Source organism: Ctenocephalides felis, unplaced genomic scaffold (assembly GCF_003426905.1).
Source record: "Ctenocephalides felis isolate EL2017-DRISC unplaced genomic scaffold, ASM342690v1 CF-g0.4_SCAFFOLD_01604, whole genome shotgun sequence".
In the NCBI taxonomy this organism is placed as follows: Eukaryota; Metazoa; Arthropoda; class Insecta; order Siphonaptera; family Pulicidae; genus Ctenocephalides; species Ctenocephalides felis.
Window position 1 is genome coordinate 37,794,824 of NW_020537758.1, and position 72,089 is coordinate 37,866,912.

The window sequence follows — 72,089 nt, forward strand, 5'->3', positions numbered from 1 at the left end:
AATATATGTTTTTATTCGGTAGAGGTTTTTTGGTAGTACCTGTATGCTTGGTAAGCAATTTTCTTGAAAAGATATCTGAAATGAGATAAAACAAACACAAGCGCCCCTGGAAATAGGGACGAACATACAAACGGGGCCCCGGTAACAAAAATAAAAATATCTTATACTTATATCTAACTAAGATCTAATTACTTAATATTAACTTATGAATACGAGAAAACCTGTACGTATCTATATTGAGGTGAACTGAAAGGGTTAAGGGTACTCTTGTTAGAGTGCAATGATTGCTGCTTGGTATGTTAAGCATCTCACTCCCAAATATGAAGGGTAATTTAACTCTGCATGCCTGAAATGAAAAGTGACTTGAGAACATGGAATAGATGATGAATCATAAATACTGTATGTGGCAACCTGCTTGTAATCATTCTAGTGCTCTGGTGCATCATATAGGTACACATCTTCTCCTGGTCGTTGTTGTAGTGTTCTACCTCCCGGTATCTTTAGTTGAGGCCCATTTACACTAAAATAAATGTTAATTTTGTTATTTTTTACATAATTTAGGGTTTTGTATCATCATACTTTTTTTTAACTTCAAACAGTACGTCTTCAACATTTCTCCGTTTAGGAGACTTATTGTGCAATCACAAAAAATTTAAATTATTTAATTAAAATATGTTCATTGCATTACGGTAGAAAAATCAGTCAAAATAAAAACAAGTAATTTATTTAACAAAGTTTTTAGATTTTTAGACGAGTTATTTACATCCATGCTACTAATAAAATAATTCCAAAAAATAAACATTATACAAATAATACTAATTATAAATTAAAGTGTATGGGGTTGCGTTGCTTCTGGGAAAAACATCTCAAGGACCCATACACCAAATGAAAAACAATATTATTAATGAAACGCGAATTACTAGAACCTGCCGTGGGGGGTAGGCGACAGGAACACATTTAAACGCGGAAATCGTTTTAAACGATATTAAAATTACGAATAAGTCGTCGCACGAACAAAAAAAAATTAAAATGTGGACGCAAATAACTCATAATTATAATTTAACAAAATTATAAAAAATAATTAAAAATTGTAAATGTGATTGAATAAAAAAAAATTCATGCACAATAAATCCCTAAAGCAATCTGCCACTGCGCAAAACACTGTATGAAATCTGAAACAAAACAAATATAGTCAATCGTAAATATTTGAAAGATAAGATTTATATTAAAATTTAATATTATTTAATTATATTCAAATTTAATAATCTAAAGATTGCATTAAATTATTTATGTTAACTCAAATGCTAATATTAAATATTTTCACAACAATAAACACTAAGGCGACACTTCAGCACAAATATATTGAATTAGAAAATGTAACGCAAATCGTTTAATATTAAAGAGACGAATTTTTACTTCAATTTGTTTACATTCTTATAATTATAATTCAACAGAAAATCAAGTAAAATCGAATCAAAACCCAAGTTCCAAGACACGTATTTGAAACTGAATGCACGAAATGATTACATAATACATAAATATTTTTTAAAAGACTTACCACTGACTAGTGTCCACCGAGAGGTCCAAATACAGAATGATTTTATTTGTTATTACGCACTTCTTTTATTGGGGTCAGAAAGGGACAAAACTATGAATTGTTACCAGATGATACTATAATTCAAAAATTCAAAAATTGTTATCTAATTGAATAGTTTCGGGTTCGGAACCATAGAGGGTGCAATACGAAATGTTTATTGTACCTCTCAATCAGTCTTAATTCAACCTTCGTGGCGATATGGTCGAAATTAATACTGCTAATAGTTGTATCTAGTTCTGTTTGATTCATATATTTGATTTGATTGTGAAGTATTATTTGTATTAAATACGTTTTTATTTGTATTTGCGTCTTATTAATTTGTGCGTTTTTATATATAATTGTAAAATAAAACTAGTGGTGTATGGCATCGTGCCTTAAGGCAAATTGCTTGAACTTTCCGTACCGTAATGGAATATTCGAGAAATTTAAACGGTTTTCAAATATATTATTACAGATACTGTAACTTTCATTATTTTTGCTATCTTGTTATATCTGAGCAAATCAAATGTAAATCATAAATCAATTTATCTCCAGAACATTAACAACAATCGTCATTTCATTTCGAATTCAATTTAAAAAAAAATAGTTGCCTAATTTACACAAAATTGAAAAAGTGCTCCCGTATAGTCACAGTCTAAACGCATTTGCAAATAATTCTGAGCGAAAAAATATTTTTTGAAAAAAAAAATAGAAACAAATTTTTTTCCAAAAGCAATTATTTTGGTGAAACAAGCAGAAAGTTCTTTGAATCATTTAAATCGAACGCTTAGTTCTCTTAAAAACTGCAATTTTTTTAACATTTAGCTCTGTATCTCCGAAACCGCTGGGTCTACCTTTGCGTCCAGCGTCCGATTTAAATGATTCAAAAAAAAAATTTCTGCTTGTTTTAACAAAATAATTGATTTTGGAAAAAAATCTGTTTCAATTTTTTTTAAAACAATTTTTTTTTGTATATCGAAATAATTCAGATTTTATTTTTGATTCTGACTAAAGTTTTAAAGCTCACGTATATACTTTATAAAATAGTTTCAACTTTGCAATTCAGTTCATATAATTCTTATAAATATTAGATAATGTTACAGTATTTATTTGTAATAATCTATTTGAAAACATTTAATATTCTTCGAACATTTTGTTACGGTACGAGAAGTTCTAGCAATTTGCCTTAAGGCGCAATGCCATACACCCCACTCGTTTTATTTTACTTTATTTCTCACAAAAAAAGCTTATTAATTTGATAATTTTTATTTTAAACATGATACATCACTAAAAATATTAATTTTTTAATATAATTAAAAAATACAGTATTTTTATTATTTGTAGGTATTATGTACAATGATAAATATAAATACAAATTACAAATACAAATACAACATAAATAAATATTGCATTTGAATGATGGATCTACGAAATTAAAAAAATGCAATTAAAAAAATTAAAAACCAAGAACGAAATATTCTTTTCAGACAATCTGATATGAAGCAGTATAGTAACATTAGTTGAAAATATTGATGGAAATATGTATATACGAAAAAAGAGCACTTTTCTGCATTGCTGCATCAAAATTAAAATTTGATTATCATAAAAATTTATTCTTGTTAAATACTACGGATTTGGTTTTAAAATTCGGGAAATTGTTAACTTTCGTGAGATTTTTGGATAACAAATTATTATTTTTATGATGAAGTAATAATGGTCTGATTACGGTAACTTATATTCGCTTTGGTCATACAATTAGTGTATAGGTTTACATAATACTTTTTTTTTTAAATTTTTATTTGGTCTCGCCAACTCTGAACATTTAGCGACCTACAACATTTTTATTTATTTACATTCTAATTTTTATATCATTTTCAATCTATATATGTATCCTATTCTATATTCTTCTTCTTATTTTCTTCAATTTTTGCTTTTTTTCAAATTTCTAATTCTATTTAACTTCTACCTTCATTCCATTATTTTCTTCATTCTTCTTTTAATTTTAGAAAGTTTCAATATTTCTCTTCTGTCATTCCTATTTTTCTTAATTTTTATTCAAATTCTACTTAACAATAAAATTTTTATTTGATTTCAAACTATACATATTTTTATTTCTATATTCTAAGTCAATGGCAGGATTTGATCCGAAGATCCCAGTCGTGTGAATCGAACACGCTACCAAGTGAGCTATGCTCGCCACTACATAATACTTTATTTTCAATATAAAGTAGTTCCTAATTATATATATATATATATATATATATATATATATAGTTATTATATTAAAAAGATAAATTATATTATTTTTTATTTATCATTTGTTTCAACACAAAAGCTCACAGGGCCCTTCTGATCGATGTTCAAATGGCAAAAAAAATGTATGCTCCTAATCGAATACTTGTTTTTCTAAAAAAACGACTTAGCTCAGACATAAATCTTCTCTTCTGTGAATTTTTATTTTAGTGCAAAAATGTATTTAAATTTTAAATTTCGCTTCAAAGAATGAATCTAAAATTTGCAGTAATCTCTGTTTGTAAACTATTTCGACTTACATGTATCCACTATCTTTTACGATTGAAATATTCATTAACGACTTAATAAAACCAATAATAACACTATAAATAAATATCAGAACATATCCATAAAGTTTTACATACGATGCATTTACTAACGAATAACATATCCGTATATATCGATCAAGTTTATCGATTCGAGAGCTTACGATCGCAACAGAAGGAACCAGTTATCTATTTATAGATCGACATCAGCGGGATATGTGCGGAAGATATTATTCCGAAAAATAATATTTTTATTTCCAATACTGAAAGGTTAATGTTGCAGCACTTGTGAATAAATCTCTAAACCGTGGACCGATAATTTTCTCACATTTTGAATAGAGCAATGATAAAAGAACGTGGGCTAGCCATCCCTTGTTCAGGGTAAGATACCAGATCTTGACACTGGTATCCGGCAGTATGATACAAGATTTTCACTTGAAATCATGGTCACCATGACAATTCTGCCTAATCACTTATTGCGATTTAAAATAGACAGCTATATGAACTAGCTGTAAGTAGAATTCTGTCTTAAGGCAATTAAGGCATTAAGTGCCTTAAGACAAATTGCTGGAACTTCCCGTACCAAAATTTTTTTTTTTTTAAAAACGATTAACATTTTTGAAAAAAGTTTACTTCGAAAAAATATTTTTGAGAAACTATAAATTGGACAAAAAATTACTTTTTTATGAAAAAAAAAATTAGATTTTTTTTTTTTTTAATTTTTTTTTTTTGAAAAACAATGTTTTTTTTATTTTGACATATTTTGGAAGGTCTAAACTTTTTTTCAAAGCAATCGTACTGCTTTAACTGCATAAAGACGAAATATCAAAGTGCGTAAGCGCCGCGTCGCCGTCTAACGCGTAAACATTGATACGGAACCCATAGGACTGTAAACCAAATTCATACTTATTGTTAAAATCTCTACAAAATATCTGATAATATTGTGCATATGTCTAATGATCATTTTTGACCGCCAAATGGCATTTTTTTTTACTTTTTTCGTTAGATCCCTGAAACCGCTAGACCTGCCTTTATGAAAATTTGATCGGTTCTTCACCTCGTCAATATAAGTAAAATGTTTTCTGAATTATTAAAATCGGACGCTCCGTTCTCTTAAAAACTGAGTTACCATTTTCGGCATTTTTTGCCCCGTATCCTCAGAACGGCTAGACATGCCTTCGCCAAAAACTAATCAGCACGTCTCCTTACCAATACGAATCGAATGTTTTTTTAATTATTCAAATCGGTTGATCCGTGTTCCCGAAATCGTCGACGAAAATTTGTATCCGCACATACATACACACACGTACATACATACACACACATACATCTATTTTTTCTAAGGTATGCCAAAATGTTCAGAAACCTTTGAAACGTAAAGATATATAAAAATTTTCATTTTCAATTTTTTTGCGATTACTATAACTTGCCCTATGGGAAGTTAATAAGAAAATTGAATTATAACACAGATAGTAATTTTGGAAATCATATTCATAAAAATTTCAATTATGTGTACATACAAATACAAGATCTTCGGAAACAAAATTCTCATGAAATAGTCGTTTGTCAACAATCATTTATAAAACATATAAAAAACAACATTTTATATAAGTGGTTTTTCGTATATTATAAATGTGTAACGTTTGCTTTACCTTGTTTCTTTTTTTGAATATATAAATTGATGGCAAGTCGAATTTTATAACCAAAAAAATAAAATAGCACACACTGTTTATTATGGTCTTGTGTCCCCAAAATACAATGGTTTTTGCATAATTTTGTGCTTTCTTGGCAGCATGTATGTCTGCATTTTATCTCTTTTGTTTTGCATATATTTTCATCTTTATCATATAAGTCGGTAAAACTGAATTTAAAATCGTCTTTCAGAAATGTTGCAATTTTTCCAAATTTTGATTAGAAGAGCTATGAGATTTTAATTAGACGTAGAGAGATGCGACAACCTTTTGGGTTGCCATGTATAAAAAATATCATAGGACTTATTAAATTCTGATTGCTGTTAGAAATGTATGCATAATAAAATTAAAAGGTTGTACTGATATTTTAAATTGTTACATATCCCGATTAATAGACTAATCCAAATTCTTCAGAAAAAATATTTAATCTCTCTGACTCGCAGTAATAACATACTGCAATTACAATAACATACTATAATTTGAATATGTTATTACAAAATATTTAGTAAAATTGTTTTAAAAAAAATTGAAACAGATTTTTTTTCCAAAATCAATTATTTTGTTAAAACAAGCAGAAAGTTTTTTTGAATCATTTAAATCGGACGCTGGACGCAAAGGTAGGCCCAGTTCGAACATACTATAATTTGAATATGTTATTACAAAATATTTAGTACTCAGTAATATATTATTAATTTTCAGTTATTTTATGTATCCATGGACGTAATCAGGAGTACAGATGGTGATTCGATGTGACCAATTTTTTTTTTATTTTTAAGTCAATTGTTTGAATTTATATTGAAATAAATAGGTTAATTTTTATTGAATCTCCATTTAATTTTTGTCAATTTTTAGATTTTCATAGTAAAATGCTCATTATTAACCCTTTTCACTCGGATGCCGCCCGAATTTTGTTTTTTTTTTACTAACATAAATTCTTAACACAAAAGAGTTGTATCTTCATTTTTTACTTTGTTTATAAGTAAGGTATCTTTTAGAGGCATCAATTATTTTTCTTATAAAAAATTTTTAATATTAAAAATATCTTTATTTTAGAATCCAAAAGGAAGAAACAATACATTTAAACATTGAACCAGCAATGTTTGATAAATTTAATACACGTTTCTATTGGAATTAAAAAAAAAATCCGTTTAAAGAATTTTGGTCACCCCCATGAGATGATGTAATAATTTCATGCAGTTTAATTTAAAAAAATAATAATTTGGGAACTGCGGTGTAAAGTGTGAAAATTTTTTACACTTGACCTAATGCTCATCAAATTACAAATTTAAAAACCTAAATATGTATTATGTTTGAAAATGTAAATTAGAAAAAAAAAATGATCTAAATAAGAATGATTTAAAAAAGCAGAAAATATTTTTACAAATTAGATGTAAATTATATTTCAATTTATTTCTCAATACAGCGTTTTGGTTTTTTCCAACTCGCATAATCCATAATTAATAGGCAAAATTGTGTAATCAAATAATACATTCAATATATTATTATTTACAGATTCTTATCAGATTTCTACTTAATAAATCTATGTCTAAATAGCAAATAACTATAGTGCGTAGGCTTTTAAAATTGCATTGTGTGTACATATTTCAATTTCGTAACAACTAATATGTTCTTTGAGAGTCAATATGATAATACTCCATATGGTACGCCGATCGGTCATATGTTACAAAACCGGTTCCATGTGTGTCTTTTTAGTTTAGTTTTCGGTATCGGTCTGGACCGGTCAGGTTTCGGTTTATTTTCTTATGTTATGTATTTCCAGTCTTGGGTGAGATAAGTCCCAGCCATCTCTGGAAGAAAGTGAAAGTTTATATATGACATAATCGTTATCGATGATTATGGGACATTGCGTTGTATTGCCTCGAGACGAGAAGAGTGTTAAGCAGTTTTTTTCGCAGATGACATGATTAATTACCATGTTGTGTCAAATACAGATACGAATCAGGAAAATGTGATAGAGAAAATACCGTAAAAAGTTAATTAATTTGTATGCTTTTTTATTTTCGAAGAAGCTTATGTTTCCTTCAGAAATCTCGAACATGACATAAGTTTTCTTGACTTTTAAAGTCATTTTAAATCATTTGTAATTATCGATTTAATCTATAATATATTTTTTATTTTTATATGATCCACCTGCCTATCTGTCTGTTTACTTGTCTACTTGTGAGGCCCGGGCCTAGGGCGGCACAATTTGGGAGGCGGCAAATTTTTCCGATTTTTTTTGTCACGGCAATTTATTTTAAGGATTGATCTTGATCTAGATAAATCTCTATGAAATAGAATGTTATTCGTTTTCTAATCAAACTTATTCAAGGGCGCCTCATTAATATTTTTAGTGATGTATCATGTTTAAAATAAAAATTATCAAATTAATAAGCTTTTTTGTTCGAAATAAAATAAAATAAAACTAGTGGGGTGTATGGCATTGTGCCTTAAGGCAAATTGCTAGAACTTCTCGTACCGTAACGAAATGTTCGAAAAATATTAAATGTTTTCAAATAGATTATTACAAATAAATACTGTAACATTGTATAATATTTATAAGAATTATATAAACTGAATTGCAAAGTTGAAACTATTTTATAAAGTATATAAGTGAGCTTTGAAACTTTAGTCAGAATCAAAAATAAAATCTGAATTATTTTCGATATATAAAAAAAATTGTTTTAAAAAAAATTGAAACAGATTTTTTTTTCAAAAATCAATTATTTTGTTAAAACAAGCAGAAGGTTTTTTTGAATCATTTAAATCGGACGCTGGACGCAAAGGTAGGCCCATCGGTTTCGGAGATACAGAGCTAAATGTTAAAAAAATTGCAGTTTTTAAGAGAACTAAGCGTTCGATTTAAATGATTCAAAGAACTTTCTGCTTGTTTCGCCAAAATAATTGCTTTTGGAAAAAAAAAATTTGTTTCTATTTTTTTTTTAAAAAAATATTTTTTTGCTTGGAATTATTTGCAAATGCGTTTAGACTGTGACTATACGGGAGCACTTTTTCAATTTTGTGTAAATTAGGCAACTATTTTTTTTTTTTAAATTGATTTATGATTTACAGCTCAGATATAACAAGATAGCAAAAATAATGAAAGTTACAGTATCTGTAATAATATATTTGAAAACCGTTTAAATTTCTCGAATATTCCATTACGGTACGGAAAGTTCCAGCAATTTGCCTTAAGGCACGATGCCATACACCACTAGTTTTATTTTACAATTATATATAAAAACGCACAAATTAATAAGACGAAAATACAAATAAAAACGTATTTAATACAAATAATACTTCACAATCAAATCAAATATATGAATCAAACAGAACTAGATGCAAATATTAGCAGTAATAATTTCGACCATATCGCCACGAAGGTTGAATTATGACTGATTGTGAGGTACAATAAACTTTTCGTATTGCACCCTCTATGGTTCCGAACCCGAAACTATTCAATTAGATAACAATTTTAGAATTTTTGAATTTTAGTATCATCTGGTAACAATTCATAGTTTTGTCCCTTTCTGACCCCAATAAAAAAGATGCGCAATAACAAATAAAATCATTCTGTATTTGGACCTCTCGGTGGACACTAGTCAGTGGTAAGTCTTTTAAAAAATATTTATGTATTATGTAATCATTTCGTGCATTCAGTTTCAAATACGTGTCTTGGAACTTGGGTTTTGATTCGATTTGACTTGATTTTCTGTTGAATTATAATTATAAGAATGTAAATAAATTGAAGTAAAAATTCATCTCTTTTATATTAAACGATTTGCGTTACATTTTCTAATCCAATATATTTGTGCTGTAGTGTCGCCTTAGTGTTTATTGTTGTGAAAATATTTAATTTTAGCATTTGAGTTAACATAAATAATTTGATGCAATCTTTGGATTATTAAATTTGAATATAATTAAATAATATTAAATTTTAATATAAATCTTATCTTTCAAATATTTACGATTGACTATATTTGTTTTGTTTCAGATTTCATACAGTGTTTTGCGCAGTGGCGGATTGCTTTAGGGATTTATTGTGCATGAATTTTTTTTTATTCAATCACATTTACAATTTTTAATTATTTTTTATAATTTTGTTAAATTATAATTATGAGTTATTTGCGTCCACATTTTAATTTTTTTTTTGTTCGTGCGAGGACTTATTCGTAATTTTAATATCGTTTAAAACGATTTCCGCGTTTAAATGTGTTCCTGTCGCCTACCCCCCACGGCAGGTTCTAGTAATTCGCGTTTCGTTAATAATTTTTTTTTCATTTGGTGTATGGGTCCTTGCGATGTTTTTCCCAGAAGCAACGCAACCCCATACACTTTAATTTATAATTAGTATTATTTGTACAATGTTTATTTTTTGGAATTATTTTATTAGTAGCATGGATGTAAATAACTAGTCTAAAAATCAAAAATTTTTGTTAAATAAATTACTTGTTTTTATTTTGACTGATTTTTCTACCGTAATGCAATGAACATATTTTAATTAAATAATTTAAATTTTTTGTGATTGCACAATAAGTCTCCTAAACGGAGAAATGTTGAAGACGTACTGTTTGAAGTTAAAAAAAGTATGATGATACAAAACCCTAAATTATGTAAAAAATAACAAAATTAACATCTATTTTAGTGTAAATGGGCCTCAACTAAAGATACCAGGAGGTAGAATACTCCAACAACGAACAGGAGAAGATGTGTACCTATATGATGCACCAGAGCACTAGAATGATTACAAGCAGGTTGCCACATATAGTATTTATGATTCATCATCTATTCCATGTTCTCAAGTCACTTTTCATTTCAGGCATGCAGAGTTAAATTACCCTTCATATTTGGGAGTGAGATGCTAAATATACCAAATAGCAATCATTGCACTCTAACAAGAGTACCCTTAACCCTTTCAGTTCACCTCAATATAGATACGTACAGGTTTTCTTAATTCATAAGTTAATATTAAGTAATTAGACCTTAGTTAGATATAAGTATAAAATATTTTTTTGTTACCGGGGCCCCGTTTGTATGTTCGTCCCTATTTTTAGGGGCGCTTGTGTTTTTTTTATCTCATTTCAGATATCTTTGCAAGAAAATTGCTTACCAAGCATACAGGTACTACCAAAAAAAACTCTACCGAATAGAAAGATATGTGCAAGTGACTACCAAGAACTACTTCCACAACCCATAGGAGGACATGGTCAGACCAATTGATGTACCAAGACACTAAAATTATTGGCATACTGCTAAGTAATATGTATAAATCTTTTTTCTTTATATTTTCTAAACCACTTTTTATTTCAGGGTTACAGAATTAATTTCTTTTCGCACCACAAAGCACCAGGACTTCTAAATACCTGCCAGGAGGATACGCATATTTAAAGGTTTTTATCCTATTATTGTTAATTTAACCTTATTATTAGTTATGAGCATATATGCTTTTATTAATATAACCGGAGCCCCGTTTATTTGTTTGTCCCTATTTTTAGGGGCATTTGTGTGTTTTTTTTTTCATTTTAGATGTCTTTCAAAGAAGACATTATATTGTATGTCTATATGTTTTACCAAGATATACACGAACCACCAAGAGACCACTACCGAATTAAAGGACATGTGCAAGTGGGTACCAACAATTACTTCTGCAACCCATACGAATAAATGTAATGAAATTCTATGTTTACCTCTTTTTAGATCTTGCACGAGATTTGGCAGAAAATATTAACTCAAAACCAACTAGCACCACTACTACTACCTGAACTACCGCCTGCAACTGAATTGGATGATATGACATAATCAAAAGGAAAATTAACTGTGAGATAAGACTTTTTATTATTATAGTAGTATTTAGTTAATATCAGGTTAAGGGACGTTTTGACATTAAAATCTTCGATCGTACCTTTTTTGGGGTTGTTCGCGTACTTTTATTCAGAGCTCAAAAGGGTGGCGTCATGAAAGAACTTCTCTTATATTTTTCGCGCTTTTCTTTACATTAATTAATTAATTATCATTTGTCATAAACTTCATGGGCTGGGAACCTATGAAGTTTTTTTCCAAGTGTTTACATGGTGGATCTGGGGGGTACATCATGTAAATGCTCTTTTTTATAAATTTACAATCACCGCTAAAATACTAAAGTACAGATTTTATATTGATTTTTTTCTTTACCACGAGAGGTTCTTTCATTTTTAAAAACCGAAATTTTTGGGTACATTAGGTCATTTCGCGGTGGTTCTTCTTTTCGCGATATATTCGGGTCAGTTAGGTATAATTAGTTTGTAAGTTAGTTTAAGTGGATTAGGGCTGCAGAAATCGATACTTAGTAGTATTTACACTATATCCATTTCCATCTGAAATGTTAGAAACGTAAATATGAATAGAAGTATCTATTTCTGTGGCGACACCACATTAAAAAAAACGCGCCTGGCAACTTTACCCCATGGGTGGTGAGGAAAAAAGTTGCATCCTAATTAAGTACATATAATTATCAAAAATAAAATATTTAAATAATTATATTAATTAATAAACATAAATGTGTCAATATATATATGTGCGCATCACTGATAATTATGTAATATCGAAATATCTTAAAATAAAATTTTTGCAAAATAATCTTTGCTTTTTAATATGTGATTAATGCTATTTTTAATTGTTTTTTCAGAACTTCATGAAGAATTATTAGATGCTTTCAAAAAGAATATTGTCAATAATTATTAATTTTGAATTAGTTGAAAAAATACTATAAATATTACAATGCGAAGAGTTATATGGTTTTTGATAAAATATATTTTATCTCTTCGCATTGTAGTATGTATATAGTATTTTTTCAACCTCTAATTCAAAATCAATAACTATTATTCTTTTTAAAAGCATCGAATAATTCTTTAGTATATGTGAGATTTAAAACTTTAGTCAGAATTAAAAATAAAATCTGAATTATTTTTAATATACACGAAAAAAATTTTTTTGAAAAAATTTTGTTAAAATAAGTAGAAAGTTCTTTGAATCTTTCAAATCGGACGCTTAGTTCTCTCAAAAACTGCCATTTTTTGCACATTTAGCTGGGTAACGGCTGGACCTGCCTTTGCCAAAATCTAATTACCACTTCTCCCCATCATTACAAATTGAATGTTTTTTAGATCATTTAAATTGGATGCTTCGTTCTCTCAAAAACTCGATTTCTATTTTCTGCACTCTTTGCTCCGTAACTCCGAAATTACTATTTAAAATTACTATAACTTACCCAACGCAAAGTTAAAAATTATATCTAAATAATTTAAAATAAATTGTTTAATTAAAAAAGTAAAATTTTGTCTATTAAAAAGGGCGCCTGAACGGATAGGGCCTAGGGCGGCAGAAAGCTTAATCCGCCACTGTCACTACTGCTTGATATCGTGCTGTCTGTACGAAGGATTAAACCAAAATTGAATTAAGTTTGATTATGAAAATATAAATGATCAAAAGAGTTGGCATGCAATTAATCATGTTATATAAAACTTAGATATACCAATTTATCATTTATATTTTTTCATTTTCATAATATTTAAATTTTTATTTTAAGAAAGTGCTGGATACAATTGATGGTTTGAGATATATGGGTGATATTAATATCTGAATATATCTAAATAATATAGGAAGGCTTAAAATAGAGTTAAATTGCATAAACAAATACAGTTATTAACAAAAAATTATATCTTGCTGATTGTTAGTCAAAAATTTGCCTTTGGAAATCAACCAATAAAATTAAACTTTGAAACCAATGACCATCATTCTTGTGCCAGAAGAAATGAATAATATTTTTGCAGTGACTTCATAATTTGAAACAGTCAAATCATAAGTTTAAAAAAAACTTGAAATATTATTTTTAAATCACTGTAAACAAATGCGCCGAGCTAGAATGAACGCACAGGCTATAAAAGATCGGGTCTTTAAACTTTTAAACATCCTTTTGCCTTAGCAGACGAATGCAACTGGAGGTGGAAATTAGTAGGTAAATGTCGATATAAAACTGATTTTTCGATTCAAGAAGAGTCAAGAAGTCAAAATTTAAATGAAATATATTTGCTGAAAATTTTGGAAAACTGTATAAACTTTAGTACACTCGGCATACAACAAAACGTACACTTGGATATCTCTTTATACTTCTACGTAAGAATTGCTGTATAAGGAAATCTATTCACTTCCTTATGAATAAATTAATAATGGAGAAGTAATTAAATTAAAGAATAGTTCAATAAATAAACCCTGTAGATTGATGGCTTGTATACTATTCTAAGATCATCACAAAAATTAGTTACAAAAACATAGTAGTCCAGTCATTATAGTAAGTTCACCTCGGAATTCGAGATACCCAGCTGTAATTCTGTAAATACTGTATATTTACACCTTAAAGTTGTCTCAAAACCTACATATGGTATTGACACCTTACCATATGTAGGTATTTAGTAATTTACAGACTTACAGCTGGGTAACTCCAATTCCGAGATTCTTACCTAATTTAAGCTTAAATGACTGGACTATCAGTAAGTATAAATTAAATAGTACACAATAAACATAAATAAAGTTGTTTTTAATCAACTTTCAAATACGTGGTATTTTTAATTATTTTGATATTTACTACTACAAACTGAAACAAACAAATCCTGTTGAAAGAATGTTCAAAATTCTTCTATTTACCAAAAATAATTGACTAAACAAACACAAAAAATAATTTTATTTTTATTTATATTCAATTGATGTAAAAATATAGATCAGCAATATGTTTCCAAGTGAAAATAGCTCTTCAAACAGATTTTTCCAACAAATTGAAAATATATCATTCATATTAGATGAATTTTAATAATAAAAATATAATAAATGTAAATAAATACCTAAGAACTTGATTGGCAAAATGCTCTGATATGATGAATGCCTCTCCATAGAAAGAGTTTAACTTCTTACTTTTTTATATATAATATTTAATTCCGTCTCTGGCGTTTTTGGTTTAATATATATATACAAAATTCTGTGATTGACGATTATACTCGTAATTTTTAAATAAAAGTGCCACTCTCAACTGGTTAATATCGAATTAGCTCTTCCTCCACTAACGGAGCGCAATGGTGCGATTCATTCGATTATGAGAAAATAACATAAGGCTTCTTTTCATGTGCACGCCTGCACGCTTTTGTAAACAAACATGACAATTTGCTTACAGGCCATATGCATATGGTCGAGATTAAACACAAATTCAAAATTCAGAGAAAAATATCATCTACGTAGTAAATTCAACCTTAAAATCATAAAACTGGAAAATTCCGAAATTATGTACGCCATGGCACGTGCACGTGCAATATGAAGGGAAATGGTAAGAGATCAGATTTCAGCATTTTGAGAAAGGTTTAAAAAATTATTATTTCTGGCTTTTTATATTCTAAACATAATTCTTTCGTTGTTCCTTTTTTTTAGAATATAACAAAAGACAACAAACGAATTTGCTTCTGAGATAGATGTTTTTGGTAAAATATAAAATTATAAAAAACAAAGCTCCTCAAATGATGTTATAAATAGTGTTTTGTAGGTTTTATCAAGTGTTTCATATAAGTAATTTTTATTTAGTGTTGAATATTTTGTTTTGTTCTTTTTATTAATCTTTAGCATATACACTATATAATGTAAATCTATTGTAATATTGTCATGGGCGTTAAATAAATAAATAAATAAATAAATAGAAGAACAAAGTTGTAAATTGGTATATCATATTTTAAATACCATGGGGGCATCGATTTTTCAAAGCAAGACCCGTATCGTTTGTGCCCTTAAAAATATAAAATTTTGAGCGTATATCTGCTTATCTACTTACCTACATAACCAGTATTTTCAAAATAATGATTACTATAAAATTTCACTATATATTTAGAAACACTACACTAGATAAATAAATACAATTTTTTTACCACTCAATTATTTTATTTTTACTTTAAAGTATCTAATTGAAAATCAAAACTGATATAAATTGAATAAAACAATATTGTTCATTCTGTTATCTATATTTGGACCAGAATAGTATAAAAATGCATTATTATGCATTCGCATCGGTAAAAAGATATGAAAATTCATTATCTAATAATTTTTAAATGTAACAAATAAATTCAAAGATTATTTAAATATTTTGAATACTATGATAACGAGATCTGAAAAGCAAAAATTATTAGATAAATTGATGGTTCGAAAAAACTCATCTTTTAAATAAATTATTATCACACTTGTACGTTTTTGATATCACTTTTTTTTCAATCAATATTGATAAAACCTGGCAGCTTTTTTTATCTTACAAAAAAAATTGTTATACATAATTTAAAATTGCTTTAAACTTTAATATACGGCAGAAATAAATTTAGGTATTATTGTAACTAAGTATTTTAAATTATGTTTTTCAATGTCCACAAATCAAACAAATTGCATATAAAATACACAATGATATCAATTTTTCAGCGTTTTCGTTAGATTGCGGCGCCGAATTGCTGACAGATTGCTTTTGAATCGATGCCGGGCGGAAAAGGTGAAAATAGATGTTTGCAATCTTTGCACTGTTCAAAAATGGTCACAAGTTGCAATTTGCAACCCCATAGCGGCGCAATCTATGTTTTAAAATTTAAACCATGCATTCCGTTAATTCTTGACTTTCCGTTAGTCGCGTAGTTCATGTTTGTCTCTCGATGTCAAAGTGACATCTGTCAATCTGTCAAACTTTTCTCTATGGTTCGAATAAACGTCAAATGGAAAATAAATGAGAAATGTCATTTTGATGTTATATTTTAATTATTCCTGGAATTTCCTCAATGTAAATATACAAAGAAAGCAAATATGAAATATATTTATGGTAAACAAATATTAAAAATATTTGTGTGACTGATAAATATAAAAAAATATTTCAAGGTTAATACTTTTTTGAAAATCATATTAAATTTAATTTAATTCAAATATTAATCATTTATCTTAAATATACAGAATGTATAACATGCAACCAACTGGAACGTTTTCTTGGTTAAGATGGACTTTAAGGCCTAAAAGATCAGATCGAGGCTATATCTCAGCATTTTTATTGTTAATTGTTATTGCCTTAACTTGCACTGCATTTGCACAATTAAGATGGTTTAGAATACGAGGAGGCAAGGTAAACTAAATCAATAAAAACACTTGATTTATAAGTGAAAGAAACTTTTAAAAAGCAATATTGTTGTTCGGCTTTATAATCTTGTTATTATTGTTGTATCCAGTAAACTCTTATTGCTTTAATTAACTTAAAAGTTTAATTAGTTGATTAATTTAATTTATATACAAATAAGGGAAGTCATGGAATCGTTACATATGTAGCCTATAACTCTTAAATGAATTTTTATTAAGATTTATTCCTAATATACTTACATTTTTAGGGTCACTGTGTCCCATCATTACGTTTATCACAGTTCTTTAATCTTGATGGGTATTTTGATGCATCTTCAGACATGAAGGGATCTCCAAACAGTCAGGAATTTGATTATGGTGGACCAAAAGCACTTGCCTTATCTGGGTCATCCATCGAATTTGGTAACTTTGGTGGTGATGTATTTGCAGCTCCTGTGACTGTAGCATATTATTCAAGTAGTGGAGGTATGATGATTATATTTTTAGTGTAAAAATTCAACATACTTATGTGTTTTCTTAATAGTTCTGTCCTGTGTAAATCCACATATCGTAAATCTGATGAGAGTTGTTATTTTACTCTGTGCAATGGTATTAGTATTTTCGGCAACAGGTCTTGTTCTTGAACTAGGTGCACCAACAGGTATATATTTGGTAATATTTTATATGTCTGTGTTTGTTCAATTTTGTTTCTCATAAATGTTACAAAAAACAGGACCTGCTTTGAAACTTCTCAGAAGAAATGCTGTCTGTGCCTCTTGTGTTGTATTAACCATTGTGTCAATTATTGGTGTTTGTTACTGGATCACTGTTCAATTAGAACTGGCTGCACGAGGACTGTTAGTAGAATATGATGATGGATGTTATGTTATGACAGCAGCAGGTTGGTATATGATGAAACTGTTACCTAGTCCAAATTACTTTTTTAATTATCAATCAATTAGATTCATATTTAATCTTAAGTTATGTATTATTGTTTATGTTGTCTTTCTTAAGTTCATCTAGTGATATTGTTTCCTGATGATCTTCGTTTTTTTGTTAAGCCTAATAAAATTAAATTCAGAGCATTACAATATATGCGCTAATTCATTCTTGTAGGAGCTGTTGCTATACTTTCTGCGGCTGTGACCCTACTACAAGCAACTCCTAGTTCTCATTACAACCTACGTCACCATCCTGATGAAGTACAAAGAAGACATTTAGTTGATTGGGAAGATTGGGATGGTTTATCAGTTCCTACAAATGTGGACCAAATAAATCAAAATCACATTGTCGGGCAAAGTGATGCAATGCTATCCACAATGGGTTTTGCAAGGGTGAGAAGTGAATCAGATAATAGTAGTGATATGTCTGCTCCACCACCGTACACACCTTAGAAGATTTTCTTATGCTTTTATGATAAATATTCAAATTCATTCGTAAATAGCGCTATTGGATGCCTCAAGGATAGCTCTAGTTTTGATAGCTTTTTTTCATAAAGATCTATTAATTTACATTATCTAAATGACTGAAAATGATAAACAGTATAAGCTGATTTCTTGAACATTCTGAAAGTATAAAATTCACAAAAAGATGTTATAAAAATTTATGATTGAGTTTGAGTAATTATAAGTATCTATAATTAAAATTCAGATTTCATTCAAATCATTTAGATTTAATTGCAAAAAATCTCAAAAATTCAGCTATTCTTATAGATATCCTAAAATTCCTTTTTTATGTATTTATCCATTAATAATTTTGATTAATGATTAATTTTCATAACATTTAAAATAGTAAATTGCTAAAAGATCCAGCAGGAATTTCTAAGTATAAATAAAGAGGAGAGCATTAATTTTAAATTACAATTTTTTTAGTAAATTGATGGCTAAATCACCTTTTATTGAAATAAAAATATATTTATTATTTGATCATTATAAAACAAAAAATTCTGGTAGTGGAATTCTGGAGATTTTGCATAACATTGGAATGATAAAATATCAGATTATCAAAAATAGCTTCATATAAATAGCAATATACAACAAAAATATAAAAACCATATTGTGATGAAAAAGGGTTAAGTGACTCTCTGTTGGGGACAATAACTGCAATAAAATATATTTTAGCATCGCTATTCCCAAATCTAAGAGACCATCTTTGTACCTTTAACTAACCCTCTAAAATACTTGTAATTACCTGGTTAGTAATAGGTATTTGCTATGCGCCATTTAACACTTAATTGTTTTGTTTCATTTTGGGAGTAATTGGTAGCCTGTAAAATGTCAATCAATATACATTACAAATTGTTTACTTATATTGTTTATAAATCAAACAGATCTCAATGAACAATATTTGCATAATACTGTTGAATGGTAAAATTTGTCTGGAATAATACTATACTTTTTTCCTTATAACAAAAAAATTTTATCACAAATTTTATCAACTTAGAAACGATAATATAATGTATCATTATTAGTGATTGATTTATAATGACTTACCATCAATGCATGCTTTACGTAAAATATTTGTTTTTATTGACAATCTTGAAAAATATCAAAATAATATTTTTATTTTATATTCCCGGTGTATAATAAATAAATAGGGTTGCTCACGTGTGCTCTTCTATGTAGATAATGTATAATGTATAAAGAAATAACTACCTATTTTTACTGTGATAGAAGTTGTTGAAAAGAAATACTTTCATTAAACGTTTTAGAGTTCTAATTGTATGTTCTGGCTACAAAACCAGTTGAGAAACCATATCCTGTTATTGTTCATGAAATGTGCCTGTGTGAATGTATATGAAACAAATGTATAATTAATCTTTACAATTATGTTAAAATATTTTAATATTTGTGTTGATCATCAATTGTTATAATTCGTATTTCAAAATTAGCAGTTGATTAAAATTAGTGAATCATATTGTGGTATTACAAAAAATACAGCAGCAAATTCAAAGTATTAAGGAAAGAGGTCATATTTTCTGAATGACATCATCAATAACATGTTTTCATGTTATAATAATCATATTCTAACAAGATGAAGTAATGAATTCCTATAAAAATCATCTTATGTTGGAAATACATATATTAATTTCAAGCATCTGGAAATTTTTGCCAATCACCAAAATTATAGACTTCATCACATAAAATTTGGTGATAGTTTAAAAACAATATAAAGTAACAGTTTATATTTAATTTAAAGATCACTTGTTAATTGACACCTTGGAAATATGAATTGCGCAATAGAAACCAAATAATTACATTAATAATACAAACCTTAGCTTAGATTTTTTTTTTATTATATGCATTAGATGTGGTAAAGTAAGTGCTTAATTGCTTGATGTTATTTGTGTAAATTTAATAGCTTGTGAAAATATGCTTTTTTAGTTTAATTTTCTAATATTGTGTTACATTTTCAAGAATGAATGAGGTTTGAAGTGTTAATTTTGATCGATTGTAATTTTAGGACCATTGACAAATGTAGAATACACCAAATTATTTATGATGCAATATATGTATTTATAATATAGATACACATATTGTATACGTAATAAGATATAAATATATTGTCTGTATATCTAAAAATATGTGTAAGAGTTTATTTTGGAAAAAATATGATCATGTAAATGAAAAATGTAAATAAAACAATATTAACTAGTTTATTTTTTAGTTGAACTATTTTATTCTGCAAGTAACTTACTACCGAACTTTTGCTTTTCAGAATGCCTACAATTTTAGCTAAAAATATATTTTGTATACATCGCTATGAAAAATAAAACAAAGAAGCAAAAAAAATTACTACATTATAAATTTGGTAAGATATTGAAGATAGTTTTAGGATACATGAATCCGCAATGGCTCTAGACAATAATTTGTATTTCATAATTATATAAATATAAAAGATTCCGGACTTTCTTTTGCTTAATGTGCAAAACTGAGTACATTTATAGTGTCATATTATATTTTAGAAAAATTTCTATAATCATCATATAATTTCAAAAGAAGCTTAATTTAAATTTGCGAGCCTATCTTAATTATATATTACATACTTAAAATGTAGAAAGGCATATCAGACTTAATTGAACATACATTATAAAAATATATATTTACATATGCATGCATACAAACACACAGACAGACATTCCTCACACAGTTAAGTATTGTGGCATAAAAATATTACACAAAATATATTTAAAACATAAATAATTCACTCATAACTTAAATTGTTAAACCCCCACCTTTTATTAGACCTATATCATTTACCGTTGTTGCAATCATCTTTTGGGGCACTCCTCAGACTGTTGAAGTCAAAATCTGGCAATTCCAATGGGGCTAATGTTGGCAACTGTCTCATTTTTCCTAATTCTGGACTTAATTCTGAGCAAGGGCTGATCACATATGGAGACATTACATCACCAATTGAAGAGTCAGACATTAATTTTAAATTATCGGTTTGTGATTCAATAACAGCATTTGGTACGTTGTCCTTATCAGTCACACTATTATCAACTACAATAAAAAATATAAATAAAAATTAGGAAAAGCATCAATCTGTAAGTGAAATAGTTTCGTGACAAAAATTAGCACAGTTCATGTGTCTTATTATTCTAGTCGTGAAAAATTGTAATTTGAATTGAAACAATAATAAACACTCATTATTTAAAAAAAAATAAAAGTCTCACAACAATTTTTGGAACTATATCAGTATTTCATTTCAATTAAGATACAGTAAACTATATTACAATATTACTTAGAAAACATTAATAATCAAATTGAGATTAGTATATAAATTGAGATCTTACCTTGATTATTGTCAGTCTGTTTAATATGCTCTAAATTGTGTTGTTCTTTTTGCTCAAGAATTCGAATTCGTTCTTTTAACAAATCTGTTTCATTAGATCTGGCATGTAATTCATGTAATAATTTATCAATTAAGTCATGGAGTTGCTTATTTAATGTGCGCAGTTCTTCTATCACTGTTTTATCATCTTTGGGCTTTTTAGTGCCTTGAAAAAAATTATAAGGGTTAATTCTGTATTATAGCCACATATTGGTACACATAAGTATTGGTAATACACTATATTATTTTTTTAAAAACTATATGTTATAGCATCAGTATAAAGCAATAAAAAACATATTATTTATTCAAAAATTCTTGTACAAAAATTACTTATATATGAAAGTCAAATACATTGTCAATGTTCATTTATAATAAAAATTAGTAATACTTGCCAACAATATTAGAAGCAGTTCCACAATCAGTTTCATCGACAGATTTTTCATCCCAATCGCAAACTTCAACACTTTGAGTGCTATCTGAGTCACTTTGACCATGTCTTCTTACCAACAATAAATCTAATAAACTATCAGCATCAGTAATATTTTTTAAAATCTCTACTTCTAAGCCATTTTTATCTTCTTTCCCAGATAAATAATTGGAGGCCAATTTTGCTTTAGCTAATTTTTTCTGCTGCATTTCTAGAGTTGCTTTAAAATTTTCGTACTGTTGTTTTTTCTGTAAAATTACAGCTTGTTCTTTGACATGAAAGGCTTTTTGCAATGACATAGATTCTACAGCTCGTTCAACTGTTGTTAATTGTAACGCTTGATCTAGATATTTAGCTGCTTTCTTGTGACATTCAATTGCTTCGTCAAATCTTTTGTAGTGAATATGATTTTCTGCTTTACGATGTTGTTTATGTGCCTGACAAAATATGATACATTTTCAATCTTTATTTTTGTTTAATCATTTTTATTAATGCTTAAATATACATAAGAGAAACTAAAGTTGTGAAGATAAACATACCAAATTTAAGGGAGAATCTTCCATGTTTTTACTACAATATAGTAACACGATGCATTATTTCAACGTTTAATAAATTCTAAAATATTCACAGATAACATATAAATAATCGTAAACTTTTTATATTTCAAAAACAGCTAACACTTAACACGTTAAGTGTTAGTATTGTAATTTATTCTTGTTTAACGTTTGACAAATATTGTGCAACATATTTATATTGCCAAAAACATATGTATACAGATTTAATTTTATATAAATAGCACACATTGATTGGTATTACTTTTTACGGAATCAAATTACATTTTCATTCATTAATTACAATTATTTCATGGTATCAGTAACAAAAACAGTTTTATTTAATATTTTTCGGAATTTTTGACACATACGCATTCAACTTAACACGAAGCTAATTTATGATAATATCACATTTCTTTGTCATACCAACATACGACGCTCAACCGAGAATAAAAAAAGTGTAACAACATTGAAAGACAAAAAACCTATGTGCGTCAAACAAAACTGTCAAACAAAAAAACAAAACTGTCAAACGTCAAAATAGTACACCCATTGTTATATTGTCTCTCACCTCTCACATTTAGACACCTTTTAGACAGTTAAATAGAAATCCCAAATGTAAGTATATAATTATTTACGAAAGCGGTTCTTTTACATTTACATGGTCATACATTGTCTCTTCACAACCAATATTATTTCAGGGAACCAAACATATAGTTATTCAAAACCTAGTACAGTTTTGTTAGAAATTATTAGGAAATTTTTAATTAGGGCTTCGCAGAGTGTTTTAGTGTAGTTATTTTATTTACCCAGGTAAATGTTATTCAGGTTGTTTTTGTTTGCTTAGTGTGTTTTAATTCTATTGTAGGGTTCACTGAATTAAGATTAGGACTTCAGCCTGAACATCAAAATAGCTACAAGAGTCTTGTAGCATGTAACATCTGATTATTAGAACTTAACTCATATGTATGCATGTATATATATATATATATATATATATATATATATATATATATTAAATGCTAGCATATGTATAGTAATGTAATAAACTTAAGTTCAGTCCGATATTTTTGCCTATTTTTATCTTTAAGTGATCTGATTACTTTTTCTAACAATGATTAACATAGGTAATAAGGAACACAATTAAAACCATCTATTTATTTCATCAAATATTTTTATTCAAAATATATACACATACTATTTACAATATAAAGCATGTCACAGGAAACATGTAATAAATAATATAGAATAAATATAAATAATATAGAATAAAATATAAACATTGAAATTAAACATAAAAAAGAGAAAAAAATTGCATTTTGAAGAAATGATTAGCCAAACCAAAGTTAAACCGAACAATAAATGAAAACTGAATTTTAAAATTTAAATGGAAGTATGGACAGAAACCTTGTTATATAACTTCCACCAACCGAAAAACCGTATTTTTTGTAGAAGTTATTAATAAAACAAAAATGTATTTAGTTTTATAATCATACAAGTCAATTAAAAATTTACCCTTGATATGTTCTTTCAGGTTCTTATCTAACGAAATAAATTTTATATCTTGACTGTGTCCCACATGTGTCTTCCAAAATTCAACATGAACTGTTCCATTGTGATTAATAGTACAACCAATCCTTGATGGGCAAGCATATCCGGTTTTGTTGCTCGTTTTAGTAAACAAGCGTACAGTGGGTTTTTGGTCATTTGTATATGACCTGTGGCAATCGAAATAAATTGTCTTGTCATCAGTTTTTGATTTATATCCTGAATTGCATTTTACATAATGCGAAAACTCTTTCCGCTCTATGTCCGTTTTCCACAATTCAAAATCTACAAAGTCAAAAATGTAGGTAATTGTGTAATTGGGGTTATAAATTATGAGAGAGAAGACTTCAAACCTTTAATGTTTTGAAACACAAACTGTTCATAATCAATTGTAGTTTTGTGATAAAACTCAATATGATCGTATAAACCTGTGTACCTAGAAAAAACAGAGGAGCAGGGAGGGAGTGGACATCTTATTCTGGATTTCCTTGATGGTGTACCTACAAAAATGATTTATATGTAACACAATAATAAATAAAATGAATGTACATATATAAAAGCACTACATACCTGTAAAATTTTCCTTAGTACTGATTGGGGAACAGGGAATGGGAGGCGTGTGAATTTGAACTTTAATAGAGGAAGTGCAAGGATGCGGCAATAAACTTACGTGGGGATGTTTGTGAAGAGGATCTGATGTGGGTGATAGTAAATTGTAAGGTGATGTCAAGCATGTAGTAGTATATGAGGTGGGTAAAGAAGGATGCTTTATATTTGTTTTAGTGGAGGAGGAAAGGTGTGTAATGTCTTCAAAAGATACCGAAGAAGATTGGGCAGGTGAAGGGTTAGGGATATTATTATGAACTTGGCTCACATGACGAGTTAATAAATATTTAAATTTAAAAGTTTTAAGGCAGAAAGCACACGCATTGGGATAAACAGCTCTTGGCTCTTTGTCATGTTTTTGTCTTATGTGGCGATACAAGGAGCTACGAGCTGTGAATGGAATCTGACACTCGGTACAGAAAAAGTCGCTGTCCATGTTGCTACATAAGTAAAGTAATAAAGTGAAATATAAAATAAAAGTAATGAAGGTAATAAAACGTAAAGAAAATTAGAAGCTAAAAAGTAAATGTATAATGAGTAAAATCTAAAAATAAGCTTATAAAATAGAATGTAACCTAATGTAAATGAGCAAAATCTAAAAATAAGCTTATAAAATAGAATGTGACCTAAAGTGAAATAAAAGTAAGTATCTAAATAGTAAAAATATGAAACGAAAAATAAACTTACGCAAGCTAAGTAAAAATCTAAAAAAACACGTAACTAAACTAAAGAGAAACTTACGCAATCTAAGTAAAAAATCCTAAAAAACACTTATTGTAACTATGAAATATGAAAAATAAGCATGAATTATAATAAGAAGCTTACTAATAGAGCAAAAAAAGCAACGCAAGGAAAGCGATCCAGAGCAAAAAAACGAAAAACCGAACCGAAATATGTGAAAAAAACTGTTATAAACAGAATTAGAAATAGCAACAGAACGAAAGAATTCTAATTACACGAAAAGAAAAAGCAGAAAATATAATAAAACGCTTACTTGAAACGAAACCGACGCGACGCTATACCATCACAAAAATGAGAAAAGAACGCGGGACTAAATATTCCACGAAATGACAGGTTATGCCATACATAAAAGAAGAGTTATGCTCTATCCCGGAGCCAACTTCAGAGCGTAGGTGCTTTTTAAACGTCAAAACCCATCTGTCACGTATCAGAATTTAGTGGCTCCTTTCAACTTAACCTCTTCGAGAATTAAGAACATGTCATGGATACACATGGATCGAGATATAGAGTACAGTGAGCCAACCGCAAAATGATGAATAAAAAGCAACCAGTTAATGAAGTAAAAAAGCAAAGGAAATTAAACAGAAAAAGAATTGAAAATGATCTAATGATTAATTAAATAATAGTGAACTACATTTACTGATTTACACAATGTTAATGCGCCGCAAATGTTTATTTATCTATGCCGCAAACCAACAGTTTTAGCACAGATATACACTATGCTATTTTATCTAGGGATATACAAGTTTTAGTTTTTAGAATCTACACAAACTTCCACATGGCGCTACTATTTCATAATATTAAAGCTGTCAGAACACATTCAAGTTGTCAGAAAGAAATAGCTTACTTTATATATCAAATACGTGCTACTTTTGACAAGAACAAGTCTTGATTTATCTTTACAAATGTTTAACGACGTGCCCAAAGTATATTCGATGCATTTATTTCATCTAGCTTACATTGAAAATTTTTAGGTTACCTTCAAGATGCAGCCTACAAATAATAAATTTTCAACTTGGGATCAGTTGCAAACAATAAAAACGTTCGACGACGGTATATATGCATGTTCAGAATAAGGAAACTTTTATATTTCTCAACAAATAATCTGCATGTTTTATTTATTATTATTTTTTTGTCGATGTGATATAAAAAATCTAAGTAGTAATGTTAATAAACATATTATCATTTTTAGAATCAAGTGGTAATGTACACCCTGCAGTAAAGTCCGAAATTATCAGTTTTCAAAGTAAAATTTCCACACCTATAAGCCTTCTAGTGGAATCGTTAGTCCAGCAACTTTGCAAACTTTTAGAGCAAGATGATTCTCGAGCTACTGATTTATACCACACAATATGTAGAAAATTGCATCAAATGAACTTGATAGATGAAACTTATTCCATGGGAGAGTTTGAAGTGATGCGGAGCCAATATCAAAATGCTTTATATCAACTGGTTACAGTTGCCAGAGGTTCTGATTTACCCATAAAGTCATCAATTTGGCCTTTATCACAAAGCGCTGCACTTGAATGGTCAAGATATTATAGGGAATTTGATGAAATCAATTTTATTGCTGGAGGTGGTTTTGGAAAAGTGTACAAAGCGCGCCATAAATTAGATGGTTTAGATTATGCAATAAAAAAAGTATGTATTAAATCTTCAATAGTAGGTAATGTCATGGCACATTTATCAGAAGTTAAAACATTGGCTAGTTTGAACCATACGAATATAGTTTCTTACAAAGCTGCATGGCTAGAACCATTTTTAGGCAATAAGGACTGTAAATTAACCTTAAAAGATGAAACAAATTCTGAAAGTGATTCCACTATACCTAGTCAATTGCACACAAATTTAACCGAGAATAGTTCATCTTCCATATATTTTGAAGATCCAGAATCTTTAGAAGAAAGTGAGAATAATCATCAAAACCTCACTGAAAAATCATGTAAACAAGTCTGTATGTACAACTCACAGTTTGATCTAAAAACTAATAAATTTGTTGATTTAAAATGGGCTACATTGTATATTCAAATGTCTCTTTGCCAAATGACCTTACGACAATGGTTGGATCAGAGAAACAAAAGTGATATTGATAAGTTTTACATGCATTATAATAGTGTAAACGAATGCATTCAATATATAAGCCTACCTCATCCTGATTCAAACGACTCGAATTTGCTGCATATAAAAATAGTAATAGATATTTTGAAACAATTATCCAAAGGTTTGAGTTATATACATTCCAAGGGTATTGTTCATCATGATATAAAACCCAGTAACATATTTATTGGTTACAGTGATGGTAGTATTAACATTCAATTAGGTGATTTTGGGTTAGCGTGCCCATTGAAAAAAGTACACACGGATAATGGACTTGGGACACCTCTTTATGCAGCACCTGAACAACTGCGTGGAGAATGTGATATAAAGGTAATGTGAATTAAAAATTTTTCTATAAATATATATAGATAGAAAATATATGGATATTATTAATATATAACATGTGTTTCAGAGTGATGTATATAGCTTGGGAATAGTTATGCTTGAATTATTGCAACCTTTCAATACTGAAATGGAGCGAATAGAAAATCTTAAAGCGTTAAGTAATGGAATAATTGATGAAGATATAAAAAAATCTTACCCAGAACTTACAAATCTCTTGTTAAATTTAACTAGAAAAAGTCCCGTCCAACGCTGTACTACTGAAGAACTTTTACTGCATTTAGAAAACATTTATACCTGCAATGAGAATTTTGAAAAAGATAAAACCATCAAAATATTAAAAAAAGAAGTAGCAGAGCTAGGTGAGAAGCTTAAGGTCAAAGATAATGAAATAGAAACACTTAAAATTATCATAAATGATCTTAAAAAGAATAAATGAAGATTGTTTATTGAATTACTTAAAAAATGTGGTTTTGATTATTATTACTTTGTATTAATATTTAATAAATTTGGTAATAAATTATATAACTGCATAAATTTTGTATTTCTTGAAAAAGAGTTCTTGGTCTTCATAAACATTAATATTAAATATTTTGTGCTATTAGAACTATTAATTTCATTAAATTGATATAAGGGCAGTTAGTTTTGCTTTCTCATAAAATCTATTATAATTAATCAATATCAGGTCAATCAATCAATAACCATAATTATTTATATAGAACTTACATGTTGGTGGCTAAATATCCTAAATCGATATAAAGAGTTTTAAGGTATTGAGGACAGGTTTATGTTTATCTCATTGTGAATGCTTTGAAATTAAAATTGGTAAAGTATGTGCTTACCTTAAGGTAAATTGCCACTTACAGCTAGTTTAACAATCATGCTGAAAGCACTTTTTTTAATTTACAGTAAAACCTTTTTTCCAGTATGTTTATATATTTAACAGATATGTAAATATTTACAGTTTATAGATATTACATGTATATATGCCATCATAACAAAAGAAGAAAACAACTGGACAATCACATTAAATTCAAAATTTAAATTAACGTATTGTGATATGTCATCTAATACGCATGGCACAAAAAAATTTAAACTACTAATTGTTAGGCAAATTAATAAAAAAAATATACAAATGCTCAAACCATAAGAAAAAAATATATTTAATTGTCCTAGTTGTATATAAACAATTTATTTTGTACATATTTTTAAATATAACGAAATAAATATTTTTATAATTTATAAATTTGTACTAGCACAGATTTAAAAGCATGTGTATAATGAGTCAAAGTCAATTTACAATTTTTCTAGGAATATTTTGAATATACAGAAACTAACATACCTATTATGACTGACAATAAATGTCATTACCCCAATTGCATTCACTCGACTACTGGAAAAATTATATTTCAAGATTGACTTATTGTATCACTTAAAACAATTTGATATTGCTTATTGAAAATGTTGAGAAAGATATGTACAATATTTATTTATTTTTAATGTATGCACATACAAGCACCAGGCACACACATTGACTCTTAAATGTACAAAAAGGGATCTCCATTTTATGCATATATACTTTCAAATCTGGTGTGTTTTTAACATAAATCTTTTAAATTCACTTCTTTGTGAATTATAAACTACGTCATTATTAATTTCATTAACAGTAAATTTAAATATTGCAAATAAATTTATTATTTCTTCCAAGAATACAACTCAAACTTATAGAAGACAAGAAAAATATTATCACTGGGCAGGGATATATTCTAACCATTTATGATTAGAAAATACTATAAAAAAAATCTTTTTAATAAAAAATATTACTTAGTAAATAAATATGATTGTTGTATATAAACATATTAAACTTATAACTTCTAGCATAAATATTTAAGCAAAAAATAACTTATTGATAGATTATGTTTCGGTGAATATCTTGGACTCAAAGATCAATCATTTCACTGTTTTTACATATTTGAAACTATGTACACAATAAATCTATATTAAAAGTGAATCCATCAGATTATATTAATTATTAATTATTAAAACAAGCTCCAGTTACAATCAGTGTTCACAAAATCAAATATAATAAAAAAAAAAAACTTATATTCGTCAGTATCACCAGTAACATTTTTTGATTCAATATTTCTTTTTAAAAAACAACAGAAAAACAATAAATACAAACTTACGAGCCACTATCAATGTGTTTCTTGGGACATGTAAGGTGACAACAACATATAAAAAACAAGTGCCAATAGGGGCGCTATGTAAACATAGATCATTGTTCGGGATTGTCTCATAGCACTATCATAATCCATTTGTAATTTTTCTATCTGATCTGTAAGTGATTTATTTTTAGCTGATGTGTTAGCAAAGCTTTCTTTAATTGACATTAGTTCTTCTTGTAATTCTACAACAGGATCAGAAAGAAACTCAAAATCTTTTTGAACAGAATTTTCGAAATCCTTGTATTCTTTAGATGGTGTCTGTGTTTCCTCATTACCAGTGATGGCTGTGACTTCAGAAATCACAGATTCAGTTTGGGATGATATATTTACATTGGACATTACCTGTAAAGATGTAATGAACCAAATATAGTTTGTATACATAATAAACTAAAAATAGAGTATTTTAATCAATCTCTTCCTAAATGATTTGAACGAAACACAAATTTGTAAGAATGTGATAATAAAAATGCATTTCAATCATCTTATATCAGTTATACTCGTACATCTTCATATATTTCAATAATTTGATGCTTTAATTCAAGAGACTCTTTTCTTTGGTCCATGGTTGTGAAAACAAATAATATATTGTGAATACACAAACATCCATATATAGAAAATATCAGACACAGAAAGTATGAAAAAATGAATTAACAGAAACAAATTGATCACCATTTGTGATAATGATTAAAATAATAGTTTAATCATTATGTAAATCTAGAAATATAGATTACAGCAGTACATATTATACTCACCTTTTCAATAACGGTATTTGTCATCATTTCATCTTTGAGCCGTTCTAGACTTTCATCTTTCTCTTCAATGCGACGTCCCAAATCTGCCACAAGTTTTTCCAACGAATGACTTTTGTCTCCAGCAGCCTGCAACTTTTCTTGTAATTCACGCTCACGTTGGGCTCTTTCATCCAGGCGGGTGAGGAGTGCGTCGCGTTCAACAGTTATCTTATCTAGTTCTGCACGTTGAGTGAAGCACAGCGTTTCCTTTTCCTTGAAAATAGAAACAAAAATAGTCAGATTAATATCAGACTTATTTACTTTGTACTTCAACCTCGAATAAAGCAAGACAAGATAAAAACAGTATGAAAATAGTATGCACTTGCAGAACTCTCTTGCATGTCTCTACTACAAAATTTTAATTTAGTTTACACAAAAATATTTTGGAGTATGATGTTAATATGTTTTACAAATATATTTTTTCCATAAATATTTCAAAATCCATATAAATAATATTTATTTAGCTACGTCTCTTCTACAAAATTTTAATTTAATTTTCACAAAAATATTTTGGAGTGTGATGTTAATATGTTTTACATAAATATTTCAAAATTCATATAAATAATATTTATTTTTATAAAAACTCACCTGTAGTGAATTGTGGCTAGGCCTGGTCTCAAGTTCTATTCCCAGAGTTTCTAGCTTGTGATTCAGATCTACAATTTCAGTTTCATAAACATGAAGCTGACTTCTGCAACATTCTAGTTCATCTCGTAGTTTTTCGTTTTCGGTCAACCATTCTACAGGACTCTTAATTGGTGACAGCGAGTCTTCCGGACCGTCGCTAATCGGCGATTCAAATTTAACAGAAATGTGTTTCGGTTTCAGATCATTATCGTTTATTACACTATTATTAATATCAGTGTTTATCTCGCTATACTCTTTCAATTTTTCTTTTCTTCGTTGTTGATGAGTCTGCAGAGATAATTACTATATTAAAGTTGTAATTACATTTCTATAAATTCATGCTATAGCCATAATTGTCATTGAAAAAAAAAGTAATATTTGGTGCAAGATCAGATGATAAATACGCCAAATTTATATTAAAAAAAAAAATTGGCAAATTTTTAAGTAATTATTACATATACACAAACTATCTTAAATTTTATATAGAAAATAGTTAAAACTTATTGAATTGTTGAAAAATATTTGAAATAACTATTTTTTTTAAATTTACAAACCTTTGAATTGTTGTGAAATGTTTGTTGTAAATCTATGAATCTTAAAACTTTCATGATTAATAAGTACTCAAAATTTCCCAGTACAGTAACAATATAAATTTTATAATAACAACTTGAAAAGGCTAAATTAACATACCACAAGAATTTCCCTCTGAGCTCTTAATTCCAACAAAGCATTAGATATTTGCTCTACTGTGTCCATCCATTGTGTATTATCTAAACCTTCTTCCATATCTCTATTGTTATCCAGATCTGGATTTGTACTTGTCTGGTCAATAAATGGATTGCCACCAATATCACTATTGGTTGATATTGTATTTCGGAATATATCTAGGGATGGTGGTATGTCTGAATGTCTACTATTATTGCGTTTGTTCATTTCATCACTGCTGTGATTGCTCAGTCGAATTGTGCTCTCATCTTCAATGTTATCAATAATTGTCATATTGCCATCATCAGACAATTCTGAAACATCTAAAGTATAATAAAACAATGCACATTATGTAAACCAAAACTGTGAACATAGTTCTTAAAAATATTATTCACTTATAAAATATGAAAAACAAATTCATTTATTATGTAAAGAAACAACAACACCATAGAAATAAAGTTAATAATAAATAAATTTCTTGTAATATCTATAGAAAATAAGAAATTAAATCATGATTCCTATGTATAGATGATAAAATATTCAAATCAAATTGGATTTCTACAAAAAAGTAGTGTGCATATATATTCCATAGCATAGTAATATGCAATCAATGTGTTTCAGAACTCAGTAAAATTACCTACTATAATTATATTTAATATTTAAATTAAAATAATTTACTGGCATTTGAAGATTAACTTTGAATATGTAAATATTGAAATATTTAGCAGTTGAGGCTGTTCAATGACTATTCTATTTGAGTAAGAATTACCTGATGAACTTTTCTTCGAATCACCAGATATTGTTCCATTTTTCACAGTAGTAAGCTCTATTAGTCTTCTTTGTAAGTGATCTATTTGAGCATCCATTTTCGATATCAAACTATCATGATTATTCTGATAGAACTCCTAGAAGAAATATTATATTGAAATTGATTTGCAAATAAATAAATATGTAGTTTTTAAACTTTAATTTTCAGGATTTTATTATAAAATAATAATCATTATGATAAAAATAAATACTTACATTATCTAAAACATCTCCTTCGCTTTTGGCTTCATTTATGAGATTATTGCGCATATTCGACTAAAAATATAAATGTAAGTTACAAAATTATATACATCTTAATCATATTACATTTTCTACAAGATTTATTTTTTATTCCATAAATTTATGGTAACTGCTTAAATTAATTGAATTTACCTCGTCTTCATAAATGGAAAGTTTAGCTTGAGAGCACAATAACTTAGTTTGGCATATGGTTTCCTTATGCCTCCATTGATGCAATTGAATTTTTAAAACAGAATATTGTGTTCTTAATTGTTCAAGTTTTTCACATTGAGATTGCAAATCTTTTATTCGACCCTGAGATGCAATTACTTGAGCAGCTAATTCCTGCAAAATAAAATTAGGATAAATGCAATATTCAATGGTAATTTATAATTTTATTACTATAGTAATATGTTCAGTAAGAATTAATTGAAGTGTTCAATTTTGTAATAATTATACAAAAGTAATTTGGTAAATACCTGTAACTCATCATTAGCTCTATCGAGTGCTCTTTGTGTATTATCTTTCTCTTCTTCAGCTGAACATAAAGCAATTTCCAGAGTAGAGCATCTTTGTGCTGCAGCTAATTTCTCTTCGACAGCTCTCCGCAATGATTCTTTAGCAGCTTGCTGGTATTTTAATTTGTCATCAAGTAATTGAACCATTTCTAGACGAATTTTGTCTTCATCTAGTAATAAGCAAAAATATCATTACATACAATTTAATTCCTTGCATATAAACTTTATTTTAGTGCAATGCAAACCCTACAAATGAACAAATTTACCTGCATTTTTCATGTAAACTTTTAGTTGACTTTCTAAGGTATCTATTCTCGTTAATAATAAATCTTCTTGAAGGAGGCAATGCCATGCTTGTTGGGCCAAATGTTTTGTTGATTCAACTATTTTTTGCAAGTGGCCTAATTTACCTTCCAATTGTTGTTCTCGTCTTGTAGCTTCCTAATATTTAGAAAAGAAACCATTAGTAAGATCTATAAAATGTAATTAATTGTGTTATTTTGAAGTATCAGCAAATCTTGAATTTGTTTAATATGCTTCAATATATTGTAAAAATAATTTATTATGCGCAAATAAAAAAATTATTAAAAATTAAAAACTCTTAATGCACATTAAGGTTATTTCATTATAGTTTAAGAAAACCTTACTTGTATGTACTGATTGAGCTGATATAATTCCACTGCGCTAACAGAGCCCACATTGCCAACACCAGGCTGAGTAATAGCAGCGATTTGGCTGCATTTAGCTTCTGTTCCATCTGGTAAATATAACTTCAGGGTTGCTATAATACACCCATGAGTTACCTAGTAGAGATAAAATATTGAATTCCTAATTATTAGATTAATTAATTAAGTTTAGGACATAATAATTATAAAGAAGGTAATAAAATAAATATAAAAGATGATATACAAGACAAGAGGAAGAAAATAGATAAAACATATTTAAAACAAAAACATATCAGCACATCCACAATAATAGCTATTATATCTAAATGATCTGAAGTAAGTCTGGCATATAATAGATTATCTAAAATAAGCAAATATGGAAGTGAGTAAAATAATAAATGATACAATTTGTAATACATTATTAATTTACACTAAATAGAACAATTTGCACATGTTTATGTATGATAAGTTATTTTAATCCTCTATCTGTAGTCTATTTATTAAAGTGTACTAGTGCACAATTCTTTTATAGATGACATTAATATTCTAATTAACAAATTTTAAATAATTTTATTAGAGATATCATCAAAAAATATTTTAGTTTTACTCACTTTTTTTGTATTTTCAATCACATCAACTCCAAACTGCACAATATCCCCAGAGCAAACTTCATGAGGTTGAGATTCATCTCCTCCTAAACTAAGTCTCTGATTATTTACAAATGTTCCATTACTACTTTTTGTGTCCTAAAAGAAATGCAACAAAATTTGAATAAAATAAAATTAAACAGAAATTAACATTGCATTTGCTTCTCCTTGAGCAATTTTTATTGAAATATTGATCAATATAACTTTTCAAAATGTGGTCTGCTTTGTTAACTGAAATCATTATTAAATGCTCTCACAGTGAAACAATCCTGATTTATTATTATTCTATTTTTTAAGTAGAATTTTAAGAGTCTTGCATATCTTGCAACTCAAATTATACAAAAGATATATTCAAAAAGAATGTATAAAAAGTTGATCTGTTTGTCTTGATAATATACAGATATAGTAAAATAATTATAAAACTCTGAAACTAATTTATTTTAACATTATACTTACTTGTAAAAAAAACTTTCCATTTTCATACCAAAGCAAAGCATGATTTCTTGAGAGTACTTTACATTCAAAAATTGCATTTGTGGGCATAACTCTATCTCGTGCTACAGATCGACCTATTTTTACTGGCTGTGATAAGTTTAATGTTCGTTCCTAAATGCATGATGGTATATAAAACATTAATTAAAAACATAATATTTGTACAATATATTGCTCATTTTTGCCTAAGACTTATTTTAATGAAAATCTGATATTTATGAATGAAATTTCATAATGCCATCAAATTAATTATATATATATATCAATACAAGAGACAAATGCAAATAAGATTAAATGATTACAAACGATTCCTATAAATGTTAAATGTTCTTTTGTTTTTACCTGAAATAGATGTGAATTTGGACGGCATAATAGAGTAGCTTTTGGATAATCAAATTTATTTTGATCGCCACTTATAGGAGGGCTTGACATTGTGCTGATCTGGTTATTAGAAAAATTTTAAATTCCTGTTTATTCAACATGTGATCCAACTGTTGATTTTATAGTGAACATCTATCACTGGCATACTCTACTACCTAATAATAAGATAATATAATTTAGGGCAAGTGTTTCGAATAGTTGCTTTTAATAGTAGACAGAAATACACTAATTGCAAGGTATGAGAAATATAAGAGTTATAAAACAAAAATTTATCTCTAACAGTTCTTTTTCACTGTTATTATTTAGAATAAACAAACAATAAGAAACACAACAAACAAAAGATTTATCTACAGACTTTATTTAAAAATGATGAAGTAAAAAAAAAATGATTTGACTTCTACATAATGAAAATTTTCCAATTATGATTTATTGGTGTGATAACTAGATTGAACTTACAGCTACACATTTGGAAATGGAAGTTTTATTATGAACAGATATTTTCATAGTTTAAAACGTTTGTCATATATGACTATGTTTCGTTGTATATGACAAAGTATAATTTAGAACGCATACTTAAACCAATTTAAATTCGCTTATTAACATTTAATAAAATAGGCACACCTTGAAATTTCCATCATGACATTTGATCCATAACATAGATCTGGGTACAAGCAAATTACTACACAACAAATTTTAACGTACAAAAACTATCACTGTATCACATTAATTTCGAAAAATAAAAGAGTGTAAACAATAATTTTGAATACTTAATCAAATTCAATTTTTTAATTTTTTTATTTGAAAAATATATTGATACATAATGTTTTGAAATGAAGTCAGAATGACACTTACCAACGCCATCCAGCTTATCACTATGAAAATCGGAACATGAAATAATAAAACTTGACAGTTTGGAAATAATTATTTATGTATTTCATTTAATTAATTATCACTAAAACATTTTAAAAATCATATATGCTTTTATTTACGTTGGTTTTGCTAAAAATGTCAGCGGGACGAAATTGACTTAGTTGGTTGATAGTGTTGGCAGCTTGGTTAGAAATACGTCAAACAGAACAGGACTTATGTCACCAACATAATCTCCTTTTTAGGTTATGTTACTATTTCAAATATAGTTTTCAAATACTTTTCATTATGCTTAGAGAAGATTCCAATTCATAATGAAAGAACGTAATAATGCATAAAATTACATATGTTCTATTTAGATATATATCATTTTATTACTAAGTTTGGAGTACTAAATATTACTTTAAAATGTATAAAACTATGGTTCTAGTTAAGTTAATCAGAAGTAATAGTTTAAATTATGTCAATAAAAATGTAGTTCATTATATTTCACCCAATATTAGTAGAAGGTTTATTTATAATACAGTTAAATTAAAAAAGAAAGATGAAAATAGTCCAAAATCATTAATTCCTAAATCGATATTTGATAATATCGATGTCAAAAATAAACAATCTTTTCAAGACATGCTAACTATTTTTGAAGGTCGTGATATACATAGAAGAGGGCACGTTGAATTCATATATGCAGCTCTTAAAAACATGAAAGATTTCGGAGTGCACAAAGACTTGGACACATATAAGAAATTAATAGATATACTGCCTAAAGGCAAATTTGTAGCAAAAAATATTATTCAAGCGGAGTTTATGCATTATCCAAAACAACAGCAATGCATAATAGATCTATTGGAGCAAATGGAAAATAATGGTGTTGTTCCCGATTTTGAAATGGAACAAACATTACTAAACACTTTTGGCAAAAGAGGTTATCCTTTACGAAAGTTTTGGCGAATGATGTACTGGATGCCCAAATTCAAAAATTTGTCACCATGGCCTTTACCAAATCCTTTACCAGATGACAGTTTGGAATTAGCTAAAATTGCCATTAGACGCATTATGTCTGTTGATTTAAAAACAGAAATATCTGTGTTACATACATCTGATGTTGAAGATTCATTGGATAAAACTTGGATAGTTACTGGGCAAAGTCCTGTTCAAAAGACTCTATTAGAAGAACATGATGTTAGCCAGCCAGTGTACATTGAAGGTGCTTTTACAATATGGTTGCGAGGAATCCGTGTGAATTACTTTATATTAAGAGCAGAACCAAAACCTAAAGTTGATGTCAAACCAGTGGATGAGGATGACGTAAGCAATTTGGAAATTCCATTATTTTCACCTTCATCTAAGGGGCAATTATCAACAAAAGTAAGATCTGTACATGAACAAGATGAAGGTACGATTTTGGCAGTTTGTGCAACTGGTAATTCAAGTAGAGATTCATTACTTTCATGGATTCGGTTGCTAGAAAAAAATGGTAATCCAAAATTAGCAAATGTTCCTATAGTATTTACTTTGAAGTCTCCAACAGTAGAAGAGGTACCACAGATAGAATCTGGAGAAATTCCAGCGTCTGATATGAGTGACAATAAATCTGAAAAGTCTCCATAGTGGAATAAAACATGTATCAATACAGAATATAAAATAAATAACAAATTGTACAGTACACAATTATTTTGATTATTTATAATAATTTGAATAACTTTTATGTATATTATTATCATTATTATTTATCAATTTAAAAATGTAGACTGTAGTGTCATCTATGAACGAAGATATCATTTGTCAATGTTTGTGCAGAGCTGTCAAAATTTGACATTTGCAAGAGAGAAATAAGATATCCTAGACAATATAATAATTAGATATGGTACTGAATTGAATAATTAGAAAAATGAATAATTAGATATGGTTAAATATTTCATAAATTGAATGAATGGTTGACAGTGAATTTAATCCAAATCAAGAAATTTGAACAATAGTCATTTCATAATGGTATTTAAAATATATGATGTGTAGCTTATATACAGAATTATAAATAACTATTTATTATTACAGGGAATGACAGCTGAAGAAAAAATATTATTTGAGCAGAGGTGCCGAACATGTTTGTTGCAACAAGGTCAACATAATATATTTGAATCATCAAACTGTATAAGAATTGAATTACTTTATTTGACAAACCTAGAGGTAAAACTACCTTTTAATGTTTGTTTTGCTAAAATATTAAACATCATATGCAAATACAAAAGTATCCATAAATTTGTTTTAAAAAAAGTATTTTGTGAGTAATTTATTAATGATCTATATTCGCTGAAGACAATTTATGACCATAATCCATTATTTCAAAGTCAAATAAGCATTGAACTTATAAATCAATCAATATCTAGCTAAAATATTTAATACGTTAGTCCACTTAGAAGTTGTAAGTTTTTAATGCAGTTTATTTATCATAATTATTGTATCAATAATCTATTGATTATTGTAAATATCTATTGATTATTTTTATTTATTTTTCAGATTCAAAAATATGACAAACTTCCAGTTAGCATTTGTGATCATTGTTTAAATGATTTGAAAAATGCATGCGCCTTTAAAAAGAAATGCCAAGAATCTTATTTTACTTTGATAGAAGAATATGAAAGTTATAATTTTAAGGTAAGTGATTAGTCAAAATTTATATAATTAAGAATTTAGATTTAAATATATATATATATATATATATATATATATATATATATATATATATATATATATAGTAGAACCTCGATTATCCTGACCTCAGTTATACGGATTTGCGATTATCCGGACTACCAACCGTGACAGAGTTATATGTATGCACATACCTACAATTCGAATTTTTGCACGATTTATGCTGCAGTTTATATGCATATAATATAATCTAAGAAAATATATATGTTCATACATAAGGAAATGTTAATTTCTTATTAAACATTGATTTTCATTGATATCTATGTATGTATTTGTTATTTTTGATAAATACACATCATTATTCTTCATACATTGGATTATCCGGATTTTTGATTATTCGGATGCCTCTCGACAACATATATATATATATATATATATATATATATATATAAGTATATATGTTATAGAATTTTGTTATATGAGTGGAATGAATATTGTTCATATTTAACATTTAATATATATATATATATAAAAAGTATCCATAAATTTGTTTTAAAAAAAGTATTTTGTGAGTAATTTATTAATGATCTATATTCGCTGAAGACAATTTATGACCATAATCCATTATTTCAAAGTCAAATAAGCATTGAACTTATAAATCAAATCATGAAATATATATATATATATATATACATATATATATATTTGTTATAAGAAAGCTATTCGTAGCAATTCCAAAATGCATTTCAAAATTTTTAAAACAATATTATGTAATCTTGCAAATGATCAAGTTATAATGATTATTTATATTGGAACTCATGCACAAAATTATTGTATTTGTTGATAATAAGGAATTAATTATTACAAATTTTAATAAAAATTATTCTGAATATTTGGTAATGGCTATTACATTACTTTATTTTCAGAGTGATGATTCAATTATAGATAATATAAAAGTTGATCCAGAATTAGAAATTCCAAAACATGAAGTTTTAAAAACACCCCCATCTCCCCACATTAAAAGTGATGATGATTATGGCAGTTATCCATCTGATGATGAAAATGATTTAAGTTCATTATTAGAACCACAAATTATTGTTCAAGAACAGCCTCTCTCCCCAGATCTTATAACTACAGAATTGTATAAGCATGAAAATATTCTCAATGAAACGTCAGAAAAACGCAATGAAGAAATAATTGTAACTCCAGATATTTGTAATGTTAAAAAACATAAGAGCTTGAGACCACCTGGTAAGCGTTACAAAGGAATTTATGAATGCTCAGTGTGCGGTAAAAATTTTGTCCGCGCCTCAAATCTTAAGGCGCACATGCCTTTACATACCGGAATTAAAAAATTTTCATGTCCGGATTGTGATAAATCATACGCCACATTAGATCATCTAAAACGACATCGAAAATCACATGAAAACAAAGTTTCGCAACAGAAAAAGAAAACTCAGTTATCTAAAAATAAACCAAAAGATAAGGAGTACAAATGTCTAGAGTGCGGTGAAATATTTGAATGCGTTGAACATTTGAAGGACCACGTGTTAGTAAGCCATAAAGTCCAATTGGAATTCCAGTGTACAATGTGCGAAAAATCTTTCGCATTAGAATCTCATTTGAAAATACATTTTCAATTACATTCAGGCGAAAAATCTTACAAATGTGACGTCTGTGGGTTGATCTTTAGATCTACACCGAGTTTAGAAAGCCATAAATTAAATCATGTGGTAACACTTCCTGGTTACCAATTTGCCGATAAAACGTAGCAAATTTGAACATTGTTCTACTTAATTTTATTAATAAGTTAAATAATATTTTAATGACTAGATAAACAACAGTTTGTTATGAATGACAGAAATGTGTATATGAATCATAGAAATCACACTTTTTTTCATGTGTTTTATTTTTAGTTAATTAGTTTTATTTTATGATTAAAATTCAATTTTTTATAGTTAAATGATATAAATCGAATAATTGAGATTTGCAAATGATACTAGAAATCCGTGCCTTTTTGGTTTTAAATAACAACTTCGACAGTAATTTAGGAATTTAAATAGAACGTTTCCAAATGTTGCGTTTACTTATATCGGCTGGTAAATTATGTTTTTGTTATAATCAGGAAATAGTTGGAATTTGTATTCAAAATTATTATAATTTTTCATTTATAATTATTATTAATTAATAAATGCCATAAGTTACATATATTCAGTATCGTATTTATGTGGCGTTTGCCTTCCAATTATATAAGTTTGCATTTTTTTTATGAAAACAACACCAATTTTTTTCTTCCACTTAGATGTCAACTTAGAATTTATGATAAGTTGAGCATAATTCGTTCAAATGTTTACCTGATAAGTGTACTAGGTAAATTTTACGTATATTCTAACGGTATATTACTGTTCGGTATCGTAACTGCTAAGATCTATTTTAAATAATTTTGCTATATTTTTAATTTGAGTTCGTTCTAACTTTATAAAACTGTTTACAATACTATTTATATAAGTTATAAATTTAAGGTAATGTGGAAATTAAAAAAAAAAATCAAAATGTTATGTAGGAAGGTATCATATCTCAACAAATTGGTTTATAGTTTCAATAGTACTGTATGATGATCGATATAGTACTTTATTATTATCGACTAGAGTTATATCTTAAATATGATCTGAAAGATAATTAGCATTAAATTATTTATAAAATAAAATTATGTTATTATATATAAAATATTTATTTATAGATTTAAATATTCTAATTATGATATCTCAGACTGATGCTAGAATTAACAACATAGTATGAATATTGATGGAAAATGAACTTTTGTTATAAAATTATTATAATAAATATATATATATATATATATATATATATATATGTGTGTGTGTGTGTGTGTGTGTGTGTGTGAGTATATATTTGAATTTAAAGTCATATTTTATTATTTGCGTTTAAACAATTTTTTTTATTTGTCGGTTTTGTCATTTCAAATTATTGTTAAATTAAATGAAACAATAAGTAAGTACGTAATAAGTAGGTAAATAAAAGTCTAAAATAATTAAATTTTTGTTTTATTCGGGTTATATATTTAGCATTTTCTGTTTATTAAATTATAATTTATTATTATTATAATAACTTAAGTTATTTTTCGAATTTCAAACGTGATTATATTTTTTCTAGATTGAAAAAACTAAAAAATTATACGGGCTATAAAAATAATTAATTTTTCATCAACTAGGAAAATTCTTCAATTTTGGAGATAACGTTAAGCCAACATTTAAAATTGCTTGATTATTATTAATATGTCGATTTTTTTTATGAAGCACAGTACTTTAAATAGTATAAAACAATCTCTTTAATATATTTTCATTTGCATTAAACTTTAATATTTATTAATAATAATTTAATGTCTGTACCTGATGATGATTGTGATATATTTGTATGGTTTATCGCAAATGTGCATCAGTTTGCGGTGACTATATAATTTTCATCACCGTCATGTCAGAAAATTTTACAATGTAAGTTATTCTTTCTTGTCACATTTAAAAAAAAAAACAGAAAAATCACCTTTGCATAAGTGGAAAATGTGTCATTCTGTTTCTTGATAGAAAAGTGTGAATTTGAAGTAACATTTCACTTATAATGCCTCACCAAAAAATAAGTGTACTTCCAAGTCGTAAAATAGAAATAAAAGAACTCACTTTGGCGGAAGCGTGTAGGCCGATAATTAAAATTTACAGGTGATTTGGATATTAGTTATAGTGAAATTAATAAACTGCAAATCATTTTTTTATCTGCGCCGATTGATTTAGATTTTTTGAAATATCTCCAATAACCACAATGCAAATCAAGAGCAACACCGGGCTTATATTTACGACTAGAGGATTCAAACTAAAATCATTTCTGCGATTTTTAATGCTTTTACTTATTAGTATGGCTCCTTTACCTTTTGATTCACAAACGATCTTCTGGACCACATTTGAAGAAGATCTGACAAAACGTCTTAACTATACAGTAGAAGTTCTATTTTTGCCAGTAATTATAGTATTCAGTTATTGGAATAATTTGAGATCTCAGGTAACGTCAGGGAATTACATGCTCTGAAATAATTCTGCTTTAACATGCTACAAAATAATTAAGTTTTTTGTTAATTTATATATTTGAAATGTTCTTGAGACTAAAGCTTCCTTTGTAGTAATTTCATTATCAGTTTATTTATAATACATATTTGTTTATGATTATTATTATTTTTATTTTAACAAATATTTTGTGCATCTTTTAGATTTCTGAACTATTTTCATATGAGTTTTAAATTATTTTCATAGCATAATTTTGCTTGAAGTTATGCTGTCTAGATTAAGGCACATGCATTTTGTTAAGGAATTTTTTAAAGTGCACTTCCATAAAATTATATTCTAAAAAAATTCTCACACATAAACTATTTATTTTTAAGCAACTAGTATGTGGAGTTCTTAAAGATTTTGAAAATATCGATATAGTCTTTGGAGAGTTTTGTTTGAAGGTCAACTACACGCAAACAGAATTATTTTCCAAGAGAGAAATTATATGTCTTGGGCTCATAACTCTGGCTAAACTTGCATTTCGGTAAAAAAATTCAACCATATTTTATGTTTTATCCATAACTTGAATATTTTTTAGAAAAAATTTTGCTCAAAACTATTTATAAAAGCTAAAATTTTAACAATAATAATAATTTTCAAGTATTCAACCAAATATTCTGTAAATAGATTGAAACGGTTCAAATGTTTAAATAATGTATTATGTTGAATCATCGAATTATTAATTAAACATTAATTACAAAAATAGACAATCATACATTTTTGCAGGACTCAGTGTTATTCTTAAATTAATATCCAATATTTACTTCAGCCTAATTGTTTTTTTTATTCAGGGTATTCAACGATTATGACAGCTATAATATATTTCTAAAAATATTTTCCTACGATTTTCATGATTTAATGATGTGGTTAGTGATGACACAGTTTTACAATCTAATATTCTTAGCGGAACAAAGATTTTTGCAGATCAATAATTGTCTTAAAGATGTTAGCAGATTAGGTTACAATCAATCAGTAATATTATCCAAACTTCGCAAAATATACGCAAGGTAAGGAATAAAATTATTTACTGATTTTATAATTGAATAATAAATATTAAAAAAATACTTTGATAATATATCCAGTAAAGCGCATTTCAAGAATCGTTAAATAAGCAATCAGCACCGTAATCCAAGAAAAAATGGTTTTGTTCCCCTGCGCCAAAGCCAAAGACAGGCCTACGCTTTACTGGGTCTATTTGTAATTTTTATAATTAAGTCTGGCACTATAGGAAAAATGAAATATTATTATGAATGTGCGATTCATGAAATACCGTAGTTTTGTATATTATTTTTATATTTTTAGATTATTTACCCATTGCAATATTATTAGAAATGTGCATTCTATGCAAGTTTTGCTTGTAACAGCGGCAGTGTTTCAAAACCTTTTGTCCGAGACTTATTATATGTATCGACTGATTATCATATCGAAAAAATGGAATCTACATGTTATTAGACAATTTCTGTTTACTATCAAATGGATTTGCTCGAATATTACACTTTTGACTTTGCTGAGTTTGAGATGTAAACGTTTGATTAAACAGGTTTAATTAAATTTATTTCAATATTTCAGGATACAAAAGTATATTTATATACTTTTACCATTTTTATTTCAGACTGAAAAGTAGCAGTGCTTTTGCATACTTTAAATTTTGATATGCACGACTTTGCTGTCTCGAAAGAGGTAATCGCTTTACACTTTATCAAAATAAATAATATTATTTTATTTTTTCATTCAATATGATAATACAATAAAAATGATAAAAACTGAAATATTTTGATTTCGCTGTATATTTTGGATAAAATCATTTACAGATAGAGATATTTTCATTGCAACTGCTTCATGAGAAAGTTTATTTCTCAGCTGGAGGATATTTTAAAATCGATTCGAGCCTTGTTTATCGGGTATGAAAAATTAATCTGGAATTTTATTTACAAACATTGTAGCTTGTATTATTCTTTATCGTCTTAATCATTTGTTTTTATATCAAGTATTTATGATTATTTCAGGTCATAACAACTGTAGCTGTATACTTAATAATACTCATACAGTTTGATAGTTCTAAATGAAAAATAAATTATTAAATGAAATAATTGTATTTGCAATAGCATTATAAAATAAATAATGTATACGCTCAAGTGAATCACTTAATTATACATTTTATTTATCTATTTAAAAATAAAATTAACAATTTTTCTAATATTTATTCTAAAAAAAAAATCATAAAATATAGTGTTTGTGCATGATTTATTTCTTTATTATATAAAATAAAAAGATTTAAAATGTAAATATTATGTAGATGATTATTTTTGAACCTGCAACATGCATGTTGTTTGTTCATCTGTTGTACATGGTATTGCTATTGCATTTTTTAATAAAATTTTGTTGATGTATCAAAATTTTATATGAAATAATAATTAAAATGCTTTGTTTAGAATACAATTTTTTGAATAGTTTTTATTCGAATTTCCTGCTATAACTATAACGTTGGCACCACATGCACAAGATTTTCTACGTCATGGTTGACAACTGACAAGATTGAATAGCTGTGTCGTCCATCTTGTTTTTATATGGAAGTAGGTGATTTTGTTTAGATCAAAAACGTTGACAATTAATTGTGAAATATAATTAAAACATAAATATGGGCGAAGACAATAGGAACGGTAAGTTATCTCTTGCAGCTAATAAATATGTGATTAAAGTTCAGTACGGTTTGTAGTGAAATTTGCGATTTTTTCTGTCGGCGAGTGATATTTTGTCGCATTAGTTTATAAATATGTATTCTTGACTGTATTTAAACTATTTCTTATAAAGATCGTGATAAAGAAGGAAGAGATAAAGACAGAAGGCGTAAATCACATTCTAGAGATCGTCGGCGGTCGCGTTCCAGAAGTCGGGATCGCAGAGATAGGAAAAGAACTCGTTCAAAGTAAGTTATGCGCCATTAATAATATTATGATATTAAGCATTCAATTCGTCAAACTGCTGTATAAATCCCAACATGTAATGTATGGAAAACGGATTATTATTTTTTTTTCTAAAAAAAGAAACTAAATATTAATTAATTTCGAATTGAATCACTGCCACTTCATTGTTAAACTTCACATTATAGTGTTTACTAAGAAATTATTTGCTCTTTTTAATTATATATCTGCATTTGACAATCTTATAGCAAACTTGTGGCTGTTATAAGTGCCAATTATTATGGCTTTTCTTCTAAATAATTCCAATATTTTAGTTCACCGAAGAAATCAAGATCACGTCGTCGCAAGCCTTCTCTATACTGGGATGTACCTCCACCAGGGTTTGAACACATCACTCCTCTCCAATATAAAGCTATGCAGGCAGCTGGACAAATTCCTGCTAATATAGTAGCTGATACCCCACAAGCAGCAGTTCCAGTTGTTGGGAGTACTATAACTAGACAGGCACGAAGGTATGTTCTAGAATCTATGTCAAATATCTAGCTTTGTTTTACTATTTTTTGCCACCAGTAGCATCATGGATATTTTTTCTCTACTTTTACATGCTCCATGCATTAGTCTTTACTAGTTATTAAGCCAGCATAAATTGCTAGTTATTTTTAGTTTGCATTTAGTTTTTTTTTGGATATGCTCATTTTGATTAAACCATTAGTTTATTATTGGTATATACTAATGATTTGATTAGTGTATAAATACGGTACAAAAAATGTGTAAAGCTGAATTAAAGGTTTTTTGCATTTATTATATTATTTTTGTGTGAATCTTATAAAATATATAAACATTTATTACTTTACAGGTTGTATGTTGGAAATATTCCTTTTGGAGTAACAGAAGAAGAAATGATGGAATTTTTCAATCAACAAATGCATCTTTCTGGTTTAGCTCAAGCTGCAGGAAATCCTGTTCTGGCGTGTCAGATAAATTTGGACAAAAATTTTGCATTTTTAGAATTCAGGTAATTGTACTTAGTTACACTAAAAAAATTTCATATCTTATGCTTTCTTAATTATTTTATGACTATATGTTTTTTTTAGGTCTATTGATGAAACTACACAAGCTATGGCTTTTGATGGAATAAACTTCAAAGGCCAGAGTTTGAAGATAAGGAGGCCACATGATTATCAACCAATGCCTGGAATGTCTGATAGTTCATCCATTAATGTTCCAGGTGATTATTTGTTAATTGTTAATTTATTCTGTATTAATTTATATAAAATGATTTCTTATATGCTAGTAAAAATTTAAATCTTAATTATAAGTGATATGAAAAATTAAACAAAATGTTTAGTATAATTAATCATAGGGCGTATACATTTGCCATATTTTTTTTTTCAAATGGATAATTAGAGCATTTTCAGATTATATTAATTTTAGAACAGCTTGATCCAGTTAACTAATTTTTTTTTAATTTTTCAGCTGGAGTGATCAGTACCGTGGTTCCTGACTCTCCACATAAGATATTCATTGGAGGTTTACCAAACTATCTAAATGAGGATCAGGTGGGAATTTCTGCTGTTTTCAAACATTGGATGTTATCGAAGCAAGCGGATTATCCGCATATTTTGTTCTATTTTTTACTTTAAATTTTCAAGCCAATAATCTTTTCACTTACTATTGACAACCTTTCTCATATGTCGGTTAATTTTTGCCATCATATACCAATAATACCATAAATGTTATTGACCACAACTAATTTGTTTTCCGTATGATTTCAGATTAGAGTTTTAGCTCAGATTTTCGCATTTAGAGTAGCTTCACAACGGGCACACTTACAAGCATGGTCTCCATGGTTGTTTTTTTATTTTCAGATATTACAGATTTTTCAGATAAATATTCAACTTTTCAGAAAAAAATTTCAGCTCAACGTATCGTATGTAAATTCAATAATTATTTAATACGATGTTCTAAACATCTTTTTTAATGAAATTATTATTCAATCTGATACTGACATTGTCCTGTTTTTGTAGCTTAGGGCGGTGTTAGTACGCGCTTGCTAAATCATGCTCGCCTGTAAAATTCAGTCTGGGTGCAAAAACCAAAAAAAATTCTAATATAAACATGTCCGCACACAAAATATAATGAAAAGATGAAACAGGCAAGTCAATGAATTTGCAGGAAAACAATCTTCTTTTCAGATAGCAACTGTGAAAGTTTAATTTTATTCACAAATTTTTTAAACCGGACACGCAAAATTGGCGCGATTGTTACTTTAACTGTGGATTATTACGTTACGCTGCAAACATATGATTAAAGTGTATTTGATATTACTATATGTTTGCAACATTTGTCTATAGCGCGATTTGTTTTTTATTTAGAACGTTCATCTTTTGTTTTATTCCCAAGAACACTTAAATACTTTAAATTTTTAATGTGTAATTTTTTGTGTGGTAAGTTTAAAATAATGTATTGTTAACTATTCCTCAATGTTAATTGCTTATAAGTATTTATAACGGGCTTCGGAGTAATTCAAATTATTTTGGAATATATGAATTTTAAAGATAATTTAATTTGATTACTTTAACAAGACCAAAATTCTTCTAAAATCCACATTTGTCACGATAAGCATAATTTTTTAAATGTGCTATCTGGCCTGATTGATAATTTTTGAATTTGTGTGATTTTAAATTTATATGGATCTCACACATATAAAAATTTGCTACTTATGTGAACTCTAAAATTACCATGGATTTTAGAATTTGGGTTTATATTTTAGGTTTTCAATATACACAATAATTTTTCAAACTAGTAGCAAAATTTATAGTGACTTATAAGTCAACCTTACTATAAATGCAACATATGTATAATTTGCCTAACTTTTTGTCAGTACTTGTCATAATTAGTTAATAGCATATTTCACACATCTTTTGGTTTTTAACATATTCACATGTCCTATGGAAAAATTATAGCGGACTTACATTCTGTCTGTTTTTTTTTATAGCTGTGGCTACTTCAGTATTATATAGTTGTATATTCTCTTCATAACAATTTTGTTAAATTGCTTTTAATATTGGTGAAGGCTGTTTATTTTGTAGAATTGGGTGGTTTTAATAGTTTTGAGTATTTTAATATGATTATGAAACAACAATTTAACTTTACTGGTTTTACTGTTCTGTCTTTAACATAAGAGACATCTCTAGAAGTTAATTGACTTCTTATATTCTATCTTGTACAATATTTTCATTGTGTAAACGTTTTTTTCGGCAAATACTTCTTTCAAAGACTATCAATTGTTTGCTTACTTTATGCTTTAAAATTATCAATCAGTCTTAGATATTCAGCACAATAATAACTTCTTCGAACGGTGGTTATAACGTGTTTTTTTATATCCTTATTTTTATTCAAATATATTATTTTTAACTAACGTCATATTCGGCTCTTGTTCGTGCCGATGTTTTCCATCTCTAGGTGAAGGAACTTCTGATGTCTTTTGGTCAATTGAGGGCTTTCAATCTCGTCAAGGACTCGGCCACAGGATTGAGCAAAGGATACGCATTCGCCGAGTATGTCGAGTATGGTATGACGGATCAGGTCAGTGATGTGAGTGATGGCCGACGATCAGGAGTGTGTGTTTAATGAGCGGGTGATATCCGTCTATCCTATATCTCCATATCCTAATTAATACTAATTATGGTATTAATTTTATATTGCAGCTGAATTATTTTACGAAAGATTGTATTTGGTTGTAGTTTTTTGATCATCTTGTTTTACTCACTATACACAGTTCATATTTTATTATATTTAATTGAAAGCTACTAAGTTTCCAATTTTATTTTGTTGATTTTTACAATAATGCCTACAATATTTTTCTCATTTTTATTCACATAAGATAGTAGTTATACATTTTCAGATATGTTTTGAATGTTGAACTATATTATTTAGAAATTTTGACATTTACATTTTACACTTAAAATTCATATAAATCTCGGAATTCGCGAGTGGAAAGTGGTAATTATATAGAATCACTTGGCAATGAGTGCTTCTAAATTCGCTTTATGTAACATATTACTAGGTAGTGGTAGTGCACCGCACTACTTTCATTATGAAAAACGTTTTTATTTATTTGTCAAAGTTTTCTCTTTAAAAACTTTTAAGATAATGTTTTTCAAAATATGCACACTAATGCTATATGTATTGCATTAGTTTGTATAATAAATATATCCCATCTATTCCCATTTTGCCTATCCTATCTTCTCAAAAGATTGATAGTTTGATTTGTGTGCGAATCGTCGGTCTCAAATTACTCATTATTCAAAATTATATTAGGTGTTTATTGCATGTTAAATTCTTGTGATAAGATTATTTCATGTACTTATTATTTTATAATATCTAATGTCGTAATTTTGAGAAGCACTCTTCAAATTTCAGTTTTTTTTAATCAGATGTTGTTTTTTTTTCTAATAAAGCAATTTTTCGTTGCATGAATTTTACCTACTCAATTATAACAATATTGCTGAAATCTGCAAAAACCATTGCTTCATTTTTATTCAATATTTTTGTTCTGAGATATTATCTTAGCCATGAAGAAGCCTTACATTTTTATAGTCTTGAAATTGCTCAATTAGTTCAAAGAAAATATTTTATGGGATTTTTAGTTTTTAGTTATGTAGCTTACATGTACAATTAATAATGAATAATGTTTTAAATATCTTGTATGTTACACAGGCTATTGCAGGCTTAAATGGTATGCAGCTAGGAGACAAGAAATTAATTGTTCAACGAGCTAGCGTTGGTGCCAAAAATACAGCAATTGGACAAGCCGCGCCAGTTCAAATTCAAGTTCCTGGATTGTCTATGGTCGGCACATCTGGACCAGCTACTGAGGTAAATTAGTTGATTTAGTTGCCTGAATATTAGTAAATGGTTATTTCAATAACTAATGTTTAATTTTATATTCAGGTATTATGTTTGTTGAATATGGTCACTCCAGATGAATTACGAGATGAAGAGGAATATGAAGACATTTTGGAAGATATTAAAGACGAATGTAACAAGTATGGTGTTGTGCGTAGTGTTGAAATCCCGCGTCCGATTGAAGGTGTCGAAGTTCCAGGCTGCGGAAAAGTAAAATTTCATTTATTATTTTACTAAATATTTTTTTTGTTAATTTTAATTTTTTTGTTTATTCTTTTAGGTTTTTGTGGAGTTCAATTCCATTACTGACTGTCAAAAGGCTCAACAGACACTTACTGGTCGTAAATTCAGCAATCGGGTTGTTGTCACATCTTACTTCGACCCTGATAAATATCACAGAAGAGAATTTTAAAATTCTATTGTTAGTTTATTTTAAAATTTAAGAAGACGAATAATGCATCTATAGGGCAATGTCATTTATATATGTTTAAAATGTGTATTGTGCATCCAGATGCTCATTTAATATTTTATTTATAATGCGTATGTGCACCATTGCTGGAGTTCTCTTAATACAATATAATTTTAAATAAAATGTTTAAATTATGATTCAATTTTTTGTATTATGAATGCATTTATGAAATTAAATTTGTTCATATTTTATCTAATAAAAATGTAATTTAATAAGATATGTAAAGTGGTATTGATTATTCTAACTTTTTTTGTGGGCACGAAAGCGTGCTATACAATAAGATGCCGAAGTTGTGTGAATGTATGAGTGTAAATGTATATATAGTATCATGGGATGAGGATTTTTTTTCGCAGAAACATTTTTTCTAAACTATGTTTTATTTAGCAAACAGATATGCATAATTATCTTATGAGCTAAATTTACCATATTATTATTGTTATGATTACATTGCGAAAATACTGACGAAAAATTTGGCACGTTATTAGTCAGAAAAAATCAAAGCCAATTTTTTTTGTGCTTATAAATTTTTAGAACCGGCGCAGCTATTTTTGACTAAACGTCAATAAAAGATAATCGGATTTTTTAGGAAAGATAAACTTTTTCTTAATGAAGTTAATAATTTCGTTTTTTTATTATTATATTATATTTATGTGAAATTGTTTTTTTTATTTATTATTAATTTATTCAATCATATTTTTATTTATTCTATAAGGAGCGATAAGATTTTTTCGGGGTTGGCCAAAATATTTTCGAGAAGACTATATCTAGGAGTTGATAACTACATAAAATAAATTACGTCTTTAGATATTTACTAATAATTTGTTCAGTTACTTCTTAACTATAATTTATCACTGATTAGCTTAATGGAAAAGGGCGCAACATCCACATTTGGATCATATGGTACGGGCATATGTCTACCACGGCTCATAATTAGAATTTTAATTTGAGAGCGTGAAATTGTAACAGACCGTATTCCAAATTAGGGTTGTTTGAAAATCATTAGCACAATATGTTTACTTATCTCATTTGATATGCAAGGTCGATCTTGTTAATAAATATGAATAATGCAAAAAATTGCATATAACAATTTTTATTAAAGGAAGTGATATTTAGAAATTATGTATGCACACGCAATTCTGAACCATATTGTGAGCATTTTAATTTTAGATACTTTTTATGTTCTGCTAAAAGGATCGTGAAGTTATAATAAATACGAAAACTGCTAATGGAGCAAGTTATCCAGGCCAGGATGACAAGTATTTAATACTTGATAGTGCTTAAATTTATAAATTTCAATATAGATTAAAAACTATCGAAAAATAATGACCTATTTTAGATTCAAATAGATAAAATAAACTGTTCAATTTCACTGGTCCGAATCCGATAAGCATGGGATGAGGTTCACATCGTAATTACGGTGATTAATTTAATTTAAGTGTTTTGTTCGAAGACGGCGATTGAAAGGTGTATTTAAAGTATAAGATGATAAATAAGATAAGATTTTTTTCGACATTTTTAAAGATTGACTATTCAAGAATATGTGTAAAAGAATTTTTAATAATTCAAATATTTTCGGAGGTATAGCTGTTTCACCACGATAATCCTCTGTTTTCTTGCTTCTGGAAGGTCTTAATTTAAACCTAATAAGGTACTAAGTTAACTTTTAGTAATTAAGGTCTTAACTTTTAGTAAGTAAGACCCATACGTGAATAACATTCTCTCCAATCTTCTAGTTCTTGCGGATTTTCCATCTATCTGATGGAAATATAAAAGAAATAATTTTACTATTTATTTTACGTACTGACGAATTAGTTCCGATGTTTGTGAATTGTTTAAATTTTTTTATAATCTTTGTTAATGTTAACTACTTGCCTATTTTACATAAACATAAACCGAAAGGATCTTATTTCTTCAATCAAAATAAATTAATTAAATTCATTGGCTCACATGATTGCCTACTACTCGATTTAAGATTACGTACGTTTCTTTCGAAATTTTCAAAGATTAACTATTCAAGAATATGTGTACAAAAGAATTTTTAATAATTCAAATTATTTTCGGAGATATAGCTGTTTGACCACCACGATAATCCCTCTCGATTTTCTTCTTACAGGAAATTTTAATCGCGTTTTTTCGAAACTGTCTTTTTTCCCACGATCTTCCAACTTCAACTGGACCGACTTACTTGAAAATTCGACTTTTACCATTTAAAAAAAATCGAGAATATCAAAAAAGATGTAATTTTTTTTATGCAGTCGCTATTTCGCAAAAAACAAACTTGTCTGTAGTTCATACGATTGCGATTAATAATATATAAACATACTTTTCTTCAGATTATTTGGAGTGCTGTAATCATGGGTATTGTGAGGCGCCAATTTTTTGAGACCCTGCCTTCATCAACTTCTAAAATTTGATAACGATTTTCAATTTGGATTTTTTTAATATATTCTCAATACATTAACTAATAACTTGCAACAAAAAATTAGTGAAAATATTGTCACATAAAATAGTCTAGAATACCACTTTAAGACCCGCATGGGCGTTTAAGTTAAGATCTTGACTTAAGCCTTAAGGTACTTAACTTAAGCCTAAGTTAAAGTCTTAACTTAAAGGCCCGTATTTGAACGTCTTAACGTAAAGACCCGTACTTGAACGTCTTAACTTAAAGACCCGTACGTGAATAGTATTCTCTCCAAGCGGATTTTAAACCTTTCTGTTGGAAATATAAAAAAAATAATTTTACCATTTATTTTATGTACCGACGAACTAGTTCCGATGTTTGTGTCTTGTTTAATTTTTTTATAATCTTTAATAAGCTATTTTTCTTAAGATTATAAAAAGCTTATTAAAAAAATAGCTTATCAAAAATAGCTTATTAAAGATAAAAAAAAAATTATAAGCTACTTTTAATTTTTAGTTTATGTAAGGTAGGCAATGCTGTTAACATTAACATGTTAATGTTAACAACATTGCCTATCTTACATAAACTAAAAACTGAAAGTAACTTATTGGCTTAAATGAGAGCCTGCTTATGATTCGATTCGCACTTAACTGCCTTCTTCTCAATAACATTTTGCGCATTCTTTTTAGCGACAGAAGTGTGAAGGTAAAGCCAGGTGTAAAGTTCTCCTCAACTCTTTTTTTCTCGTGTATAAATACTCATGTGTGAGCGATGACATTAGGACCTGAAATTTTATTTGGAACGGCAAAAATATTCGAAAAGCACGCGCCGCGCCGTATTGCGGACTCGAACATCTGTAGCATTTTTATTCACGGTGGTTTATCGCAGCTGTCGCCCGGCGACCCGATATACGATACGAGGACCTGTTTTGTTTACAGGGGCGAATAACCCTTCAACCAAATGGGTACATGGCACATATCATGTTATACCCAAATTGAAGTAAATTAATAAGTAAACTATAGATCTAACAGTTTTAATAAAAATATTTGTTTCTAAAACTGTCAACGTTTTTCTATATTGCCAATAATATATTCATGCAATCAATACTTGGTTTTATATTAACCCTGAATTTATTGCCTAAACTCCATCCATAAGATCCATTTAGTGTTGCACGGTATTAGTGTATAAATAATTTTACTAGTACTTGATATACTGATTCAAATGGAAAACTCTGTGAAATACCTGCTCTTTTAATTAAATTTCAGAATAATATCGGATTTGGGCTTTTTTTTTTATATATGATTTATTGGCTTTATAAGCTAGTACATTAGCCATATACTAAATTACATAATATCTACACTATCTCTTAAAGTCTAGTCTTACGTATATGTATATCATATATTTTATGTATATTTCTTTAACCTAAATTTAAGTTAGTCTATTAATATGAAATTTCGCCTTTGACAATAATTGCCAATCAAATCACTATGGATATTTTTTTTATTTTATTTGTTTTTCGATCAGAACAATCTTAACCACGTGACTATTTGAGAAGGCAATCCATCGTTTTTTTTTTACAAATTTTATTTTAGTTAGTTATTATTGAACCATAACGTTTGTAGTGTTTTATTGATTACTGTTATTGTATATATTTTTAATTCACAAAAATGTGTGTATAACTTAACTTAATTGACAAGTAATTCAAAATATTTATTTATTTTATTTTGCCATGTGATTTACAACCATACTTAGTGGAAAGCTAGTAAATCTAAAGAGAATATAATGAGTTAAATGACACAAGATAAATAAATGACAAAAGTAGTAGTAGCAGAGTTACTTCTACTTTAAAATATTTAAATTAGACTATCAAAAGAGTAAATTTATATTCTACATTATCTAATTATAGGTCACAATATAATTACTGTTTTATGTTTATTCTAAACTATCCATTCAAACTTAACTTCTTCCAAACTCGTGTTATAATAATGATAAAATTTATATTCATATCTTACACTGTGAATATATGTGAATACGTGAATACACATAATTTTATAATTGTAGATATTTTTTAAAAATTTGTTTCTGAACTGCACATGAATTTCTAATAATTATTATATAAATAACAACAGATTTACAAATTAAAAATTGAAATCCGCCTCAATCAATAAGTCTAGTATCTTTCTAGTGTTGCCATCAGGAAATATTATTTATTCATTCACATTATGCAATATTTTTGCCACCTTGAGAATTAACCATTTAATCTACGACTTTTGTGCAGAAGTGTATTGAATTCTAATTCAGTTGTGATAATCATTTCGTGCAAAATGATATTCTTTTTAGAATTGAATTTGCCAAAATAATGTTCCATATGTTTTTCTTGTTATGATTTATTTAATATTTAAAAACGATAAGCATTATAGTTTGCAAACTTGATGTAATTTAATAGCTAATTGATTTTTATGTCAAGTAAAAAGGTTTATTAATTTGGATCACACATGCAAAACAAAATGCTTTTTCCAATTAATCGAAATCGTAGTGTTCGCGATAGAATTGTCAAAATCGTTTCAAAATTTCCAAGTTTTTTAGTACAAAATTATTTGATCATTCGATGATCAATATTAAAAAAAATATAAACAATGTGAAAGAATTTATTTCAAGCAATTAGTGAAGTGGCATCTGATGGCGTTAGAATCTTATTTGCTGGAGTTAATTGGTTAGAATTATATAGGTGAGTGATTATATTTTTATATTAATGTGTATATATATATATATATATATATATATATATACATATGCGTATATAATAATTTTTTATTTTTCATTATAATTTTTGAGAAAAAGTCCGAAACGAAAAATCTTGAGACATCTAACTTGCTTAAGATTTTTATATTATATTTGAAAAAAATCCCTATTTATAATTATGAGCAATTTTTATGTATTTAATGTTTTTTGTGAAAAATACTGATATTTTGTTCTGCTTCATAATTTGCTAATGTTTAGTTAGGATATTTGAAAAATAATTTAACTTATGCTATTTTTATTTAAATATCCTATTTTGAAATAAGTATATTCGCAAAATTTTAAAAGCCATATTATTTGCCTTTGATTATATATAATGTATTCCGTGGTTCCTTCTCGACGTTGCATTCGTGCATAAAATCAACATTTTCATGATTATTTTGAAATGGTTTTTATGAGAAACATAATTATGAATCGATGTTTTGGTAATTGAATTTATACCGTTAAATAAAAATGTGTGAAGGGCGCAAAACACTTTCTCCCAATTATGTTCATTTCGACGATAACGCAATTAAAATTATTGACAAGAATATTACGCTTAAATTTATTCTCAATATGCTGTTATTTATGTAAAAGAAATTTGAATGATAATATGACAATAATGGATTAAATAGTTTGGCCTCTTGGATTTAAATATATACGGATTTCAAATTGTTGATTATTTGTTTGTTTACAACTAGTGATGTGTCGACTCGAAAATTTCTATATTCTTATGATTCGAATCATGATTATGGGATTCGTTTCAATTCGGATTATGCGAATAACTTGAATGATTCGATTTAATTCGGATGGCTTGCGTGATTAAATTCATTTTTTTATTTCTATATTCATATTTATATTTAATAAAATTATTTTTTTTATTTATTAAAATGATGTTCATACAGTATCACAGTGAAGATTTCTCAGCTAGATACGATTTTATTCGTAAAGTCAAATGTGATTTGAATCAAGTTGTTAAGAGTTTCAAGATATCAGTTATTATTACAACATAGTCGTCAGTGACAATACGGTAAACTGCAATTTTTTTAATTCATCTTGCACAATTATTTTCTGAATTAGGTTTGTGTCCCCTGTATATTATTGTCGGGAGCATATATCAATGAAAGGAAATTAAACCTCAAAATCATGCAGCCGGTTGCTGCATTACCAAACGCATACATGTGAGCCGACAATTACTTACGGAACCCCTAGAAATCCATCTGATACGAGGCGCACTTTTGAAATATTATTCACCAGCTACACATATTCAAAATTCGACGACCCGGCGTCACACATTTGCGTGAATACTTAATCAAATAATATGCTAATGCATGGTGAATTAAATTATAAATTTAAACCAAACTACATAATTTGAGAAATGACTAATAAGAATAAAAACATGGGCTGGCGATGCATTATTATATGACTACTCTTTTTTGCAACTTATGTGTATAACGGCCTAAATTCTAAACATTTTTGTCCTATGAATTGTTGGGCTGAAACTACTCCTTACTTCGTGTTTTAGATGGTTAATCCATCCATGTTTGATGATTTTATTATTAGAATTAATCTAACAGGGCTGACTTTGGAGCAGCAATGCCGGGTAAGTGCTGTTTCCAATTGGAAACATATTGCAATCTTTATTTCCAAGTGAAAACCGTTATCACTACTGCTTGACAACAGGCTGCCCGAAGTGGGTCTCGAACCCGGGACCTCCAAATTCAGTCTCTCTTGAACCCACAAGCGAGTCCTAAATTCTTAACATGATCTACAAAGATGTCATCATTGTATATCATGCAGAGGCTTCTTTCTTAATTTTTATTTTCTTTGCTTACTCAGGGCATTTATTCGGTTCCACATTTAAAATCTTTGTGTTTTTGGATTAGCAAAAAATTTTGATTGCCCTCATATCCGGACGTCCAATCACTGGATTGGCATTCGATTTAGTCATTTTAAGTACATACTACCAAAAATCTGCTAATGTTTCTTATTGGAATTGATGCAATAAAAATAAATTGATCTTTGATTGTCTTCAACTCAAATTTTGTCAATAATTGATGTATAATTCAAAACAAGAAACATATCTTTAAAAATTGTATATAATTGATATATAATTTTTTTATAATTTGTTTAATGAAGTTAGCAAACCAATCATTATCAAGGACAAATTTTAATCAATGGATATGGTAATTTGGATATCATTAATTTATTGTTATTATATTTGTTATAAATTAATTATAATTATGATTCTTCTAGTTTAGATAAAAAAATACTTAAGTTTCTTCAAAAATTCTTTATATTTTCGAGCATCTCTGATTTCGCCAAGCATTTGATTCAATTTCGTCAAGGTACATTATAATTTTGTGAATGTAAGTTTGGTTAGTGCGAAATCTTTCATTTTTTTTACTATTATCAGATGATTAAAATTGTGATTTATCATTGGGGATTCAATTTTATAACATTAACGAAATTGATTTGATTATTTATATAATAAAAACTAACTTGTTGAATGTGATTATTTATTTATTTTATATTATTTATAATTATTCATTTTATAATATTATTATTTATTAGTTTTATTATTTATGTTCACACTATGAGTCGCAAATAATAAACATTACTATTTTTACCCTTGAAAACAAATATGCTATCGAATTATATTATATGCAACGTTATCTTACAAACAGGTTATTTAATTATTTATATAATATACTTTCACAGAAGAACTCATCCTCACAATGTGTATAATTTCAAATGTCGTAAAATATAATTGCATAAAGTATGTTTTTTGGTGATGGCAAGGAACTGCTGAGTGTACTTTTACGAGCAATTCCCAATAGATTTAACCTATTTAGAAATATAATAGGAAAAATTAATTGTTTGCCATCACTACCACAGCTGTGCTTCTGATGGAATTCCTTTATCTTGCACAAAGAACCCATAATACATATAATACATTTATCTATGGTGCACACATATAGGAACCAGGTTCTGTATCCATTCATCCAGGGGTTAGTATTTAATGTTGTGGGTAATAATTGTAAGTTTTTTGTTCAATCTTTTTAAATTTGAATAAATTTTTACTGCCCTACAAGGCATTAAACAAAGAACTTTATAAAGGTTGCAGTTTTTAATTTTCCTTGATTGTTCAAAACCAAGTAATAAATTTCGTTATTATTGATAGTCTAACATAGGGAATGCAATACCGGTATACCGGTATACCTAAATTCCGGTAAACCGCCCGATTTTTCGGCGATATTAATACTGGTATCTACCCTAAAAATACCGGTATTTTCGGTATTTTTACTTTTATTTTTATGACTTTATACATATTAATCATAATAATTATTAAATATTTTTGCTTTCTTATTAGAATTATTTACAATTATTATTTTAAAACGTATTGCAGTTTGAACCTGGATACCATTATATTGTTTTAAATAAAAATACTCTCTAAATAATTATAGTATGTTATTATTTATATTCATTAAGTATAGGATCATAAATTAGTAGAAAAATTAATTTTTAAAGTCTTTAAAATATTTGAAATTATGCTAATTTAACACATCGGATACTGACAATACCGTTTATTATAACAATGTAATGTGATCTTTTATGAGTGTTTGATCTTTCTTACTCATACTTTTAATTTTGGTCAAAAGTACTCAATATACTCGATAATGATGATGAGTTAATTAAATTGAAAATAATTTTGTAAATTATTATTAAAAAAGTAAACTTATTGTTTTTTTTTATTTTTCAGTTGAATATAGTTGTAGTTTTATATATATTTTTTTATATTTTTACTAGTAACTTTCAATATTGTTTACATTTGTTTAAGATAATAAAAATACCGGTATTTTACCGGTATTCCGATTTTAAAATAAAAAATTACCGAAATGCCGGTATTGATATTTTTATACGGTTTTGCATTTCCTAGTCTAACATGCTTAACAAAAATTAAATTTTACGATAAGCAGAAGTTGGCAAGGTAACTATGATATTTTTGTTAAGCTGCATCTATAAGTGTTGATACAATAAGTATCTAATTAGAAAAAAGTGGTAAAAACGTGAATCTGCATCCATTCCTTCAGGGTTTCATACCCACTATGACCAGCTTGATAACAAGCAGTAGTGATATCAGATTTTCACTTTAGAATATAAATCCCAAATATAAAACTAAATGAAATCAGACTTTCGGGGCATTACTCCTGAGAAGACTTGTCCTGTAGTCACCAAGGAAACTAAAGTTCATGCCATAAAATTTTTTTGGGTACTCCAACATCCATCCTTGTGTGAAATTATTTGTAATTAGTAAACTCCTGTCAATCTAGTTTTTCATGAAAATATTTTTAGAATATATCCGATTATTTATATTTTAATCATGTTAATTAATTCGTGGCCCACCTAGTTTTATGCTAGCAATGACTAATGGCTTTGTTTCTTACAAATGTTAGTTTCGTGCAAATGATATTTAAGTTCTCACCATAATTCAATGATCAAACACCCCATAGCAAAAATAGTTATTTAGTATTTTGAATTGGAGTGTATGTCGAAAAGAATCATAATAAATAACGGTACGGAGCACGTGGCATATAGAATATAAAGGATCTAACCGTGAACAGCGACGAGAAGCGTGCCAGCAGGCAGCAGCCGTAAGCTGGTAGCTGATGGCTGGTGCATACTTAATAATAGTGAATTTTTACAATGATATTTTTTTCATCTGAACTTAGTTATCGATTCATTTGTATTCAATTAAAATTGTTGATTGTCGGTTTTGCCCGACAATTCTGATATTTATACTTTTCATTATTATATCCTTATTAATTTTTTAGGGCTTTTTTCTAAGATTAGATTTTTTTTATTAAACCATATAATTTACAACTGTTCTTAGATGACATCTAAGAGTGAATTCAATATAGTTAAATTATATATAATGAATAAATGACAATAGAAGAAGCAGCCAGGGCTACTTCTACTTCAAATACAAAAATACAATTGTATGAGGGTAAGATTACATAACAAGCGTTACGCCCGGAGGCTTGTTGATGATGAGAATGATATTTATTTTTAAATAAAATGGTTAGTTATTCTGAATGGATTTGATAATATTTGAAAAAACAAATTATGAGATTCTTGATTTTTTTCCAAGTACGCTCTTGAATATACTTTATAATAATAATAATATAAAAGTATAGCAAATTCCACTAAACTAATTTTAGCAAGTAATTTGATAATGTTTGAAAAAACAAATTAGGAGATTCTTGATTTTTTTTCAAGTACGCTCTTGAATATACTTTATAATAATAATAATATAAAAGTACAGCGACTTCTACTATACTAATTTTACCTAGTACTATTATCTTACCATTTTTATAAATTTTTAAGCAGATTGCATTTAAATTTTTTTTTTTGAATTCATTTTACTACTGAGTGCTACTGAAAAACTAAATTTTAGTTTAAAGTACTTAGTCTATCTAAATATCTATTTTGATTCAAAATTCAAAGTTAAGTAATAAATATACTATTTATTAGAACGTTTGTAATATTTGAATTGTTATTCAAAATTTGTAAGATAATCTAAGTACATTGCCATGCTTCATGAGATAAGTCAAATATTATCACCATAAATAAAATTGAGATAAAGATAATTTTGTAACTAGCTTTTTTTAATTAAATTAAATATTAATCCCAAAAAATCACAAGGACGGCTGTTAGATTGTATTTTCTTAATATTTAAACATTATCTTTTTATTTTAACTAATTAATATTAAGAGGTTATAATGGTTTTTATATTTAAATTGACAGGGTAATTAATTCAAGTCTTCTAATTAAATTTGCTCTCTACTGCCTTTTACTAATGGGGTTGGTTAAAATAATCTTTTACATTAAAATTTATTCGAAAATGTATGCTGACTCTCGTACTATTGAAACTGTATGTATCAGACTTTTCGCCCCGTGTTGAATCAAGGGTCGAAACAGCGTCAGCCGCGTCGGGATCGGGACTAGTTAATAATGATACAACATAAAAACACTAGAACAGTTTGTAAAGTAATTATTTAGAGCTTTTGGGATATATCAGTTTAGTAATAATGACTACGAGATATTTTTTTAATTCATTCTTTTCCATTATACTAATTTATTAACTTTCTAATGAAATAAAAATTCACAAAAATCCGATTCAAAGATGTTACGTTTGTGATATCAAGAACGATACTTGTAATTAATAATTAATAATTATCTGGAACTTTTGGGATAGATCAGTTTAGTAATAGTGGCTACCAGACGTTTTTTTAATTAATTATTTTTTTTGTACATTTTAATTACAATCTGTCACACTTAGGTCATTCAGTAATTGTTTTAACTTTATTATATGGATTTTTTGAATCGATGGCAACCCAGTAGATGTCCAATCCAATTACGACTAATTTATTAACTATACTCGAAGTGTTTGTTGATATTTTTATTATATATATATGCAGCTATACCCACGAGAGGCGATTTTTACTTGAAGCTATACTTGAGATATATAACCTCAAGTGGAAATTTGACATCAAAGCTGCCTGATGTCGGGATTTGGGGGTAGCGGGAATCGAACTGGGACTAGTTGGTGCATAAATATCCCACGTTCGAGCCGATATCGCCACCGCTGGGACCAATTAATTATTTTATATAATACTACTTTTTTACCTTTTTAATATAATAAAAATTGACAAAAATCTGGTTGAAAAGTGTTACTTTTGTGATATAATGAACGATATTCTATAAACCAAAAACTAACTTCAGTACTGTTCTAAGTTAAATTCCAACTAATTAGTTTCAAACTTTGCTCATGAAATGAATAAATCAACGTTATTTATTATCTGTAAATCGTTTTTTTTAACACTTTAATGCGTATAAGTCTAAGATCAATTTATAGGTCAGCTCAATAGGGTCATCTTAATGTTAGGGGCCTTTAGAAATTACGCCCTAATTTTTTTTACTCTACCAATGCACTTAGTCGCAGATTTTTCTAAAATTCATTTAAAATATTTTTATTCTTATGAATTTAATCACACATATATTGATTCATTTTATCTCATTATTGATGATGGCAACTTATACTTCTTGTACCTGAACGAATTTTCATTTTGTACTTTATGTTACGTAGTTTTAGAATTTATTAAAACTTTCCTTCGATAATTCAGGTTGTTGGGTTATAATTTAACTCTTGTAGCTGGGGACTGTATTAAACACTGATTTGTTTGTATATTATGTATTTGTTGCAGTTCCAATTACAATCACTGATTTGTTACTAAGTTATAATGAAAGAAGATATATTTATTTTTATTGGTTATTAACATGTTGTTAAGCGGACTTTACTTTTTGAAGTAAACCACTAGTTCAATTAAAACACTCCGCTACCCCCTCTACCAGGGTTAGCAACCATTCCGTGTAAAGCTTGATGCCTTGAAGTTTGTCACCTTCATGGCCAATATAATACCACGAAAAGACGTCCGAACACATTTGTTGATCCAATATTACTTATAGTAAGTTTTAAACAATTCAAACAATTAGTAAAGAATTTTTACAGATAATTGTTATAAAAGCTATCGCAAATGGCACCTCGGTGAACACATATGTAAAATTTGAGTACTAATATAATGCAAAGTTGACCTATCATTCTGCTTTAACAAATTTTATTATTATTATTACTTTATTGAAATTAGCTGTAAATATACATAATATTTCATCCTCTGTCTATTACTAATGAATTAATTACATGGCGGTTCTTTGCTTTACCTATACATCCTTTATGTCCTTTTGTCATCGTCAGTGGCCGCAAACTTGGTTATCATAACCCTTAATCTAAGGGCTGATTGAATTACTTCATCTGTCCGTCATGTCAATTAAGGAACTCTCATTTCGTAATGATTTAATATCCACCAATTAATTATAATAACTCAATCCGTTGCAAACGCAAAAGATAGCGGTTTCGTTGGATGATGATGTAATCGGATTTAATATTTATTTATTAGGTATAATTACTCGGTTACAGATTGGTAAAGCTCAAAATTCTAAAGGTTACTAAATTGATTACTTGAAAAAATTTTAATTATTCAAAATTATCATTTTATAATGAAAAGAAATTTAAAAAAATCTGCATATCGATAGGAGCCTATCTCAGGAGAGAAAGGAAGATTTCAATATAAATACCAGATTTTCACTAAAATAACATAATTTATATAATTTCTTCAGAGTAAAATTTGAAAATACTTGCAAGGAACTTAAAAAAATGTTTGTTATTCCAATAATATTTATATACTTATGCTAAAATTTCATTATTAGCCAACTATGAACAAGGTCTTTTTCTGATATTTTTTCTTTAGAGCTTTTAAGTAAGTAGGTTTGCATTTTCTAAAAACTGGTCTTTTTACTCATTTGAAAAGTAGCAGAAGGTTGAATTTTGTATTCACATTCGAACACATCTAAATGCATATTCACTAAATAATATTTTTTTTACTCTTGCTTCAGAATAATACATAAAATATTTATAGACCTATTTATCCCTCTTTTATTATAAAAAAAGTGCAGTAAACACATTGAAAGTAGGTAATTAAAGCGACTATTTAAAAAACAATGTAACAATGTAATTTTCTGGCAATAGGTTTATGTTCAACCCATTATAATATTTAAGTTTACCAATATTCTAAGGTCTAACATAATTGCGGCTATACCGAATCATTTTTTTGGGATGCTTTATTTTATAGCATGCCCTTTTACAGTTTAATTTAGAGTAAATTGGTTTGAAATTTTATTCAGCCAAAATCAGTTTTCAGTTCATATAAAAAACAGTTAATACAAATAAATAATTGAAATAAATAGTTACATTACAAACTCGATTTCTATTTTCTGCACTCTTTGCTCCGTATCTCCGAAACGGCTGGACCTGCCTTAGCCAAAACTAATCAGCACATCTCCCCATCAATAGGAATCGAATGTTTTTTGAACCATTCAAATCGGTTGATTCGTGCGCCCGAAAACGTGGACGAAAAATTGTATCCCACACACACCATTCCATTTTTTCTGAAGTATGCCAAAATGTTCAGAAGCCTTCAAAACGTGAAGAAATGTAAAAAATTTCAATTTTGATTTTTGGACCCTACGGGAAATTAAAAAGAGAAGATTGTGTTACTATATGTATAGTTTTATATTTATTGCAGGATGTTTTATGAGTATTGATATGATATCGATTTATCAGTTGTTGATTATTATATTGGGGTGTTGTTTTACGTTTTACGTTGTTATGTTGTTTTGTTGACTGGGTTACCCGGATGCGATGTAGATTGTCCAATACATCAGAAGGAATTCCTTCATTATTATTTTCGTTTAATGGGCGAAACGTCATTCTATTTACTGGGGTGCTATAAACTCATAAACTACTGTAGAACACCCTCTACGCGTAGTGTTTTTCTGGTTTGTTTCCCACACATCACACACAATAAATTACATCGAACACACTTATATATTATATACTATATACATAATACATACATATGTATATATATATATAGTATGTATATATACAAATGCAAAGATTCAGTAGTTACATAACTATGTTGATTATTTTTTAAAAATACATTTTGAATTATATTCTTTAATTATAGATTTCGAAACAAGCGTGCTTCTGTGTACAATTTATTTTGAAAAAAATCCGCCTTAAAAGTCCTAATATTCATATTTGTTTAAGTAGTTCCATAATTGTCTTACTGTAAATGGGTATGCTACAAAAATTCATAGAAAAATTTCTGAAACTTTATCTAATCAGTTAAATATATATATATATATATATATATATATATATATATATATATATATTTATATATGTAGCAATTATATATATATATATATATATATATATATATATTAATGTAGCAATTTTTCACTATTATAAAACGCTTTCTAATCTGAACTAAAAACTGATTATATTAGGCAAATAAAATTTCAAATCAATTTACTATAAATTGGTGTGAATTCAATTGTAAAAGGGTTTTCTACAAATTCGAGCATGTCCCAAAAAAAATCATTCAGTAGCCGCAATTGTATTAGACCTTTTAAAATTGGCAAATCTATAGATTTTTATGGGTTGAACAGAAAATTACTACCAGAAAGGTGTTACCTTAAATAAATAGATAGTTTTTTAAACTCATTTCAAAGGGTAACCTTTTTAACTACAAAGTGGGATAAAATTGTGTTCTCTATTAGATCTATATATTATAAAAAAAATTATTTTTTAGTAAATATGCAATTATTGTCGTCCACAGTTGTGCTTATTTAATTAAGTTTGCAACTTCTGATTTTATTATTTTTAAAATGATTCATAGTTTTAATGTCATGAAAGCAAGTAATAATTAATTGATTTAATTATATAAAACTGTTCGTAAAATTATGTAAATTCTTTACGTCGATCGATTACCCAACGTGAATTAATCTGTATAATGAAGAAAAACATTTTTTTATGTATTTGTACATTGTATATGGCAATTTGCTAATTTGGTGTGAATTATGAATCCAAAAATTTGCTGATATAATAATAACAATAAAAGAGAATAGATCATCGCAAAAATAAAATCTGTTGCTACCATCAATAATTCAAAGTCCTGGGCCAGTAATCAATTTGTTATCAATGTATTTATATGTGTGTGAATTTCAAAGGTGTATGTATGTATGTATGTATGTATATATAAAATACCCTGTTGAATAGAATGCATCACAATATAATAGTGAGTCTGAAAATTACGAATTCGCCCTATTCATATAGATTTGGTCCCCATGATACATTTCGTAGCACGTTCCCTGCTCGATCTCGATCGACTCGAACATCTGCCGCAATGCCACATACATTGTATGCACTGACGCACACAAACTCACCTTGTTTACAATCTGGATAAAAGGGAAAAAAAAAATCATTAGGCCCTTTGAAGTTTCAGATACGAAACTCCAGATAAATGACTGTCGAGAGATGGTAGTCGATGGGCATTTCGAAGTTAATTTTTTTTCGAACTTACAATTAGAAGTAGTACTTACTACTACTCTATTAGTAGTAGTCTAAATCGAATGCCAATCCAGTGTTTGGACGTCCAGGTATGATGGTAAAGTTTCGCCAGATTTTTGTTGACAATTTCACTTATTGGTGTAAGTGCTGTTTGCTCTTTGATTAGAAGACTGTAATTTGAAATTCTAATATTTTTGAACAATTTTCACATTTTTTTAATCAGAACATAACAGTTCTATGAGCTTTAGTGAAGAACTCTCCTCAACAACGTTTTTCTGAAACGATTGACTAATCTATTTATCATTATTAGATATTTCTTACACTGATGTGTTTTTATGATGATATAACAAATAAAATTAGATTAGTATTTTGAAGTGCCACCTAAAACCCTGTGGTAGTTAGTCAAAGCTTCATTACTGAGCCAGTTTAAGCCCTAATTATAAGTATCTATTTTTTATAATATCAAAATTTGATCTTTTTTAAATTGTAAACAGCAATCACATAGCAAACCAATAATTTAAATATTTATTTTGAAGTGGAAACATATATTACAACTGTTTGATATCAGACTATCCCAGATGGGTATAAAACCTGAAACCCTGTGTTTTCTAGCTCAAATCTTATATTATTGAGTGAAGATAAGCCCTGAAATTAATTATAGATTGTTTGCTTTTAAAAATATCCAAAATTGAAAACAATTTTTGTTTGCTTTTGGATACAAACTGATTTTGTATTTCAAATTAATTAATTTATTTTTAAACCACATGTAAATTTAATAACTCCTCATTTGTACATTAACGTGTAAGTTTATTTTAGTCATATTGTGTTACAGTAAATCAGTACTCAATATGCTAAAATCATCAATAATTAAATGTATAATAAAATAGTATTAAATCTGGTAAAGTTAATGCTAAAATATTACGAATCTACATCATTTCAAAATCTAAATTTACATAATTAAATTTATTTTATTTACAAAAATATTCTAAGTTACTGTTTTGTAAACAGTGAAAATTTATTGATTGAATTCAATCTAATTTTAATGCATATTGTTTTAAATTAAATTAGATTTTTATAGAAAACCTATTAAATAATAACAGCTAAATTAAATTTATATTTTTTATTGTGATTGTGAAACATACTTGAAGTACAATTACTAAGTTTCAATTGCATTTACAAATGCACTTTATCCATTTAACAGTAAAAGAAATAATTGATGCTTCAAAACCTTAGTGTAGATACATTTCAAGTATAAAAACGTTTAATTGACGAATTTATCATTTTCTTAATTCATTTATAATCTTTTGTAAAATTTTGCAAAATGAAAAAAAACTATGGGTGTAATTGTCCAAAATTCTTTGAAATGCCTAAAAATGCATTTGTTATATAAAAATCTAACAAATAAACAACACTCTGGTGTCTATTTTAATTTTTTAATAAATGATTTCCTATACCCAAACATTTGTGAGTAACATAAAATAAAATAGATTAATGATACCTTCTCATAATTAAAACTCAACTAGAATTATAACTTAAATCAAGAATATACTTGAGAGAGATTTAACCAGCATATTATTTTAACCAGTGTTGTTTGCAAATCAAGCTTTTCCGTGGCTTCGTGGTGGGAGCTTTAATCTTTTACCCACATGTTGCACCATGTGACCTTAAGAACATGTGATACATGTGTAAATATTTATTACATTACTATTGGACAAATCTAATAATCACGTTACAAACATAATAGACCACCACTCAGTCGCATTGTAATTAAGACTAAAACTTACATCACAACAGCTTTTCAGACCTCATTTTTTTTACTGTTCAAATAATATTTAAAAAAAAACATAATTAATAATTATTCGGAAACTAAATTAATTATTATCACCATCATACATGCTTATATGAATTTAAATCAACAATATCCCAAAAATCTTTCGATCAAACATATCTCTCATTCTCAAAACTGATTTATGACATTGTATTCCTGCTGTCACAAGTTATAAATGACATATTACAAACCTAATTTTGCTGCATCGTTGATGAAAAATGATGAACCGAATATATTTCATTGCGCGTATTTTTGTGCGTTACCCTTAATAAAAATAAATGTTTGATATTACTCTGCCTGTCATTGTATGAAATATATTGTACAAATGCATCTACTACGTCCACCTGTCCCAACTTTTCGAGTATTGATTGGTTTCATTATTGATTATTTTTATCATTCTATTTTCACGACAAATTTAATAAAAATAATTATAAATAACACATTTATGACATACATTGAATTTAACCCACATTGTCGCATTGCCTTAAAATTAATTGAAATTGATCTCAAATATTTTAATAACTAATATGTGGTCAATGTAGTTTCAGGAAACTCTCATGTCGCATTACCTATTACTAAATTAAAATAGTGTCGAAAGAGTGTAATTTTTTTATATAGATTTAACCTAAACTAATAACAATAATTTAATATTATTAACTTCCCGTAGGAGGGTAAGTTATTGTAATTGTCCAAAAATTGAAAGTGAAAATTTTAGCATATCTTCACGCCTTGAAGGTTCCTGAACACTTTGGCATACCTTAGAAAAATTTTTTTTTAAGACATTGTATAATAAGAGATAAAATCAGTCGTGCGGTTTTACCAGGTTACTGGTGAATATTGCGATTTTCTGGTGAGCAATAGCGATGACGTGTAAAATAAGTTGAGTTATGAATTTTTTGTATGAGTGTTTTTGAGGTATTTTGAGGTATAAAAATGCACATCAAGTAGGATGAATCATCTGAAATATTGAAAATAAACAGCAAATATTGCGCACCCTCACAAAACTTACCAAACAAAAATGGATATCCCATTCATTGAGTTTGCTTCTCTTTCTCACCTCGTCGTATTAGTGCTGTGTTCAAGCTTTTGTTTCTTAAATAAAAATGTGCATCGACTATAATCAGTAGTTTTTTTTTAATTTTCACAAGCATTTTATCTACATAAATATAAATACATATTTTTTGCTATCATGCATGAATATGTCCTATTGTGACGATACGGGTTAAGAAGTTCGTTGGGTCATTGCATCCCCAAGAAAAGGTGTTTCTTCCCCTTCTTGTCATACTATTATTATTGGCGTTTTGAGTCGGTAACACATTATTAACCTTTTTATATTACTTCGTTTTAATTCTCTTTTATACATTTTACATCTCGAGCTTTTATACAATTTTCTGAGTTCCATTACCGTGCCTTGGTTTCCATTTTCTAATCTACTTGTAAAATATAAATGCATCATCTGATATCAAAAGTATTGCAAAAAAATTGGGTTTCTTTATTGATATGAACTTACAGTTCATATACACAGATAAATAAAATTAATTTAAGAATGTAAATGAGAATTTAAGTTCTTGTAATGGTCAGTTAACATACAAACTAAAGACTAAATAAATATTCTAAAATATTATAAGCTTACGTTATTTAGTTGAATTATGAAAATTTCACCAAAGTCGCGAACTTTAAATCTAACTTGCGTGTATTTTATTTTGTTTGAAGCTGCTGATTACCGTTGACGTCTACACTTAAATAGAATACATTTTTAGAACACAAAGTTGGATAAAATGTTTTAAATGAATTAATTCAATTTATACAATTACAAATAATAGTTTATCTTTTCGACATTTCGAACTATTTACAAATAAAATAAATTACAAATTAAAGTTTGCTTTTTCGACTTTTTGA

General features: G+C 27.7%; 9 protein-coding genes and 2 long non-coding RNA genes across 13 annotated transcripts in view; 7 read left to right on the forward strand and 4 right to left on the reverse strand.

Moving 5' to 3' along the window:
• Nucleotides 1–199: 199 nt before the first annotated feature.
• LOC113373004 lies at nt 200–673 on the reverse strand. The gene is made up of 3 exons (XR_003366836.1): nt 580–673; nt 412–520; nt 200–346 (listed from the first exon to the last, which is right to left on the reverse strand). It is a non-coding gene; the product is annotated as an uncharacterized LOC113373004 (long non-coding RNA).
• Nucleotides 674–10,844: 10,171 nt separating this feature from the next.
• LOC113373208 lies at nt 10,845–11,639 on the forward strand. Its single transcript, XR_003366892.1, has 4 exons — nt 10,845–11,081; nt 11,136–11,215; nt 11,321–11,450; nt 11,523–11,639. It is a non-coding gene; the product is annotated as an uncharacterized LOC113373208 (long non-coding RNA).
• A 4,936-nt stretch (nt 11,640–16,575) lies between these two features.
• On the forward strand, nt 16,576–18,704 carry LOC113373087. The gene is made up of 6 exons (XM_026613411.1): nt 16,576–16,745; nt 16,818–16,983; nt 17,243–17,459; nt 17,518–17,634; nt 17,707–17,874; nt 18,090–18,704. The coding sequence occupies exons 2-6, from the start codon at nt 16,819–16,821 to the stop codon at nt 18,365–18,367; spliced, it is 945 nt and encodes a 314-aa protein (XP_026469196.1). The 5' UTR covers nt 16,576–16,745; nt 16,818; the 3' UTR covers nt 18,368–18,704.
• Nucleotides 18,705–18,868: 164 nt separating this feature from the next.
• Nucleotides 18,869–22,968, reverse strand: LOC113372535 (nuclear receptor-binding factor 2-like). Its single transcript, XM_026612877.1, has 5 exons — nt 22,776–22,968; nt 22,202–22,673; nt 21,772–21,975; nt 21,233–21,478; nt 18,869–19,239 (listed from the first exon to the last, which is right to left on the reverse strand). Exons 1-5 carry the CDS (start codon nt 22,797–22,799, stop codon nt 19,217–19,219), a joined length of 969 nt encoding a protein of 322 aa, XP_026468662.1. The 5' UTR covers nt 22,800–22,968; the 3' UTR covers nt 18,869–19,216.
• LOC113373696 lies at nt 22,835–25,437 on the reverse strand. The gene is made up of 4 exons (XM_026613976.1): nt 24,906–25,437; nt 24,689–24,835; nt 24,303–24,620; nt 22,835–22,851 (listed from the first exon to the last, which is right to left on the reverse strand). The coding sequence occupies exons 1-4, from the start codon at nt 25,375–25,377 to the stop codon at nt 22,835–22,837; spliced, it is 954 nt and encodes a 317-aa protein (XP_026469761.1). The 5' UTR covers nt 25,378–25,437.
• Nucleotides 25,438–26,121: 684 nt separating this feature from the next.
• LOC113373697 (eukaryotic translation initiation factor 2-alpha kinase 1-like) lies at nt 26,122–28,518 on the forward strand (the record flags this gene model as incomplete). Its single annotated transcript, XM_026613977.1, has 4 exons — nt 26,122–26,241; nt 26,657–26,735; nt 26,875–28,109; nt 28,192–28,518. Coding segments are annotated over exons 1-4 (1,671 nt in total), but the record flags the coding sequence as incomplete, so codon positions are not given.
• A 1,527-nt stretch (nt 28,519–30,045) lies between these two features.
• On the reverse strand, nt 30,046–37,255 carry LOC113372761 (sarcolemmal membrane-associated protein). Of its 3 annotated transcripts, none has more exons than XM_026613105.1 (14): nt 37,072–37,255; nt 36,181–36,374; nt 35,803–35,952; nt 35,311–35,445; nt 34,682–34,837; nt 34,301–34,475; nt 33,996–34,204; nt 33,670–33,861; nt 33,493–33,552; nt 33,239–33,374; nt 32,455–32,783; nt 31,726–32,052; nt 31,099–31,350; nt 30,046–30,688 (listed from the first exon to the last, which is right to left on the reverse strand). In XM_026613105.1, exons 2-14 carry the CDS (start codon nt 36,268–36,270, stop codon nt 30,317–30,319), a joined length of 2,583 nt encoding a protein of 860 aa, XP_026468890.1. In that variant the 5' UTR covers nt 36,271–36,374; nt 37,072–37,255; the 3' UTR covers nt 30,046–30,316. The 3 variants fall into 3 exon arrangements, with proteins under 3 accessions (XP_026468890.1, XP_026468888.1, XP_026468889.1); XM_026613103.1 differs by having other exon boundaries at nt 32,455–32,792; XM_026613104.1 differs by lacking the exon at nt 37,072–37,255 and adding an exon at nt 36,841–36,977 and having other exon boundaries at nt 32,455–32,792.
• Nucleotides 37,256–37,338: 83 nt separating this feature from the next.
• LOC113373698 (evolutionarily conserved signaling intermediate in Toll pathway, mitochondrial) lies at nt 37,339–38,694 on the forward strand. The gene is made up of 2 exons (XM_026613978.1): nt 37,339–37,410; nt 37,730–38,694. Exons 1-2 carry the CDS (start codon nt 37,401–37,403, stop codon nt 38,692–38,694), a joined length of 975 nt encoding a protein of 324 aa, XP_026469763.1. The 5' UTR covers nt 37,339–37,400.
• A 249-nt stretch (nt 38,695–38,943) lies between these two features.
• On the forward strand, nt 38,944–41,588 carry LOC113373053 (zinc finger protein 431-like). The gene is made up of 4 exons (XM_026613388.1): nt 38,944–39,075; nt 39,139–39,270; nt 39,601–39,738; nt 40,659–41,588. The coding sequence occupies exons 1-4, from the start codon at nt 39,073–39,075 to the stop codon at nt 41,502–41,504; spliced, it is 1,119 nt and encodes a 372-aa protein (XP_026469173.1). The 5' UTR covers nt 38,944–39,072; the 3' UTR covers nt 41,505–41,588.
• Nucleotides 41,589–46,395: 4,807 nt separating this feature from the next.
• Nucleotides 46,396–52,222, forward strand: LOC113372333 (splicing factor U2AF 50 kDa subunit). The gene is made up of 10 exons (XM_026612658.1): nt 46,396–46,507; nt 46,659–46,773; nt 47,083–47,280; nt 47,625–47,783; nt 47,863–47,996; nt 48,245–48,327; nt 50,234–50,356; nt 51,491–51,649; nt 51,725–51,889; nt 51,960–52,222. Exons 1-10 carry the CDS (start codon nt 46,486–46,488, stop codon nt 52,089–52,091), a joined length of 1,290 nt encoding a protein of 429 aa, XP_026468443.1. The 5' UTR covers nt 46,396–46,485; the 3' UTR covers nt 52,092–52,222.
• Nucleotides 52,223–57,183: 4,961 nt separating this feature from the next.
• LOC113373699 (brain tumor protein-like) overlaps nt 57,184–72,089 on the forward strand; it is a 77,655-nt gene continuing 62,749 nt past the window's right edge. Inside the window, 1 exon segment of the mRNA XM_026613979.1 lies at nt 57,184–57,277. The gene's annotated coding sequence lies outside the window, so the exon portion shown is untranslated.

What these genes read in the sequence shown, in the direction of transcription:
- LOC113373087 (XM_026613411.1), top strand. Translation starts at nt 16,819, where the DNA reads ATGTATAACATGCAACCAACTGGAACGTTTTCTTGGTTAAGATGGACT. An exon ending in TTAGAATACGAGGAGGCAAG is followed by an intron (nt 16,984 to 17,242) that starts GTAAACTAAATC and finishes TTACATTTTTAG; the next exon opens with GGTCACTGTGTCCCATCATT. An exon ending in ATATTATTCAAGTAGTGGAG is followed by an intron (nt 17,460 to 17,517) that starts GTATGATGATTA and finishes TTTTCTTAATAG; the next exon opens with TTCTGTCCTGTGTAAATCCA.
- LOC113372761 (XM_026613103.1), bottom strand. Translation starts at nt 36,270, where the DNA reads ATGTCAAGCCCTCCTATAAGTGGCGATCAAAATAAATTTGATTATCCA. An exon ending in TGATTGAAAATACAAAAAAA is followed by an intron (nt 34,838 to 35,310) that starts GTGAGTAAAACT and finishes TATCTCTACTAG; the next exon opens with GTAACTCATGGGTGTATTAT. An exon ending in TTCGAAGAAAAGTTCATCAG is followed by an intron (nt 32,793 to 33,238) that starts GTAATTCTTACT and finishes ATTATACTTTAG; the next exon opens with ATGTTTCAGAATTGTCTGAT.
- LOC113373053 (XM_026613388.1), top strand. An exon ending in TTTATTTGACAAACCTAGAG is followed by an intron (nt 39,271 to 39,600) that starts GTAAAACTACCT and finishes TTTATTTTTCAG; the next exon opens with ATTCAAAAATATGACAAACT. An exon ending in ATGAAAGTTATAATTTTAAG is followed by an intron (nt 39,739 to 40,658) that starts GTAAGTGATTAG and finishes CTTTATTTTCAG; the next exon opens with AGTGATGATTCAATTATAGA.
- LOC113372333 (XM_026612658.1), top strand. Translation starts at nt 46,486, where the DNA reads ATGGGCGAAGACAATAGGAACG. An exon ending in AGTATGGTATGACGGATCAG is followed by an intron (nt 50,357 to 51,490) that starts GTCAGTGATGTG and finishes TATGTTACACAG; the next exon opens with GCTATTGCAGGCTTAAATGG. An exon ending in AAGTTCCAGGCTGCGGAAAA is followed by an intron (nt 51,890 to 51,959) that starts GTAAAATTTCAT and finishes TTATTCTTTTAG; the next exon opens with GTTTTTGTGGAGTTCAATTC.
- LOC113373696 (XM_026613976.1), bottom strand. Translation starts at nt 25,377, where the DNA reads ATGGACAGCGACTTTTTCTGTACCGAGTGTCAGATTCCATTCACAGCT. An exon ending in TACTAAGGAAAATTTTACAG is followed by an intron (nt 24,836 to 24,905) that starts GTATGTAGTGCT and finishes TCATTTTTGTAG; the next exon opens with GTACACCATCAAGGAAATCC. An exon ending in TGTGTTTCAAAACATTAAAG is followed by an intron (nt 24,621 to 24,688) that starts GTTTGAAGTCTT and finishes TTGACTTTGTAG; the next exon opens with ATTTTGAATTGTGGAAAACG.
- LOC113372535 (XM_026612877.1), bottom strand. Translation starts at nt 22,799, where the DNA reads ATGGAAGATTCTCCCTTAAATTTG. An exon ending in AACTGCTTCTAATATTGTTG is followed by an intron (nt 21,976 to 22,201) that starts GCAAGTATTACT and finishes ATTTTTTTCAAG; the next exon opens with GCACTAAAAAGCCCAAAGAT. An exon ending in ACAGACTGACAATAATCAAG is followed by an intron (nt 21,479 to 21,771) that starts GTAAGATCTCAA and finishes TTTTTATTGTAG; the next exon opens with TTGATAATAGTGTGACTGAT.